Source organism: Aegilops tauschii, chromosome 2, assembly GCF_002575655.3.
Source record: "Aegilops tauschii subsp. strangulata cultivar AL8/78 chromosome 2, Aet v6.0, whole genome shotgun sequence".
Classification (NCBI taxonomy): domain Eukaryota; kingdom Viridiplantae; phylum Streptophyta; class Magnoliopsida; order Poales; family Poaceae; genus Aegilops; species Aegilops tauschii.
In genome coordinates, this window is record NC_053036.3 from 532,034,164 (window position 1) to 532,106,252 (window position 72,089).

Here is a 72,089-nt window from a genome sequence, read left to right on the forward strand (position 1 = left end):
CACCTACGTGGGTGTGTGAGAGAGATACAAACCGCGCTCGTGAGTGTTTTTTGTTTTGGGATGGGGGTGGGGTGGGGGTTGATTTCGTGAATTATTTGTGGGAATATGTGTCGATGACATCTCAAACAAAATTTTGCATGCAATGTGTGTGAAATGGAGGCCTATCCATATCATACATAGAGGATCGGGCAATCCACGAGAAGAGAGGGAGGGGTCATAGCTATCGATAGAGTCGAAGAGAGGATCAAGTGGGTGGGTGCGAGATCGATGAAGAGAGCCATCGAAATTGTGTGTGTGTGCAAGTCAAAGATATAGGGCGACTAGCCTACCGGAACGTTAGAGGGCACATGTCAAGTTTGTGTGTGGCAGGGAGACATGACTAGAGCGCTCGATGTATCGGTGTGTGTGGGGGGAGGGGTAGGCAGAGGCCTAACTATAGAGGTAGAACGACTCGTATATGTGTTGAGAAGGAGAGACCCAGCTATGTCTTGAGGGAGATCGGTCAACATCCATACATAACTGAAGGACGGGAAATATGATGGGACAGAGAGAGAGAGAGGAGAGAGAGAGGAGAGAGAGAGAGGGAGGGAGAGGGGTAGAGTGCTGGATGGGTGATGGAGTTGCTTCTCGAAGATGGTGGGAGAGGCCTACTAGACAAACTGAGGGTGCAACTGCAATGTTATCAATAAGAGTGGGGATGTGTTTCTGTGTGTGCCTGTGCGTGATAGATCTGTCGGGACGCATCCATGGATGATGAAGGGGAACCATGTGTTTGGTAAGCAAACCTAACTAGATCGGTAGATCAATTGTTGTTTGTCGGAGGAAGGGAGAGACACAACTAATGAAGTAGATTGATTGACGTGTGGGTAAAAACGAGTTATAAGGACCTAGCTAGCTATATGTATAGCGAGAGATCGGTCGGTGTACGTCCATTTGTTAGAGGCAAATAAGGCCCAGCGAGACGGATAGACAGAGAGAATGGAGCTAGGAGGTGGTGCGAGAGGCCCAACTACTAGCTAGATAGGGGGAGGAGTGTGCGGTTGTGAGATCGATGAAAAGAGGGGCGAGAGTTTACACGTGTGTCTGACCATATGAGAGACACGAGGCAAGGACACATAAAGGAGGATATTGAAGGTGTGTGTGTATGTTGTAGGCAGGCATCGCTGGAGAGGTTTATCGATCGGTGTGTGTCGGAAAGGAGTTGTGGAGACTCTGGGAGAACGACCTAAAGAAAAAAATGAATGTGCCCGGTGGATAGAATGTCGAGGGAGCGGGAGGGCGAGGAGGGCGTGTGCATGCACGAGAGAAAGTTAGTGGTAGCTACAAAGGTTAGAGGATTGTGTGGGTGTAAGAGACTAACAAAGATCATAATTTGATATGAAAGCGGATTCATATATTTGAATAGGAGATCATAGTGTTTTAAACATTGCATGCATGAATATAGCGGTGATACACATGATGTGCACATGTTATACCATAATGTGATAATGCATGGTGTTTGCAACTCACAGCTAAATGCCGAACAATCTAAACCATACTATACATCAAACAATCTCACATTTTATTTGAATTTGTGATAATGTGTGGCGTTTGCAGCTTACAACTAAATATCGAACAATCTAAACAATACTATATATCAAACATTCTCACATTTTATTTGAATTTGTGGTAATGTGTGGTATTTGCAACTCACATCTAAATACTTGTAGGCGTAGGGGGCGGGGCACCATACATAATGTGATAAACACATTATACATATGAGACATGGTTTAGATTATGAAGATCTAGCTAGAGCTAGAAATGTAATGTGATTTGAAATCAAAATAAAGTGGATTCAAAAAATCTAGTTCGAGTTCATATAGTACACATAGTTCATATGTAACTCGAGACTAATCATGTGGTGTGCTGTGAAGATAATACACAAACGATGGTTTAACTTGACAATAATGATGATTGTAGATCTTATTAAAATAGAGAAACGAATTCAAATGCTTTGACTTCACAACAATCATTACTGTAGATCTTATTCAAATAGAGAAACGAATTCGAATTTAGTTCATATTGAAGCGGTAGTATATACGTTTGGAATGCACTAAAACGTTCATTTGAGTAGTAGGTTGCATGCATTATACACGTAGCGAAATATCTTAATTGAACATAACATGAATTCAAAGTTTTGAATGACATTTGTAGTGCGCATTGATTTGGTACAGTACACGTTAGGCTTGTCCGGAAATTTCAACCCGCGCTAGCCCGAAATATTTAAGATATATCTTTGTCTCGTTGTGCTCCGACAACTCCCTCCATCTCAACCCGTGCCTTGCTATTCCGAAATTACAACGCGCGCGAAAACTCCCACCTCCTGTGAAATCCCGACACGTGAAATGCCCGTGGTACCCCTAAACCGAAAGAACGCCTCAAATCGGTGGGGGTACTTTCGTAACTTACCCCACATTTTGGACAAGCGCGTCTCTAAGCCATGGTTCCCCACTGCCATCCCCTCCGCCCACCCATTCGTACACCGAGGCCGCGAAAACCCGCGACGAAACCCCACACCCTGCTCCGTCCGCCACCCAGCCGGAGCCTCTTCCCCGACGACGTCGTCCACAACAACACCTCGACGTCCCTCATCCACCGTACCGGATGAGGATCCGTCGTCGATCTCATCGTCCCGCCGGCTCAGCCACCCCGTCCTCCACCTCCAAAGAGCTGCCCCGACGTTCCCCTCATCTTTCGCGCCACCTCCATTCCCACACCGCCGTCTTCACCTGCACCACCGGAAGAGCATCATCATCACCGTTTCCTCGGATGAAGCTGCGGCCTAATCGGCGCCACCAAAGAGGTTGTACACTAATCGCCGCATTTTCTTCTTGATTCGATCTCACGGTGCTGCCGGCGCTCGGTCCCGAGCCGACACGGCGTGGCTCCATCCACGGCGGCGTCGCCGGCCACTTCCTCCACGGCGTCGCTCCCTCGGCGGCGACGTCCACATCAGTAGGAGCTGCTGCTGCTTTAGCTCTCGCTCGCGCTGCTGCTCTGCTCTTGCTCTCGGTCCCCTGCCTGGTCTGCTCTTGCTATTGCTCTTGCTCACGCTGCTGCTCTCGCTCTTGCTCTTGCTTGCGATGCTGCTCCGATTTAGCTACACTTCAGTCGACTGAATCAACTTTTGGGTCAGTCGATTTTCAGGGGGTGGGGGGCTCGCCGGGGTGAAGGAAGAACCAGCCGCAGCAGGGAGGGGGAACTCGCCGGAGAGGTACCCCACTATCTATCTTAGGGTTCAGGATGGGGGCGGTGGTCGCCGGCGATGGCGGGGCGTTGGCGGGGCGGTGGCGTGGGGATCGCCGGAGAAAAAGCTCGGCACGGGGGGCCTAGAGGGATGGCCGGGGCGGCGGCGGACCGGCGGTGGGGAGTGTTTTCGGGGCGGGCGAGGCGGCGCACCGCCAGCCGCGGGCGGCGGGGGGCTGCTGTTTGGCCGGTGGTGGCTGGCGGCTCAGGGGGGTGGAGGTTGAAGATGAACCGCAAGCCCTTGATTTCGTATCCAACGGCTGCAAAATCGACTGACCAGAGATGAAAAAGTGAGTCGACCGACGTGTAGCCTCACCTTGCTAGTGCGTTCAGTTTCGACAGCAAAATTCAGTTTCGACAGCAAAATTCAGTTTCGACAGTTAAGTTCAGTTTCGACAGTTAAGTTCAGAGATGAGCGGCTGATGTATTTTACATCTAGCACTTTGTGGTTATGTATTTTACGTCATGTATTGGAGATGCTATTAGAATTCCACTCAGGTTAACGTTGTTCGTTGTCTCTCTTGTCCTGCTTCAGCCTCGGCGTCGTACAACTCACCGGAGCTGCTCCAACGACGAAACCCTCCATCACAGCGGAGCAGTACCTCGGGCTCCATCTCCAGACGCCTAAGATCTTCTTCCCCTCCTCAGACAGCAAAGTCAGCCGGAGCATCCTCACCGGCCAACCCAATCACGCTGAGATCGACATGGCTTCGCCAAAGAGGTTGTACACTTGTTGCATCTCTTTTTTACTCTACATGTTATATATATTGTCCACTGAGCACACGGATTTGTTCCTTTAGTGTCTCCTTGAAATAAAAAACTTAGGAATTTTAATTTTCACTTGTCCTCCTTTTCAAATTCCTATTCATGAAGCACAAGACTAAGAGATAGTAGCATAATAGCATTATAACCGTACATTTTCTTGTGGTTTGACTTAATCTCACCATGCTTCTTTGCATCCTGTGATCTTCCAATTGTTGTGAATCAAACACCCAGATTGGCAGAAATCCTGTGTTTTTAAATTCTCTGTTTTGCACGTGCATTCCTATCCTATTCCTGTCTATTTCCTATCCCTGCATTGTTGGAATCCTCCAATTCAAACGAGCCCTTACAGAATTACTTCTCTTACAGATAGTTGTCAAAGAAAACCTTGCGTGGTTTGTCCCGCTCCTGTTGCGCCGTCGTCCACCCCAGCTCAGCTGCTCTAACGACAGAAGGGTCCAGCACAGCAGGGATCTGGCCTCCAGACTGTCTTTCGCCGCCTCAGATCTTCTTCCCCACTGCCGGCAGCCATGAAAACTGCATTACCATCATCAACCGATCAGATGACCTCGAGGACTACACGGGTCCGCAAGAGAGGTCGCACTCTTTCGTGTCTGCTTACGATATGCATCACTTAATATTACATGCTACTTTATCGTCATGTTCACCGATTAGACTCTGAGTCAGCTCCAAACTAATGGTCAAACTTGAGTTTTTAAATGGTTGTGGGGTACATATCGGGGCCGCTATCAATAGTATCTATCTACTATCTAGTTAATCTCTGGTGTCTACTATGAGTTTCATGTTGGGTGGGAAACAAACAGTAAAGAAGCCATTATCTGTATTTTTTAACTGAAGCCATTATCTGCCTGCTATTATTGGTTTTGGGTCTATCCACAGGTTGCTACCATCACTCTAGATTTCTGCATGCACTCCTTACATAATCTCACTATGTTTTATTCCTATGCATGACAGTTATTGTAAACAATGCAACTGAACATGTAGAGCAAAAGAGACGAGCCTTGTGTGGCAATAAAATTTCATGCAGACGTCACTCCATGGTAGGCGCAAAGGCAGCCCCCCTCCACGCATTTCGGATTGTAATCAAGAGGAAGATATCTGTTCTGAGGGGGATTCAGAAGGAGAAGACAACTCCTATTTACCCCCTGAGGTCTTCGCTCTAACTTGGCATGCTGATGTTGGTTATATCATGCATATGGTGTCTTGCATTGCTTACTTTATACATCAAATATGTCATCTGCTTAGTTTAGACATCCTTTGTGTGAATGCCATCTGTTTAGTTTATTCATCGTTTATGTGAATTATGCAACGCCATCTTGTTTAGCCAGGCATCATATATGTGAATTTTGCAATGCCATCCTGCTTAGCCAGTCATCTTATATGTAAATTATATCAGGCCATCCTTTTTTTTGTTACAGATTACATTTGTCAACAATGTTAGTACATTCAACTGCTCTTCGTGTGCATCAGCCATTTGACACGGTGATGGCAAATTCTAGAGTGAAAACAAGGTCTTCAGAGCAGACTATGCTATCTGACGAAGCGCATATCTCGCTGGTTACGGATAGCTCCTCAGAGGAGGATTCAGAGACAGATGACCAGTCCTATCCCCCCCCCCCCCGAGGTGTATGCTCTAACTTGGCAGGGTTATGTTGCTCATATCGTGCGTATGGTATCTCGCATTGCTATGTCATTTGATTAGTTTAGACATGCTTTGTGTGAATGCCACCTGTTCAGTGTCTAATTACCATATATGTGAATTATGCATTGCCATCTTGTTGCAAGACATTATATATGTGAATTATACAATGCTATCTTGTTGCAGAGGCATTATATATGTGAATTATGCAATGCCATGCTGTTTAGCCAATCATCATGTATGTGAATTATATCATGCTATCATTTTTTTGTATTACGTGTTCCATTTGTCAACAACGTTTGTATATTCAACTACTCTTCCTGTGCATCAGCCATTTGAAGCGGTGATGGAAGTATCTCGAGTGAAAACAAGGTATTCAGATCAGACAATGCTACCTGCTGAAGCAGACATCTTGCTGGTTACAGAGAGCTCCTCAGAGGAGGATTCAGAGACTGATGACCAGTCCTATTTCCCCCCTGAGGTCTATGCTCAAACTTGGCAGGGTTATATTACCCATGTCATGCATGTTGTCTTGCATTGCTTAGTTTTTACATCATATATGGATTGCCATCTGCTTACTTGCTTACTATATAAATCATATATTTGAATTATATCATGCCATCATGTTTACATAGTACATACACATCATCTATCTGAATTATGGCATGGCAACCCATTTAATAAAGACATCATATAGTTATATCATCTCATCCTATTTAGTGTTTACAGTCATCATATTTTGAATTATGGCATTCTATCCGTGAATGTATGTGAATCATTGCAGTTCTTTTTCCGCGGTTAGCTAGTGGCTGCAATAACCTATTTTTTAAAACTAGGCCACAATAACCATGGGCTAATATTTACTGTAGTGACACTGGGCCTCCTACTGGCCGTAGAAACAGTGGGCCTTCTACGGGCCGTAGAAACAATGGGCCTTCTACGGGCCATAGAAACAATGGGCCTTCTGCGGGCCGTATCATCAATGGGCCTTATACGGGCCGTATGATTGATTGGCCAAACATGGGCCAAACAGACCGCATTATGGCCGTAAACGGGCTAGAGTTGGAATCGTCCGTTCATGGGCCGACCATAACGGGCCATCGTTAATAGGCCGTATTTGATGACGCTATGAAAATGGCCCAACGTATTAACGGACCACAAACGGGCCGACTGTAACCACGGCTGAATTTGGCCCACAAGCAGAAAATTACAGTAACGGGCCGTAAGTAAACGAATGCTGGAAATGAGCCCAAGAATAAATGGGCTCTGAGAAGGCCGAAAGATAACATGGGCTAGAAACGGCCCAATGGAATAACGGGCCATTAATGGGTATAAAGTGATACACTGTTCATTACGGGCCAGTTTCACCACGGGCCGTTAATGGGTGTAAAGTGATACATTGTTCATTACGGCCCAGTTTCACCACGGGCCGTTAACAGGCCAAGATTTACATAGGGCCTCATATGGGCCGAAAGACGTCATGGGCCATACATGGGCCGGAAGTGAAAACGGGCTGGAATCATATTGGATGGCCCAGATGACGCTACTGGGCCTAATTTGGATAGGGCGTAACGGGCCTTGGGTTAGCGGGCTGTAAATGGGCTATATGCGAACAGGCCGTTAACAGGCTTTCCATGGGCCGGCCCGCCACCTTTTGACCAAGTCAAACGGGCCGGCCTTTTCACAGGAATGGGCCTCTGTTGGGCCGTGCCACGTGTCGACGTATCATAGGCGCCTTCTGTCCAATGAGTGGATGACATCTGTCCCAACGATGAGCTGACACGTGTTTCCTCCAGCCAATGATGATTTTACACGTGGAAAATCCCCATTGGTCGGGGCTGTTAACAGGTTATCGGATACAAAACCCGACCCGATAGCTTAACGGCGTTCCGTTACGGTGGATGCCACATGTCGGTCACCCTTGACGAAAGCACTTCTATGACGCGCGATTTATCGTCATGGAAGTGGACACTTCCGTGATGATAATTTTGGTAATGTCATGGAACACTTCTACGACAGCACAGGTATGACTATCTTGATTCTGTCATAAATTTGTCATGGATGTACATGCATGACAAAAACGCGACCTACTGTGACAAACACGTATCATCACGGAAGTGCATTTTTTTTGTAGTGTGGGCATCCTGGCATCGACCCCAAGATGGCTGCCAAGCAGAAGAAGCCTACTGTGGACCAAGCTAAAGCATCCAGGCGGGAAGAACCTCGGATTGTCTTCCCCGCTAGTATGACAGGCGTGAAGCCTAAGGTCCCCACAGTGGCTTCAGAGCTCAAGAAAACAAGGGCAGCTGAAGCCAAAGCCAGAAAGCGCAAGACCAAGAACACCACTGACGAGGCTCCACCTGCCAAGAAGTGTAAAACCAAGAAGAAAGATCGGGCTGCTCCCACAGAGCCCCTTGTCGTCAAGCCAATTTCTGTTGCTCGTCCTGCATCTGCACAACAAGAGCGTCGTTTGATAGTTCATGAGCCTGCTTCCCCAGAGGCTCCTGAAGCTGAAGACATTCCAGCTGTCAACCCCACCACAGCTGAAGACATTGGTCCCCAAGACAATGTAGAAGATGATGAAGTCCTTCCTCGGATCGAGCACAATGTGGTATCATCGCCTATTCTCACGAACAGAGAACTCATCAGCATTGGTCGTCCTTTGACGCCAATCGCTCAGGATGATTCATGGGCTAATCACCCTCAAGACTCCCCCCGTCAAGAAGAAACACCAGCTACTCCCCCAACTCAAGTCACCACTCCGGTGCTTGAAGATGATGACTTTGAGGCCCAACCTACTCCATCTCCACAAGCGTCGCCAGTGTTCCACAGGCTTCGTAAAGGACCAAGGCCACAAGTCACTCTGTTGAGTGTTCCAGAAGGAGAAGAGCACCAATCAGTATCACGCCAAGTATTTCCTGACACCTCTCCTACTGCGAACATCCCCGAGTCTGAAGCCAAAGCGGTTGAAGATATTCCGGCTGCATCAGCCGATGAACAAGAAGAGCCAAGAAATGAAGAAGAATGTGTTGCTACACCCCCAACCAACCCTGAAGTTGTTCTCGATGAGAACGTGTCCGACCCTCTAGCTACTCGAGTGGAGGTTGATAACATTGAGGCGACCACCAACACCCATACTGAAGCCAATGACGTTGCCATGGCTGAAGCTACTGTGGTGCCAGAAGTGATTGCACCTGAAGCCAATGCTGCTCCTGACGCAAATCTGCAGCCAGAAGTCAATATCACTGCCACTGCTCATGTACCGCCTCCACGGCCACACACCATCGAGCAAGCATATGATCATGGTCAGCTGGTCACTGTCAGATGGCCCATTCTGGTTCCTCCACCTGCTGCTGGTCCGCAATTTGACTATCATATCGAGCACAGGCCTCAGGTCCAGAAGCCGAAGCCAAGGTTGCCCAGATTTCCAGGTACAGCAACTTCACCAGGGTCGTTCAATGCAAATGGCTTCATTGTGCACAACACTTTCTTTGATAGTGCCAAGAACCCCTATTCCAAGCCAAGGATTTCTTCTGATCGGTTCTGGAGCTATCAGCAGCGCAACTACTATTCCTGTGTTCTCTATGACCAAGGGCGCATCTTTCCACATATGCGTCTAGAATGTGAAGCCATTGCTGGACTGCCCTGCCTTGAAGAAACCCTTGACTGCTTCCATGATGCTGGACTTCTGAACTTTGTGAATGATAAGGAGCATTGGAATGAAGAGCTTCTACTACAATTTTATGCTACCCTCCACATTCGCGGCCAGGGATCCGAAGACTTGGGTCCTTGAGTGGATGACAGGCAATGTCCATCATGAAGCCAAAGCTCTTGATATCATTGAGCTAACTGGCCTGCCCACTCCAGGTGAACTCTTCGAGCCTGGTTGTCAGCTTCACCGCAATGCATTAGAGAGCATCTTTCAGAAGCCAGAGCCCAACATGAGCCAAATGCTAAGCATGATGAAGCCTTTGCCACGCGACGCTGAATACCCAAGAGAGTTCTTTGTTGAAGACCTAGAGTATCTGCCCCGAACAATCTATCATATCATAAGGTGAACTCTATGGCCCATCAAGGGACATTCTTCTGCAGCAAAGCTTGAAGGAGCGATGAAGACATTGGTCTTTTATATCTTCAATGGCATCAGCTTCAATGCTCAAGACTTCTTTATCAGGCAATTGGTTGCATCAGGCTCTGATCTCTTTGGTCTGAAGTTCTACGCTCCATGGGTTATGCGCCTTATCAAGCTTCATTCAGCTGTCAACTATCAGCCTTCTGCTCGCAACCATCTGATCTTTTTGCCAGAGGTTGATATGTCAGTTGAAGCCATATACCGAGAGTCTGCCAAGGAGCCCATTTATCTTCACAATGCTGATCACCAAAGCTTCACCCAGCCCATTGAAGGAGTTCAGGCCATCACGCGTGTTTATCCTTTGGCTGGCAATACTCATGGCCCTCACCGTGCCCATACTGAAGCCACTGAAAGCACTATTGCTCAAAGGCCTCGGAAGCGATCTCGTGTTCTCAATGACTGAGAGCTTCTCATTGCCCTGCATCAGAAACAGGATAAGCATCACTACTGGCTGAAGCGGCAGATGCAAAGCCTCTTGGTGGACGTCAATCGCATTCGCAATCTTGCCACCAAGAATGCATTTGGCACTCATGAAACCTGCCGGAGGTCATGGAAGAGTTTGACATTGCTGAGTGCTGAAGCAGATCTTCAAGACGATGGCTTCACTGAAAGATTCAAGTTTGACTCCACTCCTCCAAGGAATGTTGTCTTGCGTCGGACTCCCTCTCTTGAAGACTCTGACTATTCCTCTTCAGCTGCAATGGTGAATGCTAGAGTCATAGATGACCAAGATGATGCTACTTCACCACCTCCAACTTCAGCGCGTGTCGACAACGCACGAAGATCTTCTGCACCACCAAATGCCAACGACGACCCTGCAGCTTCACCTACTCCTTCTGGGAACGAGTAGCGGCTCTGTGTCTTCAAACCTTTTTGGTCCTTACTGACAAAAGGGGGAGAAGCATATGAGTTGATAGTCTTCAAGCGGGTCCATATGGGCGGTTGCTGTATATTTTGCCAGAGTTGTAAGTGTTTACAACTCTCGCTTTTGATACATTTGGTTCTTTGAGTTGTAACACTTAAACTTGATGGTCGTCTGCTACTTGTTTGCTATTCTGTGATGCGATGATAAATTCCGCATGTGCGATGATGAATCCCGCACGAAGTCATATTGTAGACATCCATTTTTCATTTTGCATGTCATTATCTTCGTTATATCAAATCATGCATGATGAATTGTCTTCATAAGTTGAAGAGGATCTCCACAAGTACAACCTGCCATGTGCATTTGCATTCCAAAAGCAAATTACTTATATGCACATCTTCAGGGGGAGCCTGTTGCTACTTATGAAGACAATATCTTTAACCTTTACAATATCACATACTTTTATCCCCGTTGAAAACTTCAACCAGTTTGTCATCAATCACCAAAAAGGGGGAGATTGTAAGTGCATCTAGTGCCACCCCTAGTTGGTTTTGGAGTATTGACGACAAACCTGGTTGAGGGACTAATGTGTTTGTGAGAATTGCAGGATAACACAGGTAGTAGTCCCTCATTGATTCGGTTTACCTACCGGAGATGGCCCCTAAAAATGTATGAAGACATTGAAGACAATGGTGGTATGTGAAGATATTTACATTGAAGACTATGACAAGAGAAGACATCACGTGAAGACTATGGAGCGCGAAGACTTAGTTGTTTCGTTGTTTCCTTTTCTTCTTTGTTGAGTCATAGGAACCACCGTACTGTTAAGTGGGGTCCCAGTGAACAAAGTCAGAGTGACTGAAGTGATGCTCAACCAAATCATATGTCTTCGAGCGAAGACAATGAGAGCAAATCTTATCTAGAGCTGGATGAGTCAGCATTACTTGTAGCCCAAGTCAAGCTGCCGCGTGTGTTTGAAATCTGACCGTTGGAACACGTGTCAGTTCCTTAGTGACCCAGGGTTATTTTGGACAAATCAGGTCGGGTTGCCTAGTGGCTATAAATAGCCCACCCCCTACACCATAAATTGGTGGCTGCTTAGAGTTAGTGCACGGCTTTTGTCGTTTGAGAGCAACCCACCTCCGAAGCTTTTGAGAGAGAGAAATCCTTGCGAGGACAAAGCCCAAACACCCAGAGCAAAAGAGTGTTAGGCATCACTGAAGTCTTTCTGTCCGCGTGACCTGAAGATTTGTTACACTTGAGGACTGTGAATCCTCCAGCCGGTTAGGCGTCACGTTCTGAGCATCCAAGAGTCATTGTGGACCGCCGGTGAACGAAGTCTGTGAAGGTTTGGAAGTCTACCTTGAAGACTTACCAGAGTGATTGGGCGAGGACTGGGTGTCCTTAGCTCAAGGGGAATAAGGTGAAGACACGGTCTTCTGAGTTAAATCTCAGCCTCCCTAACCAGACGTACAGTTGTCACAGCAACTGGAACTGGTCCAACAAATCCTTGTCCTCACCAAGTGACTGGTTCTATCCTCTCCCTCTCTTTACCTATAGTTTGTCTTCGTGAAGTCATTGCCTGTTTGCACTACCTGTTTGACTTCACTGTGTGACTACTATTGTTGTTTGGCTTCATACTATCTTCCATCCTGATCTTTACTACCTAGTTGCTATTAGTCTTCGTGCTTTCACTTCATTGAATACTTGACTATGGCTTGCTTAGTGTAGTCTACCTTCCACTGCATATCAATAGGTTCATTTCTATTGTTTGTCTTCGAAACTCTCATGGTTTGAAGAGTTTCATAAAAATCGCCTATTCACCCCCGCTCTAGTCGATAACTAGCACTTTCAGATTTGCTGGAGGTTTTTCTCAGTCGACGCATCCAGCCACTTCAAGCCCGCGACCATCCAATGTGGATGTACTCGAGTATTGACGACACCGCTCGGATCCACCCAGAGGAAGTTGACGAGGAGACGGTGGCGTAGTGGCTGCAGGGCATCACTGGCAACAAGGACAACCCCAGGGGGTCTAGGAGGATTCCTTCACTCGACAACACCAACCAACCAGACAAGGTCTGACTCTTTTCTTCCGAGTGTCTCTTTGTTCTGACATGTATTTGTTCTCGAAACCTACTGATATCTGTTCAATCCCGTGCCTTGCAGATTTATACTGAGATGTACTCGATGCCCAATGGAGAGCAGGTGCAACAGCAAGAGCAGGAGGGAGAGATGAGCGGAGGTGAGAGCGGCGACTGGAAATCTGATGGGGGAGACGACAAGGAGAGCGAAGACTCAAGAGATGGCGAGGAAGTCGAGTCTCCACCTCGCTCAGAAAGACGCTCCAAGCAGAGGCAAGACCCAGGGAGTGTTCATGGCAAGGCGACCGCTCCGACTGGTCAGACCTCAAAGCGCACTCGAACATCTTCTCCTGTGCCAACTGAGAAAGCTCTGTAGCAGTCCAAAGTCGCACCGTCAAAGCCCCGGAAGGCCTTACCCAAGATCAAAGTGGCCGTCCCCATCGCTTCTGGGTAATCCTTGAGTTTGACTTCTTAGTTTTGCACGACTTGATCTTTGGTCGACTCACTTTCGTGTTCTGACCGAGTGAATTTTGAAATTTGCAGTGCTGCTACCTCCGGGACTTCTGTTTATAAAGATGATGATGAGGAGGAGATGGAAAATGTAGTCACCTCCAACGCGGGTATAACTCTTGTTATTTTGTCTTTACTTTATCAGCCATTTTGACGATCGACTGAACTCTTGCGATTGATTCCTTTGCAGCTCCACCCAAAGTTATTGAACTTCCAGACAACGACAAAGATGTGCACTGAGACCCATGGGAAGGAGGAGCAGGACTTCGGGCAGGAAAGCATCAACTAACAAGACGCCCCAGTCGACGCCGGCGGCGGAACCAGTGATTCAGCAGTCCGGAGACCTCAACCGGGCTTCTGTTACTTTTGTCGTTCCATTGTCGAGTGCACAGCCTTCAGCATCGACTACACAGGCTCCAGCTGATCCACCGTCTTCACTTTTCACTGCCCATCACGTCCCAGAGGACCAAGTGAGTGCTGCCAAGGAAGCTACACGCCAGGCAGGCATCATGATGGAGCAGATGAAAGTGGTTCGCGAGGCCAGTCATGCTACTTACGACGCCAGCTCAGCACTCTAGGCCAACGTCTAGGTTAGCTTATCTCCGACTGATCTTCTAACTTGACGCTTGTTCTGTTAGGATATGATACCTGAAAACCTTTAATGTGCATCTATTTGTCAGTCTGCACTTTGCATCTGTACACCCACTGGGTGTTTCAATTTCTGCTAAATAATTTTTTTCTCTTAAGTCGACTAGGTTGTGTCGATTGAATCTTTGAACCAGTGGGGGCACGTTGAGTGCACCCACTGGGTGTAGTCCCCGAGATCGCCGTCGAATGTTTGATTCGGCGGGGGTCTTTGAACAGAACTTTTCCACTCGGTCTGAGCATATCACGTCAAGTGGATCTTGAACCAGCGGGGGCACGCTGTGTGCACCCACTGGGTGTAGTCCCCGAGACCATAGTCGACTGAGAGCAGTCGGCTATGGTCTGAGAACAAGTAATAATTTTTTCCCTGACTGGACGGACCAAGTCAATTGAAAAGTCGAACCAGTGGGGGCACGCTGAGTGCACCCACTGGGTGTAGTCCTTGAGACTACTGTTGAATGTTTGATTCGGCAGTAGTCTTAGAACTCTTTAAACTTGTTACTTTATTGCTCGGAAGCAACCAAACTCTTCCATTCTTCCACTCGGTCTGGACGGACCATGTCGAGTGGAACCAGGACCAGTGGGGGCACGCTAAGTGCACCCACTGGGTGTAGTCCCCGAGACTACTGTTGAATGTTTGATTTGGCAGTAGTCTTAGAACTTTTTGAATTTGAACTTTATTGCCTGATAAGCAACCAAACTCTGTATCTGTCGACTGACTGGCTTCTGACCACAGAGATCTTGTGAACTTGGAACTCGGTTTGCTGACTTGGAGCAGAAGCAGATTCAGCTCAATCTTGATCTGGGGTTGGCTAAGGAGAACTTGCAGAAGGCTAAGGATGATGCCGCTGGTATGAAAAACTTGTCTATTGACTCTTTTCTGAACCGAGTGTTATTTCCTTTCTCTGAACCGAGCGTTATTTCTTTCAGAAAAAATGAACCAGGCTTTGGCGAAGAAGGATCTTGATCTTGCAGCCGCACAGAAAACAGCTGAAGAGAAAACGACACTCGCCGACCAGAAGCTGGCCTCAGTCGAAAAACTGGAGGAAGAGAACACCAAGTTGAAGGCTGCCCTTGATGAAGCCAACAGGGAGGTGACTCGACTGAAGGACAAAAGGACCCTGACCGACAAAGTGGAAGACTTCGCCCGCAAGAGAGACGAGCTGGAGAATTATCTGGGAGGACTCGCCCAGAAGTTATTTCTTATGCTTGAAGGTGCTTTTCCTTGTCCGACTGACTTGCTGATGTCGACTCGTTATATAGCTGTTGACTCATCGTTTTATTGTGTGTGCAGAATTCTGCCAGAACTTCGAGGAAGAGACTGGGCGGATTGAGACGAGCTTGGACCACATCCTCTCCCCTGTTAAGGATGAAGCTGCCATGAACGTGCTCCGACTGGAGTCTCGTCTTGCCAGCGTCATGGACTATCTTGCACGGCTAAAGGTGGGGATGTCACGGATTGACACGGCACTCTGGCCAAGGGCGACATTTCAGAATGATCTTGAGTCTCTGATGACTCGACTTAACGAGATCCCTGGTCGAGTGCAGGAATGGAAGAAGTCTTCTGCCTGGTGTGGTGCTGACGTGGCTCTGTCTCTGGTTCGCGTCCACTGCAAGGAAGCCAAAGAAGAGAAGCTAGCAGCGAACAAGGTTGCCAACACCAAGAAGCTTGACTTCGAGTCCTTCATGGAGACTTTCATTGCTGCCGCTACTCGGATTGCAGATGGAATCGACTTGGATGAGTTCGTCGAGCCTGCCAGTCCTCCTCTTGCGGAGTGAACAAACTTTTATGATCCGATTAAATTTGCCTCGGTATGCCGAGTGGTTTTGTAACCGTTAAACTCCTTCGGGCCTGATGCCCGAGTACTTTAATCTGCGGTCCGGAACCTCGTGGGATCTATCTCGAACTTAGCCTTTCTTTGAATATGCTTGTGTTTGCCTTCGAGTGGAACTTGTTTCTTCACTCGGAACAGTCTTTTGTGTTTGTGATGCAGTCCTTAGGAAAGGGTCACGGATGACCTGCACCTCGTCGTCCTTGCGGATCAGGATGGAGCGCACATTGTACTTGTGGCGCAACTCTGAGGAGAAGATCACAGTCGACCTGCACCTCGTCATCCTTGCGGATTACGATGGAGTGCATGTTATACTTGTGGTGCAGCTCTGAGGAGAAGGTCGTAGTCGACCTGCACCTCGTCATCCTTGCGGATTAGGATGGAGCGTGTGGCCAAGTCCCCGAGTGAGAAGATCGTTCTTCACTCGGAACGTGTTTCAAACTTAGGCGAGTACGGAACTGCAGCTAAGTCCCCGAGTGAGAGGGTTGCTCTTCACTTGGTGGGATTTTTTAACCTTAGGCGAGTACAAGACTGCAGCTAAGCCTCCGAGTGAGAGGGTTGCTCATCACTCGGTAGGATTTTTTAAACTTAGGCGAGTACGAGACTGCAGTTAAGCCTCCGAGTGAGAGGGTTGCTCATCACTCGGTAGGATTTTTTAAACTTAGGCGAGTACGAGACTGCAGCTAAGCCCTCGAGTGAGAGGGTTGCTCATCACTCGGTAGGATTTTATAAACTTAGGCGAGTACGAGACTGCAGCTAAGCCCCCGAGTGAGAGGGCTGCTCATCACTCGGTAGGATTTTTTCAAACTTACGCGAATACAGGACTGCAGCTAAGCCCCCGAGTGAGAGGGTTGCTCTTCATTCGGTGGGATTTTTTAAACTTAGGCGAGTACGAGACTGCAGCTAAGCCCCCGAGTGAGAGGGTTGCTCACCACTCGGTCGGATTTTTTCAAACTTAGGCGAGTACGAGACTACAGCTAAGCCTCCGAGTGAGAGGGTTGCTCACCACTCGGTAGGATTTTATTTCAAACTTAGGCGAGTACGGAACTGCAGCTAAGCCCCCGAGTGAGAGGGTTGCTCTTCACTCGATGGGATTTTTCAACCTTAGGCGAGTACGGAACTGCAGCTAAGCCCCCGAGTGAGAGGCTTTCTCTTCACTCGGTAGGATTTTTTCAAACATAGGCGATTACGAGACTGCAACTAAGCCTCCGAGTGAGAGTGTTGCTCACCACTCGGTAGGAGTTTTCAAACTTAGGCGAGTACGGGACTGCAGCTAAGCCCCCGAGTCAGAGGCTTGCTCTTCACTCGGTAGGATTTTTTCAAACTTAGGCGAATCGGATTCGCAGCTAACCCCCGAGCGAGAGGCTTGCTCTTCACTCGGTAGGATTTTTTCAAACTTAGGCGAATTCGATTCGCAACTAAGCCCCCGAGCGAGAGGCTTGCTCTTCACTCGGTAGGATTTTGTTTTTGAAACTTAGGTGAATCGGATTCGCAGCTAAGCCACCCACTGGGGGATTTTGAACACATGTATAAGTAACAACAATCATTTAGGAGACTGTAAAACCGTGTCTTTGATAAATAAACTGAAAAGTACTTCTTATTACATCTCAACAGTCTGAATGCTTAAGTATAAAAATGGCGGAGCAGCTCCGCATTCCAAGCGTGTGGCTCGTCTTTCTTGTGTTCCACATCGTACAGGTGGTACGCTCCATTGTGGAGCACTTCGGTGATGATGAAGGGGCCTTCCCAGGCGGGAGCAAGCTTGTGAGGCCATTGCTGATCCACTCGGAGCACGAGGTCTCCTTCCTGAAATGCTCCAGGCGGAATTGATGGAGGTCTTGCTGATAAATGGTCGACCTGATCAGGGCCATCTCTCTTTCCTCTTCCAGAAGATCAACAGCATCTTGTCGGGCTTGTTCTGCTTCTGCTTCTGAGAAAAGTTCTACTCGCGGAGCATTGTGGAGTAAATCAGACGGCAGCACAGCTTCACCTCCATAGACCATGAAGAAGGGAGTCCGACCAGTCGACCGATTCAGCGTTGTTCTTAGACCCCACAGTACTGATGGTAACTCGTCCACCCAGGCACCTGCCGCGTGTTTGAGGTCACGCATCAACCTAGGCTTCAGCCCTTGGAGGATCAAACCATTTGCTCTTTCTGCTCGCTGCCGATTACCAGTTACTGTGATCACGCCCCTAGGACCAGGCATCTTGAGTTTTAGGTACACGTAACATGGTCGAGCCATGAAACGAGCATACGCAGGTCTGCCTACAATAGCATGATACGCACTTTGAAAATCCACAACTTCAAATGTCAACTTCTCCTTACGATAATTCTTTGAATGACCGAAAACCACGTCAAGAGTGATCTAGCCGAGTGAATCAGCTTTCTTTCCAGGGATGACACCGTGGAACCTCATGTTGCTCTCACTAAGTTTGGACATCGGAATGCCCATCCCTCTGAGGGTCTCAACATAGAGAATATTCAGACCACTGCCATCATCCATCAAAACTTTGGTCAGTCGAGTGCCCCCAACAACTGGGTCGACTGCCAACGCTTGCCGTCCTGGAGTGGCAACGTGTGCTGGGTGATCAGACTGGTCGAATGTGATTGCAGTTTGTGACCACTTCAAATATGTCGTCGTTGCTGGAGCAACCATGTTCACTTCTCTGTTGATGACTTTCAGTCGACTCTTACTCTCGACATCAGCAAAAATCACCAAGGTGGAATTGACATTGGGGAAACCATCATCCTCTTCTTTGTCCTCATCCTTATCAGATTCCTTTTCTTTCTCACTGGGTTGTTTCTCTTAGAACTGCTGGATAAGGAGTCGACACTGTCGAGTGGTATGCTTGGGGTAAATCAGGTTTCCCTCTTCATCTTTCTTGGTGTGAATGTGACATGGCAAATCCAACACATCATTCCCTACTTGATCTTTGACCTTCTTGGGGGTCTAGGGCCCCTTAGGTTTTCCCTTAAATTTTCCTTGGATCACTGCTGCAGTTTCACCAGTTCCTGCAGGCTCAGCTTTACGTTTCTGCTTCTGATTGGAATTACCTCCTCCAGTGTCTTGGCCGACTGGTTTGCTCTTGCCACTGCGGAGTTGGTCTTCTTCACCATTTGCGTACCGAGTGGCTATTTCCATCATTCGGGTTAGGGTCATGTCTCCTGTCCGACCGAATTTCAGGTTAAGCTCACGATACCGAACGCCCTCCTTGAAAGCGCAAACTGCTTGATGCTGAGACACATTCTCCACTGTGTGATGCAAAGTGGTCCACCTCTGGATGTAATCCCTCAAAGTTTCATTCGGTTTTTGCACACAATGTTGTAATTTTGCCAACCATGCAGGTTGCTTGCATGTACCTTCAAACGTTCTGACAAACACTCGGGCCAACTCTTCCCAGCTGAATATACTGCCCGGAGCCAACTGATTCAACCAAGCTCGTGCTGACCCTTCAAGCATCAGGGGAAGGTGTTTCATGGCCACCTCATCATTGCCACCACCGATCTGTACAGCCACTCGGTAATCTTCAAGCCAAGTGTCAGGCTTGGACTCACCAGTGAACTTGCTAACTCCATTAGCCAGCCTGAAATTGGGAGGAATCTCTGCAGCCCTAATGGCTCTGCTGAAACACTCTGGACCGGAAACATGAACTCTGCTGCCAGTCGGACGATTTCTGTCAAGTCCTTCTCTGTGTGCTCTGTTCCTGTCGACCAGACCTTGAACGAGGATCGACCTCGCATCAAAACCTGGCTCTCTTGGGTCGACTGGTACCCTCCGTTCAACACTATGCGGCGCCTGTCATCATATTGCCGGGGCACATATGATCCACTCCTCGGAGGAGGTGTGGGCACTCGACGGCGGTCATCACGGCCGAGTCGGTGATCATACTGCTCGTGGTCCCGACCCACGTCCCTCACGCCGCAGGGGCGATCTTGGGCTGTGAGCCGACTGAACTGTATCAGCCATCACATACCTGCTATGTATTCTGTTTCGCGACTGAGATACTGTTGTGTTCTACTCCCCCGCTGCCCGAAGCAACGCTCTGATTTGCATCAAACCCCTTCCAGCCTCCGACTGGGACGGTTGAATAGACTCTGCTATACGGGTTGCGGCTGTTAGATTCTGAATCGGAGTGCGGTATACCTGTTGTTCAGGCGGGAACAATTGTCGCTGCCATCGACTGGACTCAGGGATCTGCCGACGAGCACATTCGTCGAGTGCATGCTAAAGATTCTCCAGTCGAGTGCGCTCAGCCAAAGTGGCCAAGCGCGCGGCCTCCAAGGCCCGAGCCTCGGAGGTTTCTCCGACGATAGGAGTGTGGAGCGCCTCCACATTGCGGCGGTGAAGTTCCTCTCTCTGCTGTGAAGTGAGGGCTTCAGGATAATATTCCTCGTGGACACGCGATGGATCGCCACCGCCATCGCCGCCGTTGCCGCGACAGAAACCTGGTGGGTTGTGCGGCGCGTCGACCACCAGGACTTCCGCTGCAGGATCGCTGCTGTCGCACTCGAAAAGGGTCTTGACAGAGCCAGTCAAACAGGCCGTAGAGGGATTCATCGGGCTCGATTGCCGCGACTTGAGGGGTGGCCGATTGACGTGCCACCACGTGCTTCACCCACCGCTGAAGCCGTGACCGGCCGGATCTCTTGCGCCGGCGAACAGCGGGGAGCGAAGACATCACGGGAGCCGATCGATACTGGGTCGATGGCTGCCGCAGAAGGACGCCGCATACGCATGCGCGAAAGTGCGTCGCCCCGCGGACGGGGAGCATCTCGACGTCGAGGGGGGCCTCCTGGAGCCAGGCGGAGTCGTCGGCGACGAAAACGAGCGCGCCGAGACGGATCTCGCGGCCCTCAGCCAATCCACCGCCGGAAACCATGATGATGGGAATCGGAAAAATGGCAACCTCACCGCAAAGTCGCTAAGACACCTGCCCCACGGTGGGCGCCAACTGCCGTGGGAGTAAACCTGACAATAGAATAGGGGGTATGTATGGAGAGGCAAGATCCTAGCTACGGTGAGGTTGTGCACGCAAGATTTACGAGTTCAGGCCCTTCGCGGAGGAAGTAACAGCCCTACGTCTCGGTGCCCGAAGTATTGGTCGATTGGATTATGCGTGAAGTTACAGGGGGTGCGAACCCTTGTCATAGAGGAGGGGGGTGGCTTATATAGAGTGCGCCAGGACCCCAGCCAGCCCACGTTACAAGGAGTTCAATGTACATAAAGAGGGGACGTTACTGGTAACGTCAGCATTAAAGTCATATAAATGATCATTAAGACTACGGAGTGAACGCCGGACCGTTGTCATTCAGAGTGACCTTAGATCTTCTATGCTCCGAGTGGTTTCTGATATGGTCGAGTGAGTATACCCTGGTCGAATGGAATTGGGTTATCCGAGTGGAACTCACAGTCGAGTGGGTTGTATCCTACGATGATTTCAGTCGGTAGAATTTGTTGTCCTTTGAATGTCCTTGACTGTAAGACAATGTCCTTGGGAAGGGTGCTTAGATCAGGTATATTGCCCTACCCTAGGTACATGTCATCGTCAATCAGTGCTGGTCCTCCCCTAGCTCCGCAGCTGTACTGAGTCCTCAGCGTCGTCCGCACCGTAAAAAAAGTCCTTCCCTCCCGACTCACCTTCACGAACATTGTCGTCGGCCCGAACGTTGTCGCGGTATGTCCGGCTACTCTCGGAGTGCACCTCACCCTCTATGTGTTCGACACACTGTGTGTCTAGTTTTTTATGATTGTTTTGTAGGTAAAACAATGGATTTTGATGGTTCCTCAAATGAGTATGGACCCGCGGAGCATGATGGATTAATTCAAAGGAGTTTTTCAATCTATCGGATTCGGACGAAGAAGCGGAGATGATGATGAGCATGAGCATCCAACGGGAAATGAACCGGGAGGTGAAACACATCCTAAACTTTAAGGGTTCAATCAAAGGAAGAAAAGTTCCGAACTAGGATAAACTCTGGAGCACGGCTACTCTATAAGGATTACTTTGATCATGTACCAACAATCCTTAATGAATGGTTTTATGGACGCTTTCGTATGCACAAACCCTTATTTTGGGCATCCCACGTGTCCCACACTTCTGGTCCGGGACACTGAAATTCGGGTCCCACGTGTCATACACATCTCAGTCGACTATCCTGCTGAGTCCTTTGGCCCAAGTCCGTCCGTTTTTCCCCCACCCCTCCGATCCCACCATGGCCACCAACTCCGGCGGCGGGGCCGCCGGCGACCCCGCTGCGTCCTCACCAGCGCCGAGCCAACCACAGCATCCGACACCCCGCATCTCTCACATCGTCCGCACCTACCTCGACCTCTCCTCCAATTCCAAGAAGCGCCGCGCCATCCGTAAGAACCAGCTCAAGCCCGGCGGCGTAGAGACTTCCGCCGCCGGAGAAAACAAGGGATGCGGCCCCTCTGGGGCCGCCTCGTTGGAGCATTCGCGGCTGCTCAGGGAGCTGGGCATCCGGGTCTCCCGCTACACGAACGAGGAGCGCCGCGATATCATCACCCGCTACATGCAGAAGCGGAGCGGCCGCCAGGGCGTTAACCGCGCCGCTGCTAAGGTGGGATTCTTGTGACGTGGTCCCGGTTTGGGGGCTGCTTGGGCCTGGGGAGGTCATGGTTGTCAACTTACTTACTGCTGCCGTTGTTGCCTGCAGGTCCCGTCGAGGCAAGCCCTGGCGGAGCGGCGCCGGAGGGGTGCCGGAGGGCAGTTCCTCGGCAAGGAGGACCCGCAGGTATAATCCGTGACATTTTTGGGATTGCACATTGCAGGCAGGGTAGCGTAGCGGTGCGCTTTGCTTTGCTTTGCCATCATCAAATTGCTTTGCCATCATCAAAGTTTCTGTTTTGGGGATCTGAAATTTCCCCGTTTCTGTTTGAGTTTCTAGATCAGGGAAAGTATGCGGGTGCTTGTTTATATAATCGTTATACAAAGATGAGATTATATGGGCGTGCTTGTTTCTCCCAGACTGCAGATAAACCTGAAGAGAAGGCAGAAGAAGAGCCAGAATTGCCACCAGAAGTTGTTGCGAACGCTGGAGGAGTGCCCATAATTGGAATGGTCTTCGAGAGTGAAGAGAAAGCATGCAAGTATTATGTTAGTTATGCAGGAAATGTGGGATTTAGTGTCCGAAAAGGATTGTGGGATAAAACAGCAAAAAGTGGCAGTAGATCAAGGTTTTATGTCTGTTCCAGAGAGGGCTTTCGCGCAAAGAATTTGCCCAAGAGACCTTACCCGGAGACAAGGACGGGTTGCCCTGCACGATTTTCTATCATGTTAACGCCCAGTGGAAAATACCGAGTGACAGAATTTGTGCAGGATCATAATCACCAGCTTGCTGGTCCAATTGATATTGGGATGCTGAAGTCGCAAAGATTATTGTCCAAGGTTCAATCTGGAAATGGAAATGCCATAAGCATTCCTCCAAGGTACAAGAATTATCTTCGGACCAAGTCTACAAAAGATATGAACGCAGGGGATTTCAGAGATCTTACAGATTATTTTCGAAGTATGAAGAGTGATAATCCATCTTTTTACTATGCCATCCAGGTGGATGAAAATGACAAAGCTGCTAATGTCTTCTGGGCTGATGCAAGATCAATCTTCGACTATCATTATTTCAGTGATGTGATCTGCTTTGATATGACCTACAAACTGAATGACTACAGCAGGCCACTAGCTTTGTTTTTGGGTATGAACCATCATAGGCAAATGGTCATATTTGGTGCTGCTTTCCTGTATGATGAAACGGCTGAATCTTTCAAGTGGCTTCTTGAGACCTTTAAGAGCGCCATGTGTGGGAAACAACCAAAGACAATTTTGACAGATCGATCTGCTGCTTTGAAGGAAGCACTAGACCTCGCTTGGCCTGGTACAGTTCACCGTTATTGCTTGTGGCAAATATACCAGGATGCAGTTAAGTCCTTGGCGCATGTTTTCTGTATTTCAGAAGAATTCACGCATGATTTTAGCCACTGTGTATTTGATGTCGAGGATGGCCAAGAGTTTGTTGAGACATGGAATGTGATAATGGGGAAATACAACCTTAAAGAAAACAAATTGTTAAATGAGCTTTACGAAGACAGAGAAAATTGGGCCTTGCCATATGGCCGACAAATATTCTCTGGGGACATTAAAAGCATGGTACGAGCAGAAACCTTAGGCATAAGAATGAAAGAATACTTGGGTTGTGAGAAAGAGCTATCTCCTTTTTTGAAGTTTTTTGAAAGTTCAGTTGAGAAGAGGAGACAGGAAGAGATACAAGCTGATTACCAAGCCAGCCAAAGGGAACCAAGAACACCTCTGCCACTGCTCTGGCAGGCTGCAAACTTGTATACACCAATAAATTTTGAGTTATTTAGGAAAGAGTATGAAGAGTGCATGGACTATATGGTTTACGGTTGCGGCGAGTTCGGCTCTCTTTCTGAGTATATGATTACTGTTAAAAACAGAACTAAAGAACAACTTGTGCGGTTTGATTCATCAGATGGCACAGTTGCATGCACTTGTAAAAAATTTGAAACTGCTGGAATTTTATGCTGCCATATATTAAAGGTATATGAACTGAAGAATGTTAAAGAGATCCCCCCACAGTATCTTCTTAAGAGATGGAGTAAAGATGCAAAGTTGGGGACCGTTCATGAAATCGATGGGTTTAGTTTTGACAGTCATATAGGATCTTGTGTTCCAGAGCGTTATGCAGCTCTTTGTCGTTTGTTCTATAAGATTGCTTCTAAGGCTGCCGCGAACGTAGAGACATTTTCAATGCTCGCAAGCCAGTCGGATCAACTTAATGAAGGAATTGAACGAACTTTGCAATCAACATTAGCTGCTAAGTCATCTGTTGTCCATTCCATCAAGGATCAGTTAACTCGTATGGTTCAAAATGATTATCCCCTTGGTAATAGCAGTGAGGCTCAGAAATCTACGGGAAAGAAGATGTGTGAAGTTACTTGTCGTGGAAATTGTGAGGAAACCAATAAAAGGCAGAAACAAAGAAAAGGTGTCTCTGCAGTTTATTTCTTTATAGATGTGAACTCTTTTTATACACTTGTACATGTAAATTTAAACATTTTCTTTTGCATGCTATGAAAATAGGGCATTCTGGCGAAGCAGCTGCAGGACCAAGGGAAAGGGAAGTGAATGTTACGGATCATTTCCTACCAGATCAACCAATGCAGGTGAATTCTTCAACATGAACACACGACTCCTAGTATTTTCATGTGGCCGTGTGAATGTGGTTTAGCTTCTCTCTGTATTGTGCAGGGACATTATGTACTTGGCCACAACTTTGGTCTTGGTACCTCACAGAACCTTCGTGATGATTTGAACCATTTTGGTCAGGTCTGTGTTCATCTCTTGATAACAATGTATAGTCGTGTCGATTAGTTATCAGGTTTATCAGGTTCTTGTGGGCATGCAGGCTTCTGCAGTTCCAACCCTGCAACAGCAGCCATTCCCTGGGAATGGTCAACTAACCGAAACCCAAGTGAGTTGTTTGGAATCAGTGATTGTAAAAGAGAAGCTTATGTTTGATATCTTTTTGAAGCATTTGACCTTTCTTGTCCACTTAATGAAGTAGTAGTTGTTTAATTCTGAAGTCCGGACTCAGGTATGGTTCATACCGTTCTTGATGCCGTAGTTACTGAAGTGAGCGTAAATCTTGCAGGCCTATACTGGTGACATGCACGCATTGCAATTCATGGAGACGAATCCCCAGATCAACCATGAGAATGGAGAGGAGGGTCAGTCGTCGATACCGGTGTGGGATTTTCTCTGATGTATGACTTCACATTACTTGTGTATACCACTACGGCTATTACTTGTGATTGCCTGACCGCAACCTGTCAGCCTGTCCTACATTTGCCACCAGGTTTGAAGAACGTAGAACCACTACTGAGTTTCCATGATGAGTTTTTTCTCCAAATACTGCCGTTTGGCTTAGATAACTGCCGTTCAGTGTAATGCCCTGAGTTATCCTATGCAGTAGTGCAATCCCAAAGGGATCTTTTGTATGTAACTGGCTGCCTTGTACGTAGTACAACATTTGGCTGATTGCCGGAATGCCAAAGAAATGTCAAAAATATATTTCTCATATCCTTTCCCAGCACTCCAGTTCTCCAACATCTGCTGGAATATGGATTGTGAAAAAGCAAAAAAGAAGAAAGACCGAAACTATTCTTTGTTGATTCACAGTGATCAGCAGTATCTCCAGTAACAGAATGTACAAGAATGAGTTTGTAACAAGCCAATTCGGCGAGCATGTACAGAACACAGCAAAGCTGTAAGAATCAATTCGGCGAGCATGTACGAACACAGCAAAGCCGTAAGAATCAATTCGGCGAGCATGTACGAACACAGCAAAGCCGTAAGAATCAATTCGGCGAGCATGTACGAACACAGCAAAGCCGTAAGAGTCAACTTGACGAGCATGTACACAACACAGCAGGCCTTCACCGTACGCTGCAAGAACGCGCACACAAGAAGCAGAACGTGCTCACCGTGCTCCAGGGTGCCCTGAAAAAGCAGGCGGCATCAGACGAAGAACATCTTGTCCCTGAGATCCGGGTGCACGCGCAGCTCCGGGAACTCGACGGCCTGGAGCTGCGCCTGGAACTGCAGGGACGCCATCCTGCTGTCGTAGTAGTCCCTGCCGCGGTAGGCCGTGATGTCGGCGTACTTGATTGGCGCCGTCAGCGACACTGGCTTGGTGCAGCGCGCGAACACGAAGCACATGCTGTACACCAGCTTCTGCAGGTCCACGGACTGGAAGCCGTGCCCGTTCTTCAGCATGTAGTAGTGCGTCGGCCGGCTCGTCCCGTGCAGCCCGTCGTGGCTGCACAGGAAGAAGTCATCGTGCGACCCGTCGACCACGACTGTGTCGACGACCGTGCCAGGGAGCACATTGCCATTCGTTGTCTGCAGCTCGTTTTCGTCCTTGGGGAACAGCCGCGTGTTGTGCCGCTTCTTGGCCACGACAACTGTGATCGTTGGCGAGTAGTCGTCCTCGCAGATACCCTTCTCCATAGACACTAGCTCCTTGTCAAGGACCATCTTGAACTGCTCGTCGCTCACGCCATCGCGGAAGTAAATGATCTTGTCTGGCTTGAAGCCGCCGTTCCTTTCCATGTAGACTTGGATGAGCTCCTTACACATGGTACCGAGGTTATCGATCTCCTCCGTGCGGTGCCTCTGGGCACGGATTCTCGGCACGTACTGGCTGGCGCTAGGGCAATCCATGGACGCCACAACAGCTGCTATCGACAGACTCACCGTGTCTCCTGGAGGCGGGTGGTTCACGTCCGCGCCGATGAACATGAAGCGTGTGCCAGTCACCATTGGGAGCTCGCGAGATAGCTGCATGTTGCTTCCTCCGAGCTTGCTGTTGATCTTGAGGGCAAGGTTGGACAAGTACTGGTCCTGGCCCTTGCCTTCTTTGTTCGCCAGCTGGGTCAAGAGACACTGGGTCTGGATCCCCAGCTCTATCTCGCAGATCAGCTTCAGCGTCTTGTACCCAGGGTGCAGCTCAGACATCGGGCAGAAGAGGAGCTGCAGCTTCTGCCCCTTCTCCTCCGCAGCCTCCTTCGCTTTGCTAAGCTCACTACGTAGTTTGTCCGGATCAGATAGCACCAACATTGCTGACTTGTGCACAAGGCTTGGCTCACAGGACATCGTAATACCGAGATTATTGCACTTGCTGACAATCTTTGCAATAAAGGCATCCCTGAAACGAGTCTCCTGTCCACTGAAATCGAGCACGCCCCAGCACTTGAGAGACTGGCCTTCAAATATTTTGTGATCCTGGAGGTTCCACTGGCGGTTAGCAAGACGAATACTCAATTCTTTAGAGTCACCCAGTTTTAGCACAGGGGGGAGAAGGATCCTGCCGGTCACTTCTGTCATCTGTGTATCCAATGAAATCTTGAATTGCTCACCTCTGTTTCCTCCTCTGCAAGTAAAATTATCGTTAGTACCCCGTAATAAAAATGAGTTCCTTTCACTAATTATTCATTAAGCATCAGATCCTTTTTTGAAGAAACGCAAAGATCAGTTCCTTCCAAAGAAAGAAAATGACAGCAAATACTTAAGTAAGAATTACATAAGTGGGCAGTGAATTGAAAAATATACTGATAACATAGTTAAACTTCATGTTTATTTCACACACATGTTCTGCTGTAAAGGTATTGTTTACACAGAAGAAAAAGAACTATTGTATTGAACCTCTAGCAAATTATATTGCACTGGAATTACTTTCTGAGCAGCAAGTAAATAGTGTGATATATTAGGTTTCTAGACTGAAAAAAGGAAAGAATGGATGGCCATGCATATGCAGAAGTAGAAGGGCGCCCAAACACAAAATAGTTACCTGCAAGGCCCATCCAATCCATCATTAACCATTCGCTCAATCATAATTTTCCGCTCATCTGATGGGGGTGGCCTCCTCGGTTCCTGGCTGGAATCCTTGGGATACTTCTGACATCTATGAAGCCTACAAAGCTCAATCGGGACATAGTTTGGCTTGTCCGGTCTCTTGCTCAAAACCAAGCATGGAAGCATCTTATACTGAATATCCTCCCCGTACTGCTGACGATAATACTGAACAAGCTCCCAACTCTTATCTACTTTGAACTCCTTGAAGGTTATCTGCTCAGCATTTTCAGCCGTCAAGTTTTGAACCTTGTACTTCCGAACTGTCGGTGCATCCCTTTTTTCTTCAGAGGACTTCTTCTGGTAACTCACGGTAATACACAGGCCTCTGAGCTGACTCTTCAAATATTCCCACTCTTCCTTCTCTAGAGGTGGACTACGGACGTTAAGGTGGTTCCTTCTGCCAAAGCGCTTCAGCAAGTGCTCAACAAGATCCAGAACACGGCTTTCAGGTTTGCAGAAGTCCATAACTGAATAGTCCACACATAAGACTAGCCCTTGCTTGGTGGGTTTTAGGGTCTGCTTGGTTCCCCCTAGAGCTTGGACATGAACATGATTGGAGCCCTCAAGAACTAACCAGTGTGGTGAATATAATGTCTGACCAATGATAATCTTTTCATAGCTGGAGGCCTGACGCACAATGACATCAAGAGCCTGCAAGACATTCCTAGGCACATGCTGATCAGAGCGTAACGGCAGCTCGTCCTTGAACTCTACTGAGGCATTGTAGGCCCGTGACCGAACTGACACAGGGAGGGATAAACCTTCTGGCAGTTTGGCAAAGGAGTACAGATTGCCCTTGCCATCAGAAGCAACAACTAATGAATGTGGAGATTTCTGCAGCATCTTCAAGAGTTGAGCATTTACAAAATTCTGATCTGCCATGGAGAGCTCCAAGCCTCCTGATGCCTCTGGAGAAACTTGGGCGAGCTTGACACCGTAGTGAAAGACAGTTGATTCCCCAAACTTGATGCTAAAGAGGTTCACCCAAAGTTTGACTTCTACCTCTTCAATGGGACCATTTTTTCTGACTGAAGGGAGGAAAAAGAACAGTTAGAAACAGCAATGTTTTACACAAGGAAAGCAGTAACATAGAATGCTTTTTAAAGAGGGGGACTGTGGGATAAAAAAAAACTACAGTTTCACTAGCAGTTCGGATAGGGCACTACAGTTTCTCAAATTAAAATGCTGAAGTAAATGTAGCTATAAGGAGAGGAAATCACTCAACGTTTCCAACTTCAGATAGTAGATGGTCCCCTGCACTGCAATTTCATTTTAGTTCATACCCTTGCTACTACAAAAAGGTACCCCCAAAAGGCCAAAGTTCTTATCCATGCTGACTCCAAACCATAGCATGAAGCATGAAGCAACCGATCCATTGACGCATGCATGCAAGCCTACTTATGAAATAAAGCATTCCTAAGAAGAAAACCCAAAAGAATCAGATACAGTGAAAACCGTGAGGCTTTCTTGTCTTCTGATGAAGGATTCGGTAGTTCACCGATGTTATAAATGTTATGAAACCACATGGTGACGTACCAAACTACTCAGGTTCCTCTAGTTCTATCTGACAAGATTTCCATTTATCTCATGTGCTGTGCATCCTATCAAACAAGCATCTGCCATCTCAAAATTACGGAACAGAGTTTACTAACAACAGTTTAAAAGTTCAGTTAACATAGTTGAGTTCATCACCACATTATCCTCCCACTTTTTCAAGCAAAACAGGACTGTAATGACCCTATCAAACTAAGAATCAAACGCTTCCTATGGATTCAAGATACAAGAGAATGAGAGGCATCAATAGCTGCCATAAGTACAGCTGTAATACAGACAATGCACCAAAGGGAACTTATCATACAGGGAGATAATCAGATAACTTTCATTCCTATTCACGTGAACCTATAAACCTTGGAGCACACATAGGCATTCATAATACTACAACCGAACTGTATGAAACTTGGGAAACCGCATAATCATGAGACAATGCAGGCATGCAGCACATGGAACTTATCATACAGAGACAATCCTCATTCCAATATATCTAGATCCATAAAAATTGGAGCACATTTGGGCATCCAAAACACTACAAACAGAAACATACAAATACAAAGCACATTATGATGACCATGATCAAAATAAGAAACAATCTAAGATTACACCAATGCAAATGCTACTCTAAATCAGCATGCAACCAACAAAAATTGCAATTACAGGCCCGTAGTTTCAAACAAGATAGCAGTCCACGCTACTAGAACAGGGATGCCTGGACAAACTCGCCTCAGTCAACCACATGTGTGAAATTAAACAGCGATACTCTAATGACTAAACATCACGAAATCATTGATCACTTGATCGATCAACCCCGCCCATGTTTCGAACATTTCAGAGGAACGAACGAATCATGTCAGAGTTCACGAGGCTCGCAAGTACAATCAGGATACAGTACTACAAATGGTGCCCCCAAAAGGCCCAAAGTTCTTCTCCATGCTGACTCCAAACAATAGCATGACGCATTCATGCAAGCCTACTTGTGAAATAACAAATTCATAGAAAAATCCCAAATAGAATCAGATTCAGGTTTTTACTGGTGAAAACTCTGATGCTTTCATGTATTCTTGATAAAGGATACAGTAGTTAAATGATATTCTAAATGTTCGGATACAGTAGTTAAATGATATTCTAAATGTTTGAAACTACAAGGTGACATACCAAACTACCAAGGTTCCTCTAGGGCAATCTGACAGGATTCTTATCCCATATGCTCTGCATCCTCTCAAACAATCATTTGCCATCTCAAAATTGCAGAACAGAGGCTACCAATAACCGTTTAGGAGTTCAGTTCGCATGTAGGCGAGTTCAACACCACATCTTCATCCCACTTTTTCAAGCAATTCAGGATTGTAATGACCCTATCAAGCTAAGAATCAAACGCTTCCTATGGATTCAAGATACAAAAGAATAAGATGTAGGTACAGCTCTAATACAGACAATGCAGCAAAGGGAACTTATCAAACAGATAGATAATCGCCAATCCTGTTATCTCGATCTATAAACCTGGAGTTCATAATACTGCAACAGAACCGTATAAAACTTCAGATACTGCGTAATCATGGAGCAGAAACAAAATACGAAACAATCTGAGATCACACCGACGCAAATGCTCCTCTAAATCAGCACGCGCCAGCCAAAATTGCAATCACAGGCCCGTAATTTGAGAAGGTAAACAGCACGCCTGGAGAAACGCATCGCCCCTATCAACCACATACGTGAAATCAAACAGCGCAGGCCCATGTTTCGAACATTCAGAGGGGAACTACCGAATCATGCCAGAGTTCAGAAGGTTCGCATGTAAATCAGGGAACGGCGCTTACCACCAGGTCGCGACGGGCTCGCCACCTCCTTGGAGGGGATCTTCTTCGCCGACGGTGTCGCGGCGTACTGCTGGGGGTACTTGTCGCGACGCCGCTCTTCTTGCGGCGCGGGGTGGTACCCGCGCCCTCCTCCGTGCCATCTGCTTGGATAGTAGTCATCCCCTCCGCCGCGGCCCTGGTATCCTCCGTAAGGCCCGCCGCCCGCGCCGCGACCCTGCTCTCCCCCATGGTGGTACGGGTCCCGAGGTCCATTACTTCCCGAACCACGCCCTCCTCTTCCTCGGCTTCCGCTTGGATCCCCGCCGCCTCCACCGGGGCTCTGGTATCTTCCGTAAGAGTTGTCGACCCTGCCGTAGTCCTCGCCGCCCGCGCGGCGGTCCCCGCCTCGCGCGTAAGAGCTGGCACCTCGGTCGCGGTCCACGCCGCCTCCGCCGCGGTACTGGCCTAGGCCGCGAGAGGCGCCTCCTCCGCGGTTCTGGTCTCCGACGGGAGCCGAGCCGCCTCCGCGGGTCTCGTCGACCTCATCGCGGGGGCCTCTCCCGCCGGCGGGGGGAGCCGCTCGGCCGCCGCCGCGGCCCCGGCTCCTGCCGCCTCCGCCGCCCCTCTTGTCACCGGAATCTCTCGCTCCGTCGCGGCCTCCGCTGCCGCCGCCGCCGCGTCGGTTAGCCATCTCCACGCCGAGGTGGGGCGGCCGAAGCAGCGACCGATTGGTGGAATTGGGTTGGGTTTTGGGGGGATTTCCCGAACTTGTGGAAGGGGGGGGAGGCGGGGATGGAACGGCTCGGCCGTTGCGAGTGGGACCCGCTACATATAGCGGCGCGAGCCAACGCGAGACGATTTTTGAGGCGAAATGTCGTCTTTACCCCCCTGGTTTTGAACTAGCACGCTACCAGTTTCGACGCCCATTTGCCGGCTGCCGCGCGTCTCGTCGCGTACACACAGACCGATTTTACCATCTTACCCCTCAAGAGTCAACATCCTCTTCTTTCTTTTCCCTTGTCAAAATAAAAAATAACCCTCAAGATCATCATCGATGGACTTCTTTCACTCCTAAGTGTGCTTGCCATCGTTGAATAATTGTCACTGTTTCGTGTTATTATGTCATTGCTGTAAGCTGTATATGTATTTGCTAATCAACATTTATAGTTTTTTTTTAGAGTTGGGTTGGATCTTACCAAAGTAAAATACATAGTAGGTCATTCAGCTTGCGTCAAAGGTCATATGGTCCTATGATGATTGGTCTTCAGAATACCCTTTTTTTTGGTAACGCGTAAGAGAATTGTGCCTCGCTTCATTAAGAACAAAAGGAACAAGTACATAAGGTTGCATAATGGAACAAAAAAGACGGGTGGATTACTCGTGAACATCCACACCTATACACTTAGATTGTTTAAGACACCGTGCTCCATTCTTTTTTTTTTGCGGAAGAATAATTTGCATTACTCAACCAAACCATCTCAGTCTATGTTACAAAGTTCCAACAAGAATCCGGACCTGAGCCTAACCATGCTGCAATTCTAGGCTCACTCCTACCATACGGTGCCATTGCATCACTAGCACAATTTCAAGTACGCTTGGTGTGAGTAATACAAATTACACGATCCATTTTGCAGTCATTGTTTGTCGTAATCGCCCTTGCGGGCACTAAGATGTTGTTGAAGACTCGCCGATTTCTTTCCTTTCGGAGAGAATGCATTGTCAAAAAGAAGAGGGAGTTTAGTTGGAGAGGTAACAGGCTAGCCTCCGCCCACCATTCCGCTAAATCGTCGTGGGGAGAAGGTGTGGGTTTTCTCATCCGCTAACTTGCAGTACATTGAACCAAACAGACCGGGCATAGGAGCACTAGATAAGGAGGTGGGAGATGGTCTCTAACTCCTGAAGGCAAAGTGGGCAGCATGGCACGTGAGCCAGACTCCTCTCGAGCAGTCGCTTAGAGGTCCAGCAGCGAATTTGAGCACAACCAAGCAAAGAATTTTAGTTGCAACAGGGCACAAGAACCCCACACCTTCTCCGCGCCAGGTATGCTAGTCAAGCTAAACAAGTGTTGGAAATATGCCCTAGAGGCAATAATAAATGGTTATTATTATATTTCTTTGTTCATGGTAATTGTCTATTATTCATGCTATAATTGTATTGTCCGGAAATCGTAATACATGTGTGAATACATAGACCAGAACCTGTCCCTAGTAAGCCTCTAGTTGACTAGCTCGTTGATCAACAGATAGTCATGGTTTCCTGACTATGGACATTGGATGTCATTGATAACGGGATCACATCATTAGGAGAATGATGAGATGGACAAGACCCAATCCTAAGCATAGCATAAAAGATCGTGTAGTTTCGTTTGCTAGAGCTTTTCCAATGTCAAGTATCTTTTCCTTAGACCATGAGATCGTGCAACTCCCGGATACCGTAGGAGTGCTTTGGGTGTGCCAAACGTCACAACGTAACCGGGTGACTATAAAGGTGCACTACGGGTATCTCCGAAAGTGTCTGTTGGGTTGGCACGGATCGAGACTGGGATTTGTCACTCCGTGTGACGGAGAGGTATCTCTGGGCCCACTCGGTAATGCATCATCATAATGAGCTCAATGTGACTAAGGCGTTAGTCACGGGATCATGCATTGCGGTACGAGTAAAGAGACTTGCCGGTAACGAGATTGAACAAGGTATTGGGATACCGACGATCGAATCTCGGGCAAGTAACATACCGTTTGACAAAGGGAATTGCATACGGATTGATTGAATCCTCGACACCGTGGTTCATCCGATGAGATCATCGTGGAACATGTGGGAGCCAACATGGGTATCCAGATCCCGCTGTTGGTTATTGACCGGAGAGGCGTCTCGGTCATGTCTGCATGTCTCCCGAACCCGTAGGGTCTACACACTTAAGGTCCGGTGACGCTAGGGTTGTAGAGATATATGTATGCGGAAACCCAAAAGTTGTTCGGAGTCCCGGATGAGATCCCGGACGTCACGAGAGGTTCCGGAATGGTCCGGAGGTGAAGAATTATATATAGGAAGTCAAGTTTGGCCACCGGGAAAGTTTCGGGGGTTACCGGTATTGTACCGGGACCACCGGAAGGGTCCCGGGGGTCCACCGGGTGGGGCCACCTGTCCCGGAGGGCCCCGTGGGCTGAAAGTGGAAGGGAACCAGCCCTTAGTGGGCTGGGGCACCCCCCTTGGGCCTCCCCCCATGCGCCTAGGGTTGGGAACCCTGGGGGGAGCTTCCCCCTTGCCTTGGGGGGCAAGGCACCCCTTCCCCCCCACTTGGCCGCCGCCCCCCTTGGAGATCTGATCTCCCAAGGGCTGGCGCCCCCCCAGGGGTCCTATAAATAGTGGGGGGGAGGGAGGGCAACAACTTACAGCCTTGGGCGCCTCCCTCCTCCCCTGCAACACCTCTCTCTCTCTCCCGCAGAAGCTCGGCGAAGCCCTGCCGGAGACCCGCTACATCCACCACCACGCCGTCGTGCTGTTGGATCTCCATCAACCTCTCCTTCCCCCTTGCTGGATCAAGAAGGAGGAGACGTCGCTGCACCGTACGTGTGTTGAACGCGGAGGTGCCGTCCGTTCGGCACTCGGTCATCGGTGATTTGGATCACGGCGAGTACGACTCCGTCATCCACGTTCATTGGAACGCTTCCGCTCGCGATCTACAAGGGTATGTAGATGCACTCCTTTTCCCTCGTTGCTAGTAGACTCCATAGATGCATCTTGGTGAGCGTAGGAAAATTTTAAAATTATGCTACGATTCCCAACAGTGGCATCATGAGCCAGGTCTATGCGTAGTTACTATGCACGAGTAGAACACAAAGCAGTTGTGGGCGTTGAGTTTGCCAATTCTTCTTGCCGCTACTAGTCTTTTCTTGTTTCGGCGGCATTGTAGGATGAAGCGGCCCGGACCGACCTTACACGTACACTTACGTGAGACAGGTTCCACCGACTGACATGCACAAGTTGCATAAGGTGGCTAGCGGGTGTCTGTCTCTCCTACTTTAGTCGGAACGGATTCGATGAAAAGGGTCCTTATGAAGGGTAAATAGAAATTGGCAAATCACGTTGTGGTCATACGTAGGTAAGAAACGTTCTTGCTAGAAACCTACAAACCACGTAAAAACTTGCAACAACAATTAGAGGACGTGTAACTTGTTTTTGCAGCAAGTGCTATGTGATGTGATATGGCCAGAAGATGTGATGAATGATATATGTGATGTATGAGATTGATCATATTCTTGTAATAGGAATCACGACTTGCATGTCGATGAGTGTGACAACCGGCAGGAGCCATAGGAGTTCTCTTTATTATTTTGCATGACCTGCGTGTCATTGAATAACGCCATGTAAATTACTTTACTTTGTTGCTAAACGCGTTAGCCATAGAAGTAGAAGTAATCGTTGGCGTGACGACTTCATGAAGACACAATGATGGAGATCATGATGATGGAGATCATTGTGTCATGCCGGTGATAAAGATGATCATGGTGCCCCGAAGATGGAGATCAAAGGAGCATGATGATATTGGCCATATCATGTCACTATTTGATTGCATGTGATGTTTATCATGTTTTTGCATCTTATTTGCTTAGAACGACGGTAGTAAGTAAGATGATCCCTTATAATAATTTCAAGAAAGTGTTCACCCTAACTGTGCACCGTTGCGAAGGTTCGTTGTTTCGAAGCACCACGTGATGATCGGGTGTGATAGATTCTAACGTTCGAATACAACGGGTGTTGACGAGCCTAGCATGTACAGACATGGCCTCGGAACACACGCAATACACTTAGGTTGACTTGACGAGCCTAGCATGTACAGACATGGCCTCGGAACACGGAGGACCGAAAGGTCGAGCATGAGTCGTATAGAAGATACGATCAACATGGAGATGTTCACCGATCTTGACTAGTCCGTCTCACGTGATGATCGGACATGGCCTAGTTAAACTCGGATCATGTTTCACTTAGATGACTAGAGGGATGTCTATCTGAGTGGGAGTTCATAATCAGATGAACTTCATTATCATGAACATAGTCAAAAAGGTATTTGCAAATTATGTCATAGCTTGCGCTTTAGTTCTACTGGTTAAGATATGTTCCTAGAGAAAATTTAGTTGAAAGTTGGTAGTAGCAATTATGCGGACTGGGTCCATAAACTGAGGATTGTCCTCATTACTGCACAGAAGGCTTATGTCCTTAATGCACCGCTCGGTGTGCTGAACCTCAGCGTCGTCTGTAGATGTTACGAAACATCTGACATACACGTTTTGATGACTACGTGATAGTTCAGTGCGGTTTAGAATTGTGGCACCAAAGACGTTTTTGAAACGTCGCAGAACATGTGAGATGTTTCGAAGACTGAAATTGGGATTTCAGACTAGTGCCCACGTCAAGAGGTATGAGACCTCTGACAAGTTTCTTAAGCCTGCAAACTAAGGGAGAAAAGCTCAATCGTTGAGCGTGTGCTCAGATTGTCTGAGTGCCACAATCGCTTGAATCGAGTGGGAGTTAATCTCCCAGATGAGATAGTGATAGTTCTCCATAGTCACTGCCACCAAGCTAGTAGAGCTTCGTGATGAACTATAACATATCAAGGATAGTTATGATGATCCTTGAGCTATTCACGATGTTTGAAACCGCGAGAGTAGAAATCAAGAAGGAGCATCAATTGTTGATGGTTAGTGAAACCACTAGTTTAAGAAGGGCAAGGGCAAAAGGGATACTTCATGAAACAGCAAGTCGTTTGCTGCTCTAGTGAAGAATCCCAAGGTTGAACCCAAACCCGAGACTAAGTGCTTCTGTAATGAGAGGAACGGTCACTGAAGCAGTACTACCCTAGATACTTGGTAGATGAGAAGGCAGGCAAGGTCGACAGAAGTATATTGGATATACGTTATATGAATGTGTACTTTACTAGTACTCCTAGCAGCACCAGGGTATTAGATACTGGTTCGGTTGCTAAGTGTTAGTAACTCGAAATAAAAGCTGCGGAATAAATGGAGACTAGCTAAAGGTGAGATGACGATATGTGTTGGAAGTGTTTCCAAGGTTGATGTGATCAAGCATCGCATGCTCCCTCTACCATCGAGATTTGGTGTTTGCGTTGAACATGATTGGATTATGTTTACCGCAAAACGGTTATTCATAAGGAGAATAATGGTTACTCTGTTTATTTGAATAATACCTTCAATGGTCTTGCACCTAAAATGAATCTCGATCGTAGTGATACACATGTTCATGCCAAAAAGATATAAGATAGTAATGATAGTACCACATACTTGTGGCACTGCCACTTGAGTCATATTGGTGTAGAACGCATGAAGAAGCTCCATGTAGGTGGATCTTTGGACTCACTCATTTTTGAAAAGATTGAGACATGCGAACCATGTCTATTGGTATATATGCATGAAGAAACTCCATACAGATGGATCGTTTGGACTCACTTGATTATGAATCACTTGAGACATGCAAATCATACCACATGGGAAAAATGACTGAAAGTCCTCGTTTTCAGTGAGATGGAACAAGAGAGCAACTTATTGGAAGTAATACATTTTGATGTACGCAGTCCAATGAGTGCTGAGGCATGCAGTGGATATCGTTATGTTCTTACTTCACAGATGATTTGAGTAGATGCTGAGAGTATTTACTTGATGAAACACTAGTCTGAATTATTGAAAGGTTCAAGTAATTTCAGAGTGAAGTTGAAGATCGTCGTGACAAGAGGACAAAATGTCTGTGATATGATCATAGAGATGAGTATCTGAGATACGAGTTTGGCACACAATTGAGACATTGTGGAAGATGTTTCACAATTAATACCGCCTGGAACACCATAGTGTGGTGGTGTGTCCGAACATCATAACTGCACCCTATTGGATATGGTGCATACCATGATGTTTCTTATCAAATTACCACTATCGTTTATGGGTTAGGCATTAGAGACAACCGCATTCACTTTAAAAGGGGCACCACGCAATTCCGTTGAGACGACACCGTTTATAGAAACCTAAGTTGTCGTTTCTTAAAAGTTTGGGGCTGCGATGCTTATGTGAAAAAGTTTCAGGCTGATAAGCTCGAACCCAAAGCGGATAAATGCATCTTCATAGAATACCCAAAAACAGTTGGGTATACCTCCTATTTCAGATCTGGAAGCAAAAGTAATTGCTTCTAGAAACGAGTCCTTTCTCGAGGAAAAGTTTCTCTCGAAAGAATTGAGTGGGAGGATGGTGGAGACTTGATAAGGTTATTGAACCGTCGCTTCAACTAGTATGTAGCAGGGCACAGGAAATTGTTCCTGTGGCACCTACACCAATTGAAGTGGAAGCTTATGATGGTGATCATGAAACTTCAGATCAAGTCACTACCAAACCTCGTAGGACGACGAGGATGCACACTACTTCAGAGTAATGCGTGATCCTGCCTTGGAAGTCATGTTGCTAGACAACTATGAACCTACGAGCTATGGAGAAGCGATGGTGGGCCCATATTCCGACGAATGGCTCGAGGCCATGAAATCCGAGATAGAATCCATGTATCAGAACAAAGCATGGACTTTGGTGAACTTGCCCGATGATCGGCAAGCCATTGAGATAAATGGATCTTTAAGAAGAAGACGGACATGGACGGTAATGTTACCGTCTATGAAGCTCGACTTGTGGCAAAGAGTATTTTCACAAGTTCAAGGAGTTGACTACAATGAGTTTTTTCTCATCCGTAGCGATGCTTAGGTCCGTCGGAATCATGTTAGCATTAGCTACATTTATGAAATCTGGCAGATGGATGTCAAAACAAGTTTCCTTACCAGTTTTCGTAAGGAAAGGTTGTATGTGATACAATCAGAAAGGTTTTGTCGATCCTAAGGATGCTAAAAGGTATGCTAGCTCCAGCGATCCTTCCATGGATTAGAGCAAGCATCTCGGAGTCAGAATATACGCTTTGATGGGGTGATCAAAGTTTTTGGGTTTATACAAAGTTTGTTAGAAACTTGTATTTACAATAAAGTGAGTGGGAGCGCTACAACATTTCTGATAAGTATATGTGAATGACATATTGTTGATCCGAAATGATGTAAAATTTCTGGAAAGCATAAAGGGTTGTTTGAAAGGAGTTTTTCAAAGGAAGACCTGGATAAAGCTGCTTACATATTGGGCATCAAGATCCATAGAGATAGATCAAGACGCCTGATGATACTTTCAAAAGACAACACACCTTGACATGATTTTGAAAGAGTTCAAAATAGATTAGCAAAGAAGGAGTTCTTGGCTGTGTTACAAGGTGTGAGTATTGAGTGAGACTCAAGACCTGACCACAGCGGAAGATAGAGAAAGGACGAAGGTCGTCCCCTATGCTTTAGACATAGGCTCTATAGTATACTATGCTGTGTACCGCAAATGTAGTGTGCCTTGCCATGAGTTGGTCAAGAGGGTACAATGGTGATCCGGGAAAGGATCTCATGACAGCGGTCGAACTTATCCTTAGTACCTAGTGGATTAAGGAATTTTCTCGATTATGGAGGTGGAAAGGAGTTCGTCGTAAAGGGTTACGTCGATGCGAACTTTGACACAAATCCGGATGACTCTGAGTAGTAAACCGGATTCGTATAGTAGAGCAATTATTTGAAATGGCTCCAAATAGCGCGTGGTAGCATCCACAAGATGACATAGATATTCGTAAAGCACACGGTTCTGAAAGGTTCAGACCCGTTGACTAATAACCTCTCTCACAAGCATAACATGACCAAACCAGAACACATTGAGTGATAATCACATAGTGATGTGAACTAGATTGTTGACTCTAGTAAACTCTTTAGATGTTGGTCACATGGTGATGTGACCAGTGAGTGTTAATCACATGGTGATGTGAACTAGATTATTGACTCTAGTGCAAGTGGGAGACTGTTGGAAATATGCCCTAGAGGCAATAATAAATGGTTATTATTATATTTCTTTGTTCATGGTAATTGTCTATTATTCATGCTATAATTGTATTGTCCGGAAATCGTAATACATGTGTGAATACATAGACCAGAACCTGTCCCTAGTAAGCCTCTAGTTGACTAGCTCGTTGATCAACAGATAGTCATTGATAACGGGATCACATCATTAGGAGAATGATGAGATGGACAAGACCCAATCCTAAGCATAGCATAAAAGATCGTGTAGTTTCGTTTGCTAGAGCTTTTCCAATGTCAAGTATCTTTTCCTTAGACCATGAGATCGTGCAACTCCCGGATACCGTAGGAGTGCTTTGGGTGTGCCAAACGTCACAACGTAACTGGGTGACTATAAAGGTGCACTACGGGTATCTCCGAAAGTGTCTGTTGGGTTGGCACGGATCGAGACTGGGATTTGTCACTCCGTGTGACGGAGAGGTATCTCTGGGCCCACTCGGTAATGCATCATCATAATGAGCTCAATGTGACTAAGGCGTTAGTCACGGGATCATGCATTGCGGTACGAGTAAAGAGACTTGCCGGTAACGAGATTGAACAAGGTATTGGGATACCGACGATCGAATCTCGGGCAAGTAACATACCGTTTGACAAAGGGAATTGCATACGGATTGATTGAATCCTCGACACCGTGGTTCATCCGATGAGATCATCGTGGAACATGTGGGAGCCAACATGGGTATCCAGATCCCGCTGTTGGTTATTGATCGGAGAGGCGTCTCGGTCATGTCTGCATGTCTCCCGAACCCGTAGGGTCTACACACTTAAGGTCCGGTGACGCTAGGGTTGTAGAGATATATGTATGCGGAAACCCAAAAGTTGTTCGGAGTCCCGGATGAGATCCCGGACGTCACGAGAGGTTCCGGAATGGTCCGGAGGTGAAGAATTATATATAGGAAGTCAAGTTTCGGCCACCGGGAAAGTTTCGGGGGTTACCGGTATTGTACCGGGACCACCGGAAGGGTCCCGGGGGTCCACCGGGTGGGGCCACCTGTCCCGGAGGGCCCCGTGGGCTGAAAGTGGAAGGGAACCAGCCCTTAGTGGGCTGGGGCACCCCCCTTGGGCCTCCCCCCATGCGCCTAGGGTTGGGAACCCTAGGAGGGAGCTTCCCCCTTGCCTTGGGGGGCAAGGCACCCCTTCCCCCCCACTTGGCCGCCGCCCCCCTTGGAGATCTGATCTCCCAAGGGCTGGCGCCCCCCCAGGGGTCCTATAAATAGTGGGGGGAGGGAGGGCAGCAACTTACAGCCTTGGGCGCCTCCCTCCTCCCCTGCAACACCTCTCTCTCTCTCCCGCAGAAGCTCGGCGAAGTCCTGCCGGAGACCCGCTACATCCACCACCACGCCGTCGTGCTGTTGGATCTCCATCAACCTCTCCTCCCCCCTTGCTGGATCAAGAAGGAGGAGACGTCGCTGCACCGTACGTGTGTTGAACGCGGAGGTGCCGTCCGTTCGGCAATCGGTCATCGGTGATTTGGATCACGGCGAGTACGACTCCGTCATCCACGTTCATTGGAACGTTTCCGCTCGCGATCTACAAGGGTATGTAGATGCACTCCTTTTCCCTCGTTGCTAGTAGACTCCATAGATGCATCTTGGTGAGCGTAGGAAAATTTTAAAATTATGCTACGATTCCCAACAACAAGAACACACGATAGGCAATTTTCGCTGAGTAGATACCCGAATCTTTTCACACACACCAAAAAGAGTCAGCCCGACAGACATCAAGTTAGCTTGCCACTGGATCCGAGACAACAACCGCAGACCTGCGCAGTCATGGCCAGAGAGAAGGGTCCTTTGAAATGTCTAATCCACTTGCCCGGGGGGTGGCTTCATGCATGGAGCACATAGAGTGAACAACAAAAGACACCGCATGCACAATATCTGGAGCATTCACAATGGCCATTGTACCCTTAATCCATCAGTCAATCAAGAAAATCACGACACGTCCATTGCGGAGCGTGCAGATATTCGAGGCATATAATAAGGCAGTCGAGTCAGACGAAACATGAACCAGCTGGCCCTAGCAAGAATGCTCTGACCAGTCCTCGAAAGCTAAGAGTAGCGCACCCTCAACGCTTCATTGAGCAAGCCAAGATTATGGATGCCTAGCTGACTCACCTTCGTTGGCCGACGGACGATGTCCCAAACAACTTTGCAATTCATCGATGTAGCGATGTTCTTCTCGCCGTGGATGACTCTTGTCAACGACAACTCATCGGTGTTTGAGATTGTTATTTTTTTTCTCAAATATGCGAGTGTGCATATCATATGAGATTGTTATTTATTACTACTTGCAAAGTTTATTGTGTAAAACTGAAGTTGTGACACATGTGATAAGCAATCTAAACAATTCAAAAAAATATAAAACTCCCCATGTGAAAGTTTAGCACCATAAAAATGTGAAAGAAAATGTTAGTATTCGACTTAAAAGTCGAGGGTTTTCTGTTGACCAAAAGGCGGGGCCCGGCGTATACATATATTCCTCCCACGTCTCCCGGTTTTCTGCTCCCTCCCTCCCTCCCTCCCTGGCTCCCTCCTATCCTCCCACAGCCATGACATCTCAAAGGCAAAGTCGCGGCACGGGGAAGCCGGCCGGTGGGTTCGGGTTCTCCATCGCCGGCGACAAGCGCAAGCGTTTGGCGGAGTACCCCTGCGTGTCGCGCCTCCGGCAGCGGCGACTCCTCGTGTTCCTCTGGAGCCACAAATTCTCGCAAACCCTTCGAGCGTACGTACCCCCTGAAAGTGAAAATCCCCGCTTAATTGTTCGATTGATTTGATTTCTAACGCCTGCAAGCAGTGGATTTGTCTACGACTTGCCTGATAATTCGTACCTGCATGCGTGCAGGTTCACCGGTGAGACGGACGCGTTCATGGACGTGATGCATCTGCACAAGCTGGCGCTCCACGGCCAGTGGAGCGAGGCCATCAAATACCTCTCCTGCTTCCTGCCGTCCGACCGTCCGCTGGGCGTCCACGGCCGCGCCCTCCACCACTTCCTCCGCCTGCACAAGGCCATCGACGACATCGTCGCCGGCAAAAAGGACGCCCTCTCCGTGACCGCGGCCGTCAGTGTGTGCTTGGACCGCTTCCCCACTCGCAGCCCTGCCCTCACGAAGCTCCGCATCATCTTCTTGTCCCTCATCGAGTCCAAGACACTAAGGTATCATTCATCCCAGTGACCCAATCAGTTCATCGAGCCTCAGATATATGTCTGCCTATATGAATTGTTTTGTCCTTGAGCCTCACATATGAATATAGATTTATTTTTTAGAGGAGGATTACCCTTGGTCTCTGCATCACCATGATGCACACAACCATCTTTATTAATTATTCATCAGAATGTGATAAAATTAATACAAGGATCAAGCCGAAGCCCTTTTATAGGTGAACAAAGTCGCTACACCTACACAAATACGGATGTCTCTTGTCTGCATAACAGATACAATCTAATTCAGATGCCTTAATACCATATGGTCTAGGCGTCCTAAAACATGCACCGCCTGCGCACGCTGAAGGATCCGCCGCCATCATCTTCTGTCATCCCGTCTTCAGGAGGAATCATTGCATAGATCTTGCCAGTCCCATCTGCCGTCGACGTCACCACGACACCACTCAGCGCCACCAGCCTGCGCGCGTCGATAAAACCGTGTCCAACTCTGAGACTTCGCTGCTGCACGCCGCCGAGACCCACCGTCTTCAATGCGGTCGATGTAACACCACTCCACCCGTTGGCCTCTCCAGCGAATCACTGCTCCAAGATGATGCCCCCAGGAGGGAGAACGACATCAAAGTCTCCGTCATCATCCGATCTGGGAGACCCAGATCTAGGGTTTCCGCCGTAACAGCTACCACCTGGAGAAAGAGGGGCACGCCATCTGCAACTGCCGACGCACCCAAGCGGCGCCCATCGCCACATAGCTCTCACGACGCCGCCTTCAAGGACACGGCGCCAAGAGCATCGTCGCCGCCTTAGGGTTTTTACCCGAGAGACCGTGAGGTGAGAAAAGGTAGGGCGGATCCGAACGACATCTCCAAGAAGAAAAATGGCATCGGGTGTTGTCGTCGCGGCCGACATGAGCCGACCTGGGAATTATCCCGATCTGGATCCCCACCTCCCGCTCCATCCCAACCTGGTAACCGGCTAGCAGTACGGCCATGTCCGGTAAGACGGAGTGCACGCAACATGGGTTCGAGGAAGAAGCATCTCGGCGTCGTTGGCCGCCGGGGCACCAACCTGCCGGTGAATGTCCGGTCATCCGGTCTGATCATCGGTAGCCCTCCGGCCCCGCCGCGCCACCGGGCAGGGAGGCCATCCCTGCTGCAAAGGCCACTGCTGGGACGCCGGCCGGCTGCCATGCCATCGTTGTCCATCAGGGCGCCATGGTCTAGATCGGCGCCGACACGATCCGGGATCACACCCTCGAGATGAGGCGTCCGGCGCCACCCCATAGACTTGAGAGGGGAAGCAGTACCTTCACCGTCGGACGCACGGGCTTTGCCCGGGCTAGGGCCCCTCGGTCGCCCGCGCGGGGGGCGACGGATCACTTAATGTGTCTCGGAAAACAACGAAAATCCCTTCAATAATGGAGTTCAAGCATTTGCGTGTTATGGACTTTGGAGCCGATATGAATATAGATGTATCGTGTTTGGAAATGCAGGGATTCCGTGGACCTGATGCGGCTGAGGTGCGAGGCTTCATCGATCATGCATGACTTGGTTACTCAGACTTCAGAGTTGAAAGACTATATGCGCCCCTGCGGCGGGTCAATGGATCCCCAGAACGTACTTCCCCTCGGATTCGGCCACGCTAGGTACGCTACTGACCCCTCTCAGTTTCTTGGCTCGATTCCTTACTAGCCAGTGACCGTCAGTTTGATTGCGCATCTGCTTGCTAGTTTACGTCCGAGGCGACACCTGAAGAAACAGGGCGGCCAGGTCCCGGCGTCTGTGGTTGCCGGGCTTTATCTTCAGAAGAAGAAGATGTATCTGCATCATAGATTTCTTTGCACAAACTGAAATACTCTTCAGTTCTGTTTTATCTTTCCCAACTCTAGGTGGTACTCTAACTAATTACAGATATGTTCCCTGCTTTGTGCAGGCTGCCCTCTTCTTCAAGTGATCGCTCTCAGGGGTTAACTAGGGGTATTTAACTATTTATACTTATCATCATAGACATCTTGTGGCTGCCTCCTACCAATTTTTTGTGTTCTCTGCTTATTAATAACTAACATGTTTTTTCTCCTCTGTCTCTCAATGCCAGAAGCCTTAGTTAAGGCTAAGGAATGGTTGGTGGAACTTGTTGGTAAAGAACTGCTCTCTGCTCTAGCTCTATTTTCTGTTTTTACTTTATAACATAGTGTCAACAGTTGCATTTGTGCTCAAATTCTTGTTGATTAGGATTTGCACAATAGCAACTGGTAAACTTATCTCATCTTCAGGTAAAAGTGTGGAAGCTGGTCAGCCGCGTCAAGGGGCTTCAGTTCAATCGACATGTAGCAGAGGTAACTTCCACTCTTTTCTCATCTACTAGACCTTTAGCTCGACCCCATTTCAAAAAAGCATTTAGTTTAGCTCTGTTGATAAAAAAAGGCCTGACTACAGCTTGGTTTAGAGATTGTTTTTTTTTAAAGGACGCTTTATTACTTAAAAGGTTTAAGCATTACATCCAGCCTCTGCATAATTAAGATGCACACAGCCACCCAAAGTCCTCTGCAAGAACGAAAAATAGATAGGCGGAATACAAATATAGAGTCTGTATAACGCCTAAAGCGGAGGTGGGCCAATCCTATGATCATGTTGCCACCCATGTTGGATAAAAGTATCCCTCGCCGTATCCTCCAATCGTGTACACACCTCCGTAAATAGGTCTCGATTCTCCACGCGTTGTAGAAATGACCATAAACGAAGAGTCCCGGTACATCTGTAGATAACCTGCATTAGAGAAGTACTTTTATCGTTAAAAACCTTATCATTTCTACATAGCCAAAGCGACCAAATAACGGCTAGCGCTCCCACCCTAAGAAGAGTTCTAAACCTGTGATCAATCCCATGTAACCAGTTGCCAAATACATTGGCAACACTACAAGGAGGATACAAGGCAGAAGCTATCTGGATGACTGATCATATAGCCGAGCCAATTTGCATTGGAAGAATAAATGCTTTATTGTCTCATCATGATGACAAAAAACACATCGCGGACTTCCATGCCAATTCCTCTTGATAAGGTTATCTTTAGTAAGAATGACTCCGCGACGAAGATACCATGCAAATATTTTATTCTTAAGAGGTATCTTCATCTTCCAGATCTTCTTATTATTATCAACTGGCACATCAGACTGGATTAACGCTCTATACATAGACTCCACTGAGAATTTTCCATTCTCATGTAGGTTCCATCGAAATACATCAGACCCATATGACAATTGCACCATGGACAACCGTTGAAGCAGGATGTACCACGATTGGAGTCTAGGTCCAATTAAATCTCTTCTGAACGTCACATTTGGCGGAAATGATTCCATTACAGTGGCAATAGTATCACCCTTGTGACGCACAATGTTGTACAGAGCCGGATATTGTTCCCGGAGTGTGGCATTTCCTAGCCACTTGTCCTCCCAGGATCTAATTTCCGAGCCGTCCTTAATCGAGAAGGATCCATAGGAGAAGAAATATTTCTTCGTAGCCATTAGACCCGCCCAAAAGTGAGAATCCTCAGGCTTCCAGTATACTTGGGATACCGCCTTGGAGCCCACATATTTCCTCCTCAGGAGGGTTTGCCATACACCATTTTCGGTCAGTAATTTAAACAACCATTTGCCGAGGAGGGCCCTATTCTTAACCTCAAGGTCATGAATGCCCTACCCGCCTTGGTCATTGGGACGACAAACCACACTCCATTTAGCCAGTCGATATTTCTTTCGCTCGCTATCTCCTTGCCAAAAGAATCTTGATCGAAAATAATCCAATCTATGTAAAACTCCTTTTGGCAACTGGAAGAAGGAAATCATATATAGTACCATATTACTTAGTACTGAGTTTATGAGGACCAATCTTCCACCTAGAGACAACAATTTACCTTTCCAACTGCTAAGTCTTTTTTGCAGCCTCTCCTCAACATGTTTCCATTCAGCATTTGTGAGTCTTCGATAATGTATCGGTATCCCCAAATATGTGATCGGAAACTGGCCCAACCCACATCCGAACAGTTCAGCGTACAGGTGGGCCTCGTCTTGAGCCTCGCCAAAACAAAACAATTCACTTTTATGAAAGTTGATCTTCAGACCTGAGAGTTGCTCGAATGCTGATAAAATTAATTTCAGATTTCTCGCTTTCTCGAGGTCATGATCCATGAAGAGAATCGTATCGTCGGCATATTGAAGTATAGAGAGACCACCATCAACTAGATGACTTACTACTCCATCAATTTGGCCATCAACCTTGGCACGCTCAATCATGACCGCTAGCATATCCGCCACTATATTGAATAGCATGGGCGATACCGAGTCACCTTGTCGCAGTCCCTTCTTTGTTTGGAAATAGTGTCCAACGTCATCATTGACCTTAATGGCAACACTACCTCCAGAAACGAAGCTATGGACCATAGCGCACCACTCTGCAGAAAATCCTTTCATTCTGAGAGTCTGTTGAAGAAATGGCCATTTGACTTTGTCATACGCTTTTTCAAAGTCTATTTTGAGTACCACCCCATTCAACTTTTTCCGATGTAATTCATTGACTGTTTCATGAAGGATAACAACTCCATCTAGGATGTTTCTTCCTTGCATAAAAGTAGTCTGTGAAGGACGAATCACATGTTCAGCAACCGAATTTAGCCTAATAGTCGCAACCTTTGTGAATATTTTAAAACTAACATTAAGGAGGCAAATAGGTCTATATTGTTGTATCCTTTCAGCCTCACTAACCTTAGGTAATAAAATAATCTCACCGAAGTTTAAGCGAAACAATTCCAGATGGCAGCATGTAGGTCGCTAAACAAAAGTAGGAGATCCGACTTGATGACTTCCCAGAAGTTCTGGTAGAACTCAGGGGAAAACCATCTGGACCCGGGGCTTTGTTGTGCTCCATTAGGAAAACCGCCTTTCTAACTTCCTCCTCGGAGTATGGGGCTGTTAGAAGGTCGTTTTCCTCATCAGAGACCTGTGGGATGTCATCCGTTCGGGACTCATCCATTGAGAAGTTACCTTCCTCTGGGGCTCCGAACAAATTTTTATAATAATTAATGATATAAGATTTAAGTTGCTCATGTCCCTCAATCATGCCCTCATCCTGTTGTAGGGAATGAATAATTTTCTTCCGGTGTCTGCCATTGGCAACTCCATGGAAAAATCTAGTATTCGAATCACCTTTCAGGATAAATTGAGAGTTACTATGTTGGTACCATTTGAGTTCCTCCTCACGCAGCATGCTAGCTATCTGTGCATTCGAATGACTCTTGATCTCGATTTCATGCTCAGATAGAGGTCTAACCTCTGCCAAGGCTTCTAATTCATCAATGATAGACGAAAGACGAAGCTTCTCCTTTTTTAGGATACCCGCAGTGTGCCTAGCCCAACCACTAAGGAACTTACGTAATGCACGAATTTTGTTGTTCCATTTGTGTATTGGGGTAAGCCTGTTGGGGATCGTTGTAGAATTTTAAAATTTTCTACGCATCACCAAGATCCATTATGGAGTTTACTAGCAACGAGAAGGAACGAGTGCATCTACATACCCTTGTAGATCGTGAGCGGAAGCGTTCAAGTGAACGGGGTTGATGGAGTCGTACTCGTCGTGATCCAAATCACCGATGACCGAGCGCCGAACGGACGGCACCTCCGCGTTCAACACACGTAAGGAGCAGCGACGTCTCCTCCTTCTTGATCCAGCAAAGGGAAAGGAGAGGTTGATGGAGATCCAGCAGCACGACGGCGTGGTGGTGGAAGTAGCGGGGATCCCGGCAGGGCTTCGCCAAGCGCAAGCGGGAGGGAGAGGTGTCACGGGAGGGAGAGGGAGGCTCCAGGGGCTAGGGTACTGCTGCCCTCCCTCCCCCCACTATATATAGGCCCCCTGGGGGGTGCCGGCCCTGGGAACCCATCTACATGGGGGGGCGGCGGCCAAGGGGGGAAACTTGCCCCCCAAGCCAGGTGGGGCGCCCCCACCCCCAGGGTTTCCAACCCTAGGCGCAGGGGGAGGCCCATGGGGGGCGCACCAGCCCACCAGGGGCTGGTTCCCCTCCCACTTCAGCCCATGGGGCCCTCCGGGATAGGTGGCCCCACCCGGTGGACCCCCGGGACCCTTCCGGTGGTCCCGGTACAATACTGATAACCCCCGAAACTTTCCCGGTGGCCGAAACTGGACTTCCTATATATAATTCTTCACCTCCGGACCATTCCGGAACTCCTCGTGACGTCCGGGATCTCATCCGGGACTCCGAACAACTTTCAGGTTTCCGCATACTAATATCTCTACAACCCTAGCGTCACCAAACCTTAAGTGTGTAGACCCTACGGGTTCGGGAGACATGCAGACATGACCGAGACGCCTCTCCGGTCAATAACCAACAGCGGGATCTGGATACCCATGTTGGCTCCCACATGTTCCACGATGATCTCATCGGATGAACCACGATGTCGAGGATTCAATCAATCCCGTATACAATTCCCTTTGTCAATCGGTACGTTACTTGCCCGAGATTCGATCGTCGGTATCCTAATACCTTGTTCAATCTCGTTACCGGCAAGTCACTTTACTCGTACCGTAATGCATGATCCCGTGGCTAACTCCTTAGTCACATTGAGCTCATCATGATGATGCATTACCGAGTGGGCCCAGAGATACCTCTCCGTCATACGGAGTGACAAATCCCAGTCTCGATCCGTGCCAACCCAACAGACACTTTCGGAGATACCCGTAGTGCACCTTTATAGTCACCCAGTTACGTTGTGACGTTTGGTACACCCAAAGCACTCCTACGGTATCCGGGAGTTGCACGATCTCATGGTCTAAGGAAATGATACTTGACATTGGAAAAGCTCTAGCAAACGAACTACACGATCTTTTGTGCTATGCTTAGGATTGGGTCTTGTCCATCACATCATTCTCCTAATGATGTGATCCCGTTATCAATGACATCCAATGTCCATAGTCAGGAAACCATGACTATCTGTTGATCAACGAGCTAGTCAACTAGAGGCTCACTAGGGACATGTTGTGGTCTATGTGTTCACACATGTATTACGATTTCCGAATAACACAATTATAGCATGAACAATAGACAATTATCATGAACAAGGAAATATAATAATAACCATTTTATTATTGCCTCTAGGGCATATTTCCGACAGTCTCCCACTTGCACTAGAGTCAATAATCTAGTTACATTGTGATGAATCGAACACCCATAGAGTTCTGGTGTTGATCATGTTTTGCTCTAGGGAGAGGTTTAGTCAACGGATCTGCTACATTCAGGTCCGTATGTACTTTACAAATATCTATGTCTCCATTCTGAACACTTTCACGAATGGAGTTGAAGCGACGCTTGATATGCCTGGTCTTCCTGTGAAACCTGGGCTCCTTGGCAAGGGCAACAACTCCAGTGTTGTCACAGAAGAGAGTCATCGGGCCCGACGCATTGGGAATCACCCCTAGGTCAGTAATGAACTCCTTCATCCAGATTGCTTCTTGCGCTGCCTCTGAGGCCGCCATGTACTCCGCATCACATGTAGATCCCGCCACGACGCTTTGCTTGCAACTGCACCAGCTTACTGCCCCTCCATTCAAAATATACACGTATACGGTTTGTGACTTCGAGTCATCCAGATCTGTGTCGAAGCTAGCGTCGACGTAACCCTTTATGACGAGCTCTTCGTCACCTCCATATACGAGAAACATATCCTTAGTCCTTTTCAGGTACTTCAGGATATTCTTGACCGCTGTCCAGTGTTCCATGCCGGGATTACTTTGGTACCTTCCTACCAAACTTACGGCAAGGTTTACATCAGGTCTGGTACACAGCATGGCATACATAATAGACCCTATGGCCGAGGCATAGGGGATGACACTCATCTTTTCTCTATCTTCTGCCGTGGTCGGGCATTGAGCCGTGCTCAATTGCACACCTTGCAATACAGGCAAGAACCCCTTCTTGGACTGATCCATATTGAACTTCTTCAATATCTTGTCAAGGTACGTACTCTGTGAAAGACCAATGAGGCGTCTTGATCTATCTCTATAGATCTTGATGCCTAATATATAAGCAGCTTCTCCAAGGTCCTTCATTGAAAAACATTTATTCAAATAGGCCTTTATACTTTCCAAGAATTCTATATCATTTCCCATCAATAGTATGTCATCCACATATAATAAGAGAAATGCTACAGAGCTCCCACTCACTTTCTTGTAAACACAGGCTTCTCCATAAGTCTGTGTAAATCCAAACGCTTTGATCATCTCATCAAATCGAATGTTCCAACTCCGAGATGCTTGCACCAGCCCATAGATGGAGCGCTGGACCTTGCATACCTTGTTAGCATTCTTAGGATCGACAAAACCTTCCGGCTGCATCATATACAATTCTTCCTTAAGAAAACCGTTAAGGAATGTCGTTTTGACGTCCATTTGCCATATCTCATAATCATAGAATGTGGCAATAGCTAACATGATTCGGACGGACTTCAGCTTCACTACGGGTGAGAAAGTCTCATCGTAGTCAACCCCTTGAACTTGTCGATAACCCTTAGCGACAAGTCCAGCCTTATAGATGGTCACATTACCATCCGCGTCTGTCTTCTTCTTAAAGATCCATTTATTTTCTATGGCTCGCCGATCATCGGGCAAGTCAATCAAAGTCCATACTTCGTTTTCATACATGGATCCTATCTCGGATTTCATGGCTTCTAGCCATTTGTCGGAATCCGGGCCCGCCATCGCTTCTTCATAGTTCGAAGGTTCACCGTTGTCCAACAACATGATTTCCAGGACAGGGTTGTCGTACCACTCTGGTGCGGAACGTGTCCTTGTGGACCTATGAAGTTCAGCAGTAACTTGATCCGAAGCTTCATGATCATCATCATTAACTTCCTCCCCAGTAGGCACCACAGGAACATCTTCCCGCGCTGCGCTACTTTCCGGTTTGGAAGGGGTGACTATTACCTCATCAAGTTCCACTTTCCTCCCACTCAATTCTTTCGAGAGAAACTCTTTCTCCAGAAAGGACCCATTTTTGGCAACAAAGACCTTGCCTTCGGATCTGAGGTAGAAGGTATACCCAATGGTTTCCTTAGGGTATCCTATGAAGACGCATTTCTCCGACTTGGGTTCGAGCTTTTCAGGTTGAAGTTTCTTGACATAAGCATCGCATCCCCAAACTTTTAGAAACGACAGCTTAGGTTTCTTCCCAAACCATAATTCATACGGTGTCGTCTCAACGGATTTCGACGGAGCCCTATTTAAAGTGAATGCGGCAGTCTCTAAAGCATAGCCCCAAAATGAGAGCGGTAGATCGGTAAGAGACATCATAGATCGCACCATATCCAATAGAGTGCGATTACGACGTTCGGACACACCATTTCGCTGAGGTGTTCCAGGCGGCGTGAGTTGTGAAACTATTCCACATTTCCTTAAGTGTGTGCCAAATTCGTGACTTAAATATTCCCCTCCACGATCTGATCGTAGGAACTTTATTTTCCTGTCACGTTGATTCTCAACCTCACTCTGAAATTCCTTGAACTTTTCAAAGGTTTCATACTTGTGTTTCATTAGGTAGACATACCCATATCTACTTAAGTCATCAGTGAGAGTGAGAACATAACGATAGCCACCGCGAGCCTCAACACTCATTGGACCGCATACATCAGTATGTATGATTTCCAATAAGTTGGTTGCTCGCTCCATCGTTCCGGAGAACGGAGTCTTGGTCATCTTACCCATGAGGCATGGTTCGCACGTGTCAAATGATTCGTAATCAAGAGACTCCAAAAGTCCATCTGCATGGAGCTTCTTCATGCGCTTGACACCAATGCGACCAAGGCGGCAGTGCCACAAGTATGTGGGACTATCGTTATCAACTTTACATCTTTTGGTATTCACACTATGAATATGTGTAACATCACGTTCGAGATTCATTAAGAATAAACCATTGACCAGCGGGGCATGACCATAAAAACATATCTCTCATATAAATAGAACAACCATTATTCTCGGATTTAAATGAGTAGCCTTCTCGCATTAAACGAGATCCAGATACAATGTTCATGCTCAAAGCTGGCACTAAATAACAATTGTTGAGGTTTAAAACTAATCATGTAGGTAAATATAGAGGCAGCGTGCCGACAGCGATCACATCGACCTTGGAACCATTCCCGACGCGCATCGTCACCTCGTCCTTCGCCAGTCTCCGCTTATTCCGCAGCTCCTGTTTTGAGTTACAAATATGAGCAACCGCACCGGTATCAAATACCCAGGAGCTACTACGAGTACTGGTAAGGTACACATCAATTACATGTATATCACATATACCTTTGGTGTTGCCGGCCTTCTTGTCCGCTAAGTATTTGGGGTAGTTCCGCTTCTAGTGACCACTTCCTTTGCAATAAAAGCACTCAGTCTCAGGCTTGGGTCCATTCTTTGACTTCTTCCCGGCAACTGGCTTACCGGGCGTGGCAACTCCCTTGCCGTCCTTCTTGAAGTTCTTCTTACCCTTGCCTTTCTTGAACTTAGTGGTTTTATTCACCATCAACACTTGATGTTCCTTTTTGATCTCCACCTCCGCTGATTTCAGCATTGAATATACCTCAGGAATGGTCTTTTCCATCCCCTGCATATTGAAGTTCATCACAAAGCTCTTGTAGCTTGGTGGAAGCGACTGAAGGATTCTGTCAATGACCGCGTCATCCGGGAGATTAACTCCCAGCTGAGACAAGCGGTTGTGTAACCCAGACATTCTGAGTATGTGCTCACTGACAGAACTATTTTCCTCCATTTTACAACTGAAGAACTTGTCGGAGACTTCATATCTCTCGACCCGGGCATGAGCTTGGAAAACCATTTTCAGCTCTTCGAACATCTCATATGCTCCATGTTTCTTAAAACGCTTTTGGAGCCCCGGTTCTAAGCTGTAAAGCATGCCGCACTGAACGAGGGAGTAATCATCAGCACGTGATTGCCAAGCGTTCATAATGTCTTGGTTCTCTGGGATGGGTGCTTCACCTAGCGGTGCTTCTAGGACATAATCTTTCTTGGCAGCTATGAGGATGATCCTCAGGTTCCAGACCCAGTCCGTATAGTTGCTGCCATCATCTTTCAGCTTGGTTTTCTCTAGGAACGCGTTGAAGTTGAGGGCAACGTGGGCCATTTGATCTACAAGACATATTATAAAGATTTTAGACTAAGTTCATGATAATTAAGTTCATCTAATCAAATTATTCAATGAACTCCCACTCAGATAGACATCCCTCCAGTCATCTAAGTGAAACATGATCCGAGTTAACTAGGCCGTGTCCGATCATCACGTGAGACGGACTAGTCAAGATCGGTGAACATCTCCATGTTGATCGTATCTTCTATACGACTCATGCTCGACCTTTCGGTCTTCCATGTTCCGAGGCCATGTCTGTACATGCTAGGCTCGTCAAGTCAACCTAAGTGTATTGCGTGTGTTCCGAGGCCATGTCTGTACATGCTAGGCTCGTCAACACCCGTTGTATGCGAACGTTAGAATCTATCACACCCGATCATCAGGTGGTGCTTCGAAACAACGAACCTTCGCAACGGTGCACAGTTAGGGGGAACACTTTCTTGAAATTATTATAAGGGATCATCTTACTTACTACCGTCGTGCTAAGCAAATAAGATGTAAAACATGATAAACATCACATGCAATCAAATAGTGACATGATATGGCCAATATCATTTTGCTCCTTTGATCTCCATCTTCGGGGCGCCATGATCATCTTCGTCACCGGCATGACACCATGATCTCCATCATCGTGTCTTCATGAAGTTGTCACACCAATGATTACTTCTACTTACATGGCTAACGTGTTTAGCAATAAAGTAAAGTAATTTACATGGCGTTATTCGATGACACGCAGGTCATACAAAAATAAAGACAACTCCTATGGCTCCTGCTGGTTGTCATACTCATCGACATGCAAGTCGTGATTCCTATTACAAGAACATGATCAATCTCATACATCACATATATCTCATTCATCACATCTGTGACGCCCGGATAATTAGGCTACAGTAATCCCACGTTAATGATGCCACGTCACCACGGTTACTGTTGTTAATCTCGTGTTAGTTCAAAATCGATTCGAAATTCAAACTTAAAATAAAGTCAAACGGTAAAGATTTTCAAATATTAAAACTAAAATGTTGGGGTGTTGCCAAATAATGCATAGGTAATTATTGTGGAGAAACCACACTTTTATAAAATGTTTAAAGGCTCTAAAGTAATTAGTAGCTATGACAATTAATTAAATGCCTTTTAAAAATAATAATAATGCAAACTATTTTAATTAGGTGTCAAACTTTTTGGGGCAGTAGAATAAATTATAACATTAATTTAGGAGTTGTATTTATATTTTATAAAACAGAAATTAAAAGAATAAAATAGAAAAGAAAATAGATAAAGAAAAAAAGAAACAGAAAGGAAATAAAAAGAGAGAGAGAGAACCCCCCTGGCCAACTGGGCCAAACGGCCCAGCCGGCCAGCCACTAACCCAGCCGGCCCACCCATCTCCTCTCCATAACCCCCCTGGGGAAACCCTAGCCCAACCGAACCCCACTCTCCCCACTCCTCTCCCACGATCCCCTCTCTCCTTCGGCCACTCCCCCTCACCCGATCCGATCTGGGGGGGATCAAACCCCCCCAGCGCACGCGACCGCTGCCCCGGGCGCCGCCCCTACGGCCGCGCCCCACCCGTCCTCGACCTCCTCCCCGTTCTGGATCGGGACGCAACGGCGCCCCCGTTGCTTGCCAGACCCCGTCGCCCCTGGTGCCCGTCGCCACCACCGCTCCGCCATCGCCAAGACGCCTCCGATGCCACTGGACCCCGCCGTCGCCGGGCCTTCCCCGCCGGATCTCGCCTCCTCGTCTCCTCCTCAAGCCGCTCGCCGGAGCCGCCTCGCCTTCCTCTTCGTCGTCGACCGCGTCCCCGTCGACCACCCCGAGCCTCCCCGAGCACTCTGCCATTCCCCTACACCGGTTGTGAGCGCCTCCCCTTCTATCCCCATCACCGTCGCTCGTTCCGTTGCGTTGTCTGGATCGCCGAACGCCACCACGGCCACCGCACCGTACCGCCTCACTCCCTCGCGCTCGCACACGATCTGGCCTCGACCGTTTCCTCCACGCCCGTGCGCGTCCGGCGCCCGCGCTCACGGCGCCTTGCCCGCACGACCCCGCTCCGCCTTGCCGCCCGCTCGCGGTGGCCTCGGGCCCTGCTTGCCCGTGCTGCCGCGCCGGGGCTGCGCCTTCCGCCGCCCCCTGCAGCCTGTAGCCGCCGGCGCCTACCGCGCTCCCCCGCGCCTGCCGAAGGCCGGCACGGCTCGTCTCGCCTGCGCGCGTGCCCCGCAACTCCCCACGCCCGGTGCTGCTCCCGTTGTCGCTGGCCACCGAGGCCCCAGGCGCGCCCGCCCTCGCCTCTCATGGCGTCGGGTGCGAGCACCCGCACCAGTGCGCCCGCTGCACCCCCCTGAGCCACTGACACGGGGACCCCACCCCCAGAACGTAAAATAAAAATATATAAAAAAGGAATAAAAATTATAATAATAATAATATATTAAAAACAATTAATTAATTAAAGAATTAATTAACCTAATTAATTTTTGATTAATTAAACTAATCTAATAACTAAACTAATTAAACTATTAGTTAATTAATTAATCAGTCAATGACAGGTGGGTCCCGCACGTCAGTTTGACCCAGTCAACGCCCTGTTGACTGCTGACGTCAGCAGGCACTATTCTGGATAATGTTGAATTAAATAAATTAAATAAATTCTAAAATGATTTAAAACTTTAGAAAATCATATAAAATAAACCGTAGCTCAGATGAAAATACTTTCTACATGAAAGTTGCTCAGAACGACGAGACGAATCCGGATACGCAGCCCGTTCGTCCGCCACACATCCGTAGCATAGCAAACATGTAACATTTCACCTCCGGTTCATCTGTCCGAAAACGCGAAACACCGAGGATACTTTCCCGGATGTTTCAACCCTTCGCCGGTATCACCTATTCCTACGTTAGGTCACCCCTAGCACAACGTATCGCCGCGTCTTGCTTTCTGTTACATTTGATTGCTCTGTTATTTATTGTGTTCCCCCTCCGTTACTTCTTTCCGGTAGACTCCGAGACCGCTGCCGATGTTCGTGTGTTCGACTACATCGAAGACGACCCCCCCTTCTTGCCGGAGCAACCAGGCAAGCCCCCCCCTTGATCGCCAGATATCGCCTAGTCTTCTCTATACTGCTTGCATTAGAGTAGTGTAGCATGTTACTGCTTTCCGTTAATCCTATACTGATGCATAGCCTGTCATTGTTGCTACAGTTGTTACCCTTACCTGCTATCCTACTGCTTAGTATAGGATGCTAGTGTTCCATCAGTGGCCCTACACTCTTGTCCGTCTGCCATGCTATACTACTGGGTCGTGATCACTTTGGGAGGTGATCACGGGTATATACTATATACATTATATACATGACACATGTGGTGACTAAAGTCGGGTCGGCTCGTTGAGTACCCGCAAGTGATTCTGATGAGGGGGCTGAAAGGACAGGTGGCTCCATCCCGGTAGAGGTGGGCCTGGGTTCCTGACGGCCCCCGACTGTTACTTTATGGCGAAGCGAGAGGGCAGGTTGAGACCACCCAGGAGAGAGGTGGGCCTGGCCCTGGTCGGCGTTCGCGGTTACTTCAAATAACACGCTTAACGAGTTCTGGGTATTTGATCTGAGTCTGGCCATTTGGTCTATACGCACTAACCATCTACGCGGGAGTAGTTATGGGTATCCCGGCATCGTGGTATCAGCCGAAGCCTTCGTGACGTCAGCGACTGAGTGGCGCACGCCGGATTGGACTGGAACGCCACTAGGCTAGGTCTGCTTCCGGCCGCGTACGCAACGTGCAGGTGTGCAATGGGCGATGGGCCCAGACCCCTGCGCGCATAGGATTTAGACCGGCGTGCTGACCTCTCTGTTGTGCTTAGGTGGGGCTGCGACGTGTTGATCTTCCGCGGCCGGGCATGACCCAGAAAAGTGTGTCCGACCAAATGGGATCGAGGGTGTTGGGTTATGTGGTGCACCCCTGCAGGGAAGTTTATCTATTCGAATAGCCGTGTCCCTCGGTAAAAGGACGACCCGGAGTTGTACCTTGACCTTATGACAACTAGAACTGGATACTTAATAAAACACACCCTTACAAGTGCCAGATATAACCCGGTGATCGCTCTCTAACAGGGCGACGAGGAGGGGATCGCCGGGTAGGATTATGCTATGCGATGCTACTTGGAGGACTTCAATCTACTCTCTTCCACATGCTGCAAGATGGAGGCTGCCAGAAGCGTAGTCTTTGACAGGATTAGCTATCCCCCTCTTATTCTGGCATTCTGCAGTTCAGTCCACTGATATGGCCCTTTACACATATGCCCATTGCATATGTATTGTAGCTCCTTGCTTGCGAGTACTTTGGATGAGTACTCACGGTTGCTTTTCTTCCTCTTTTCCCCTCTCTATACCTGATTGTCGCAACCAGATGCTAGAGTCCAGGAGCTAGAGATCCCGAGGATGATTCTACATGGAGTTCGGCTTCGAGGAGTAGTTAGGAGGTCCCAGGCAGGAGGCCTTGCCTTTTCGATCGTTGCTACTTTTGTGCTAGCCTTCTTAAGGCAAACTTGTTTAACTTATGCCTGTACTCAGATATTGTTGCTTCCGCTGACTCGTCTATGATCGAGCACTTGTATTCGAGCCCTCGAGGCCCCTGGCTTGTATTATGATGCTTGTATGACTTATTTCTGTTGTAGAGTTGTGTTGTGATATCTTCCCGTGAGTCTCTGATCTTGATCGTACACATTTGCGTGCATGATTAGTGTACGGTCAAATCGGGGGCGTCACAACATCCTTTTGGCCATATCACATCACAAGGCACATGCTGCAAAAACAAGTTAGACGTCCTCTAATTGTTGTTGCATGTTTTTACGTGGCTTCTATAGGTTTCTAGCAAGAACGTTTCTTACCTACGTAAAACCACAACGTGATATGCCAATTTCTATTTACCCTTCATAAGGACCCTTTTCATCGAATCCGTTCCGACTAAAGTGGGAGAGACAGACACCCGTTAGCCACCTTATGCAACTAGTGCATGTCAGTCGGTGGAACCTGTCTCACGTAAGCGTACGTGTAAGGTCGGTCCGGGCCGCTTCATCCCACAATACCGCCGAAACAAGATAAGACTAGTAGTGGCAAGAAAAATTGACAACATCTACGCCCACAACTGCTTTGTGTTCTACTCGTGCATAGTAACTACGCATAGGCCTGGCTCATGATGCCACTGTTGGGGATCGTTGCAGAATTTTAAAATTTTCTACGCATCACCAAGATCCATCTATGGAGTTTACTAGCAACGAGAAGGAAGGAGTGCATCTACATACCCTTGTAGATCGCGAGTGGAAGCGTTCAAGTGAACGGGGTTGATGGAGTCGTACTCGTTGTGATCCAAATCACCGATGACCGAGCGCCGAACGGACGGCACCTCCGCGTTCAACACACGTACGGAGCAGCGACGTCTCCTCCTTCTTGATCCAGCAAGGGGAGAGGAGAGGTTGATGGAGATCCAGCAGCACGACGGTGTGGTGGTGGAAGTAGCGGGGATCCCGGCAGGGCTTCGCCAAGCGCAAGCGGGAGGGAGAGGTGTCACGGGAGGGAGAGGGAGGCGCCAGGGGCTAGGGTACTGCTGCCCTCCCTCCCCCCACTATATATAGGCCCCCTGGGGGGCGCCGGCCCTGGGAACCCATCTACATGGGGGGCGGCGGCCAAGGGGGGAAACTTGCCCCCCAAGCCAGGTGGGGCGCCCCCCACCCCCAGGGTTTCCAACCCTAGGCGCAGGGGGAGGCCCATGGGGGGCGCACCAGCCCACCAGGGGCTGGTTCCCCTCCCACTTCAGCCCATGGGGCCCTCCGGGATAGGTGGCCCCACCCGGTGGACCCCCGGGACCCTTCCGGTGGTCCCGGTACAATACCGGTAACCCCCGAAACTTTCCCGGTGGCCGAAATTGGACTTCCTATATATAATTCTTCACCTCCGGACCATTCCGGAACTCCTCGTGACGTCCGGGATCTCATCCGGGACTCCGAACAACTTTCGGGTTTCCGCATACTAATATCTCTACAACCCTAGCGTCACCGAACCTTAAGTGTGTAGACCCTACGGGTTCGGGAGACATGCAGACATGACCGAGGCGCCTCCCCGGTCAATAACCAACAACGGGATCTGGATACCTATGTTGGCTCCCACATGTTCCACGATGATCTCATCGGATGAACCACGATGTTGAGGATTCAATCAATCCCGTATACAATTCCCTTTGTCAATTGGTACGTTACTTGCCCGAGATTCGATCGTCGGTATACCAATACCTTGTTCAATCTCGTTACCGGCAAGTCACTTTACTCGTACCGTAATGCATGATCCCGTGGCTAACTCCTTAGTCACATTGAGCTCATCATGATGATGCATTACCGAGTGGGCCCAGAGATACCTCTCCGTCATACGGAGTGACAAATCCCAGTCTCAATCCGTGCCAACCCAACAGACACTTTCGGAGATACCCGTAGTGCACTTTTATAGTCACCCAGTTACGTTGTGACGTTTGGTACACCCAAAGCACTCCTACGGTATCCGGGAGTTGCACGATCTCATGGTCTAAGGAAATGATACTTGACATTAGAAAAGCTCTAGCAAACGAACTACACGATCTTTTGTGCTATGCTTAGGATTGGGTCTTGTCCATCACATCATTCTCCTAATGATGTGATCCCGTTATCAATGACATCCAATGTCCATAGTCAGGAAACCATGACTATCTGTTGATCAACGAGCTAGTCAACTAGAGGCTCACTAGGGACATGTTGTGGTCTATGTGTTCACACATGTATTACGATTTCCGAATAACACAATTATAGCATGAACAATAGACAATTATCATGAACAAGGAAATATAATAATAACCATTTTATTATTGCCTCTAGGGCATATTTCCAACAAAGCCCGGCAACCGGTTTATCCCACACCTTCTGGACCATGTCATGGAATCCATCCCGATGCAACCAACCCAGTTCAAACTTGAACTTGCGTCTGTGCTGCGGTCGTGGCAATCCAGTAGTTAAAAGGATGGGTGCGTGGTCTGAGATAGCCTCTATACGAGGTAGAGCGCGTACAGAAACCATAGGGAATCTGGATTCCCAGTCGGTATCCATTAATACGCGATCTAGTTTCTCATATGTCGGTTCTGGAAGACTGTTCGCCCAAGTGAACTGTCTTCCAATCATGGAAACCTCTCGCAAATCTAGACTGTCTATGACAGCGTTGAAAAGGAAAGGCCAATGATTATCAAACCTACCTCGGCTTTTCTCATTTGGAAATCGTAGCAAATTAAAATCCCCACCGATAAGAATTGGGTAGGGATTCTCCTTCGCCAGATTAACCAATTCATGGAGAAAATCAGCCTTGAACTCATCCTGGGCTGCTCCATACACAGCAACGAGGGTCCATGTGAAGTTGTCGGCTTTGTTCCGGATATGGAGTTTAATGTGGAACTCACCATCCGAACTAGCCAACACATCCATAGTCCCCGTGTTTACGCCAAGTAAAATGCCCCCAGAACGACCTCGAGGTGGCCGAGAAATCCAAGTATAGTCTATCCCGCCAGAAAGACGGTTAAGAAGACTTACTGAGAAATCACGTCTCCCCGTTTCAGATAAAGCCAAAAAGTCTAAATTGTGTTCCCTATTACATTCGGCAATGAATAGATGTTTAGCCAAGTCACCAAGACCTCTGCTATTAAAGAACATGCCATTCATGAGGAAACAATAGGAGATTTAGAAAATTTCGCCCTCTTAGAGGATTTACGACATTTTTTCGAACGGTCCGACTTGGATTTACGACCGGAAGCTGTAAGCTCAAGCAATGAGCTAAGCCCGGGTTCCTCCAAGCCCACGTCCGAAATCTCCCCTACTACATGAGCGAGTAGCTGACCATCTGATGTGGCATGCAGCTCCTCCTCATCTAGATGTGAGATAAAAGATTTGCTAGAAACTCGTGGAGTAACCTTCAATCGGTCATATTCTAAATGTTTCAAAGCATTTGTCGAAACAGAAATATCATTTTCATTATTTCCTAGACCAACACCCACATTATTCAACTTGGAAACGATAGATGTATTAGAAAAAGATAAAAATGATTTGAGTGATGACGAAGTACCTTGGTTGTCGAGGTTCTGCGCCGCTTTACGCCGCATAGCCTTGACCAAAGAGTTCTCGTCAATGTCCATCCTTCCATCGTCGGCCACCGCATGACGGCCACTTCGGCGTGTAGGTGTCATTCTTGGTGAAGGGTGTCGCGCAAGCACCGCCACTGGAGGGGGGGATGTGGGTGTAGTAGCAACCACCTCCCCGGCAGTCTCGGCCGCCGTAACACACGGCGGCACTTCCGAAGATGGCCCGACTGGAGGAGCGTGCATGGATGAGGAAGACACGTCCGGCTCCGCCTGAGACTGAGGAGCGGCCGCGGACTCGTCCGGCGCGGACAGAGACCGAAGGGCAGCCGCGGGTGCAGCTATGCACGGCTGCACACTTGGGGGTAGCCCTTCACGTCCAGGTTCACTACATGCATGCATGGGTAGCTCCACTACCCCAGTACGTGCATGCATGGGTATCTCCACATGAGCTGCATGCCAATTGGCCTCAACCGTAGCCACAGGATGCCGGCACCCCGCATGCGCTGTACCATCGGCAGCCTGCACCGGCTCGGGAACAGCCGGCTTAGACGCTGCCGTCCGCGTCGACGACGGCGGCTGCGACGCCACCTTAGCAGCTGGTTGTAGGTGTACTGCAGAAGAGTCCGGGCGCCCCGCCGAGCCGCCGGTGACTTGCTCCGACAGGAGGGCAGCGGACTGCGACGATGCAGGCCGAGAATGCGACGACGGCTGCGATGCAACCACAGCCTGCAGTGTAGAAGGCGAGGACAACTCCTGTTGGTGAACCCGAGGGGATCTTTCGAGACATCCAGGTAACGTGGAATTGACTCTAAGATCCGCGGCAAGCTCCATGCCTCTCGGTGTCTGCGGTGCAGAGTTAAACGAAGTGACTGTCAACAACACAGGACCACCTCCCGTCGCACCACCAGAGCCAACAGTCGGCAGCTCCTGTTGTTGAACTTGAGTCACATTAGTGTTATTCGCCGGGGCAGAACTAGACGACGGATGGTTGGATGGGTTCCCGGTGTATTCCGATGTGTCCATCTCATTGTCCTTTTCCTTGGCGGCACTATCATCATCAGCATCATCATCCTTGCGTCTCCAAACGAACGGTCTCAAGACACTGTTTCTTGGTCATTCACCGCGGACCGAAGTACTCTCAAGACACTGTTTTTTTTGTCCAGTGCATGTTTTACCCTTTTTCTTACATAAGTTGTCCTATCTACATTTGAAACATTTTTGTCCCGTAAGTTCTCCATGGTTTTTTCTCAGATGCAGAGGCGGGGGGTGAGCCTCCTTTTTTTTAAAAAAAAAAGTTCTCCATGGTTATGCTTTTGCCGGTTACTTCACGGTTTACGTACATATTTGGTGTGCACAATGAGCCTCATCGTGTTTGATTATATTTCATCGCACTTTGCTACCAACTTGCTACCGTTTCTCACTGTTGAACTCGTTGCAGGTGCGCCTGGCCATCAGATTAGTTTGGTTACCCTTCCAAGGCCGGCTGGAAATTCTCGCTTCAGACTAGTGACTAATCTTGGTAAATTAGTTCAACACCCGCAGTTGTTTATGAAATGATAAAACCTTTATCGAGACAATTAATCCTGTAATTGTTTTTTTCTGTTAGAAACATCAAATGTACCAGTGAAGGGGTTATGTCTTCATTGATATTTACTCTTTGTGCCCTGTAATTTTTGTATATATTCTCATCAATAGTCTTCGCATTTTGAAATTGGCAGCTTTAGTAAAAGAGGCAAGGGAATGGATACTTTATCTTACTGGTAAACTAGACTCTGCTTTGCATGCGTTCAGTTCTGGTGCATGACACTATGTCAACTGATGAGTGATGAGCTTATTTGATCTTCAGAGGAGCGTCTGGAAGCCTGGCCGGAGATGCCATATTTCAGTGAACCAGGTAACTTGACAATAGTCTTTTTATCCACCGACTCTCAACCATTCATCCAGATTGGATTTTGAGAGGCCACAACAGCACTGTTTATCGGCGAGAAGTTATCTGCTGTCATTTCTAAATTCTAATCGACCAAGTCGGTGTCAGCAGGTGCTTTTGCTTCTCGACTCTCACAGACTATTCCTGATGCCTTCACAAGGCCTGCTGAAAGTTCTTCAGTCTCATCAGACACACTAGCAGGTTAGTTAGTTGAAACTCGTGCCTTGAAATTCAGTGAAGACTGTTGTTGTGAAGTTCAGATAAAAGTGCAGACAAAATAAAAATAAAAATGGGCGCACCAGTTTCCTGCTTCGCCTTTGGTCCTTGAATTTTTTGATTCAAGGGAGCTATGCTCTGATGATACTGTAAGCGAGGGATCATAACCAGTGCTTTTCACGTGCAGGTATTGGTGATCTTTTGAGCCCTTGTGGGAGCCGGTAAACACATCCTTAGCCGGGTTCCACCGGGCTTCGTTCCTCGGCAACCAACGATGAGCTCCATACCAAATCTTTCCACTCTGCAGCCTGTAGGAATGTATCTTCAGAGCTTGTTTACATAGGCATGTGCTAGTGAGCTGATGAGGAGAGAACCGGTGCTCTCTATGTTGAATCCGTCGTGCTTGCCTTTACTTTCTGACTATGTGTGAATATGTGATTGCTCTGAGTTCCACCGGAACACCAGCGGCAGGTATGATCTTCAGTAGCATGGTTGGAAATGGAGGAACTCTTCGACTGCGTGCTGCCAGGTCTTGCTATGTCCAAGTCGACAGAAGGTTGAAGCTAATTGGTACAATATGTTCGCAAAATCAACAATCGAAAGACTAATCTTTTTCTGAAGTTTACTTGTCCCTGACGAAGAGAAATTCCACCATTCATATGAGGGGACAAACAAATTCGCACTGTTCTTCAGATCATGAACCGCACACGACAGCTCATGAAATGAACCCAATGTTCTTAGAACTTCATGGAATTTCATCACAAGAATGTACAACTCAGTATTTCAGCAAGAGTATGCCAAGCTGTTGTGGCTTGCATATCAGACTGCAAAAGAGGTCAGAAACCAACACAGCTACTCCCTCCGTTCCGAATTACTTGTCGCAGGTATGGATGTATCTAGATGTATTTTAGTTCGAGATACATCCATTTCTGCGACAAGTAATTTGGAACGGAGGGAGTAGCAGTTTAAGACACAGACCTAAAGCACACACACACCCGATGACACAACCAGCAAAATGTTTCAGGTTCAGAGTTAAGACCATAGGAAGCAGTTTGGAGTGCTTTTCATCGGTCTCACTCGCTTCTTGGCCTGGTAGAATAATTCAAAGCTACCAGTGGAACAACAAAAGCACAAACGGATGAATAAACACGATGAAGGAGAAGACAACCAAGTTGTGCCGGTGAGAATTACTGTGACCACATTTTCATGTCCGCTGCTGGCAAAACATCATACCTCCAGATAATACCAGGCAACATATTAAACAACAGATAGGAGAGAGGTGGTAGTACTAATTTACAACAAATGATGTTCTGACTATGAAAATTTTGGTACAGAACGCAAGGAAACTAATTGACACAACAGATGAAGTTCCCAGAAAAATGACTCCACCACACACTCTGCACAAAGATTCAGTGGAACCCCCCCACGAAGAACCCACACACTTCTTCAACATCAGCCAGTTCATATACTGGATCACTGGCACTCCTGGGAATTTCGTGTATGCTCATCACTTCATCAGAAAAACAGTTGCCATCAGACTGAACTTGGGTAGCACTGACAGCCTTTGTTTCATCGACGATCGCATTGTTTGCAGGAGTATCATGTGCACCTTCATCGTCCCTTGTGGAGACGGGTTCCGTAGCAAAAAGATGTGTGACTGCACAATGAACCAGTAACAAAGTCAAGCAAACACGTCGTCTTTTTAGCACTAAATGGTCAACTAGACGTATTGGCCAAAAAGAACAGAAATTGAGTTTACCTGCTGCTACAGAAGGCACACCTGAATGACCAGCACATGCCAGACCTTTCATCTTCTTGAATTTGGGTCTCAACCTATCGAACAACCCAAGAATTGTTCCCACCTTTGTTCCCATGTCATTGTACATGTCAACGACTTCATGCACTTCATTATCAATCTCTGTGAATAGTTCTTCGGCACCTTGCACCTATGTGTGAAAACTTAAGCATTAGTGCCACTAATAATGCCAGTTACCTCACCAACACCCAAATTAGAGTACAATATTTCACAAACCTCTCTTTGTAGATCTGGAAAGGAATACTGCCTATCAGCATTGAAGGAGTTGCCAGCGGCTGCGGTGGAATCAACCCGTTGCCTCTTCCCAGCAGCCTTTGCAAGTTGCGCAGGTTGATTCCCAGCACTCAAATTCTTTATGGTATTGAAGTATTCAAACAATTCAGTAACATATGGGGACGTCATTCCAGGGCACTGTTCTAGGTGCAAGCGAATGTCTTGGATAGTTGCTGAACTGAAGACCTTCAGGCTGCAAGCTAGACACCTGAATGTGGGTTTAGTCGCAGACTTGGATTCCAGAGAAAAAGCAAAGGCCCACAAGCCATCCCTCTTACGAGGATTCTTGTACCTGATTAATAGACAAATTTTTTTTAGAAGCTACATAGTACCAACTGGCATGATGGTAACGAATTCAGTACCAAATCTGACATATATCAGCGTCACTTACTCAATCTCCTTGGGCAAGTACAGTCTCATATAATCATTTACCACAAGCTTTGTCATAAGTGAACTGGTGTATGGGTGATGTGATCTGCAGGAACATAAATAATAAATCAATGTAATTGATTAAACTGAAGAATTCATCTTAACATCTCTCATGTCACAATCACTACTTTGCTTTGAGGTGAGACAGTCATTGATGTACTTCAGGCCATCAGATAAGCTAGAAATGCTAGCATTCCTGAGAGTACCTGGTCCTTGTTCAATCAGTTTCTGGAACATGCTCACCATTTGATCTCGGAAATACACTTCAGCATCAGCGAACTTGTTTTGGTCAATCATATCGATCACACGAGACATGCGAATTCGCAAGAAAACCATGGGATGAGTTTGCCATGGCTGTAAGGTAGCCATATACTGCATCAGATAGGCCTCAAGATCATCCCACTTCTTTCTTTCAACCAGAAAATCGACATGGTCGCTGCTGAAAGGTTGCACTGCCCTGCCCACACCTGAAAAGGTACCCAAAAAAACATCTTACTAGTGGTCTATAAACGAATGGTTGAGCATTTGGCCAAGTTTGGGTATATAGCAAAGGTGGCAATGATGCATGTGGACGTGCCCGATAAAGCAATACAATGGTGGCACACTTCATTGTCAACTCAGACCAATTTCTGCATAAGAAGTACGATGGTGAATAGCAAAGAATATCCAAGCATAGTAAGGAGTGTAGACCTCATATGCAAATATAAGAAGCAACGGACAAAGAAATAACTGAGAAGAAAGTTTAGGGAAAGATATTTTCACTTAGATCTTCTAAAGATAACCTCCATCCTAGCTAGGGGGCAATGATGCATTAGGAACCAAACTCATGGATATGCCAGCTCTGCCCATACATGCATTTCCTTGACCAGGGTGAAATACAACCAAAGGACCTTTAGATCTTACTACCATTATTCGGCATCACTATATTTCTAGCAATATGTGCTATGAAATTTCAATATGCCTGCACAACAGAAACTGAACTGTAGATGCAAGAGAATCGTTTCTCCCCACACAAAAAAAAAGAGCATCATTTCTGGATCGTTTGAATCAATTCCTGGCAAATCAAGCAACTTATATCTTCTTCTAAATTTCCAAGAGAGGTCAGCCATACAGGATAATATGTATGAAACTCAATTCTGGAATGTTGTTTCACGGCCACTACCAATACCAACCTTATGCAGGCAATACGTCCCCATATCTCTCTAGTCGTGAATGAGGCCCATTAGCCATCCCAGACGCAAAGGACGACTATCGTCGTCCTGACGCCACATCAAGCCCAATCGAAACGAATCATCATCCCCCCCTATCAAGCCCGATCTAAAACCATGAACCTTTCGTTTCTTCTAGTGCGACCTTGGAATCTCCAATTCCGTATATCCAAAACCCCTATCATCATGTAAAAAAAAAACCCCAAAAACTCCTAGCTACCTACAAACAGAGTGAACGCGCGCAGTAACAGATCGAGACAACCCGGGACAGGTTTAGAACGGCGGGATGGAGGGGCCAGCGCCGGCATAAGGGCTAATCCACGCACCTAAACAAGCATAAGAGATGTAGAAATAGGGCAGTAAACCGTGATATACCCTGCGAAGACGAGGATGCCGCGGCGCCGGAGAAGCGCGTCGGCCGGTTGCCCTTCCCCACCGTCGCGCTGGCCGTTGCTTGAGCCGCCTCCGCGGTGTGCAGCGCCGGCGGTGGGTGCTCTTCCCCATTTGGTTTTCTGTAGTACTTGCACTGTTACATAAAAAAACAATACCACCAACATGAGCTAGCTAGGCAGTGAGGTGCTGGCTGTTCAGGTTTACGTGCACTCTTGGCTTCTTGCAACCCTTGTTGCATGCGTCTACTTTTTCATGATAGACCACCGTGATCGATCACCGATCACTCTGCAGATGGTAATTAACGCTAGGTGTCGACTTCGATCCTAGCAATCAGAACTTGTAGCAGGAGTGATCCGTTTTGGCCGGTAAAATTTGTTGTCGTGGCAGTGAATTAGGAGCTTTTTTTTAGAAGTAAACTAGGAGCCATGAATGCAAGGGGCGCAGCGTGGACACAAATTTAAAGCGGCCTTGCGGGCTTGGGCGTGACCCTGCAAGGTGCTTTTCTACGGCAAGCTCTCTACGGTCAAGACCGTCAGGTCCGCTGGTACCGGCCGGGACTGCTTTTTCGGCAGAGTTCCTCGTCAAAAGTGTGCTGTCTTCTTGCGACGGTCTCGAATGCCCCGTGTTCTTCATGAGGGACGGATCCCGAGGAGGATGCGCTGCGATTCCTGTACACACCATGCAAAAGGCTCCTACCCCTCCCTCCGTTTGCATATGGGGGACGGGGGGTGACCTGCCTACAAAACTCTGCAAGTTTGGGCAAGTTCAATTTTTTTTTGTTGTTGAAAGAAATGGATAAAGCTTTGCCATATTTCATTAAGTAAGAAGAAGGGCGTTTATGTACAACACAAGGTCGTAGCCACACAAGGGATTAGTCTCCTGAAATTAAAACTCTAAGATTACGCGTGCCCTGGCCTTAACCCAAAGTTCCGCCTCTTTTTCTTATGTTGGAGGAGAGGACGGTTGGCATTATGGACTTGTTACGAAAAACTCTAGGGTTACGCTCATTCCAAATTGCCCACGAGACCAACATAAGGATGGATGTGGTGGCCTTTGAAGTCGAACCATTTCGCCAAGTGAGCGCATCCTACCACTCATAGACGGAATCGAAGACATGCCAAGGAGAGGGGGGGGGGGGGGTGTCAAGATCATGCCTTCGAATCCAAAGTTTCACCATGTTCCAAATCCTCACATAGTAGCGACATTTGAATAGTAGGTGGGCCGTTGTCTCCGGTTCACGCCTGTAGAGCCGACAATCACCACAATTTAGCCATCCCCGGTGAGCCAAGCGGTCGGCGGTCCAAACTCGATTTTGGGAATTAGCCATGCAAAAATATTAAATTTGGGAGGTGCCCAAGGCTTCCAAATAGCGGGTTTCTGGATGGTAGATGTGATTTCGGCAAATTAGGAACTATACGCGGATGCAACGGAGTAGCGGGGTTTTTTCGAGAATCCGTCAATGGCGTACCATAGCTTTATAGAAGATGGAGAATATAGTACAAGAAGTTGAACTCGATAAAGGGAACCACAACTCAGTTCACCTCACATCCACCACTCCTACATTACATAACGCAACTACTCACGCGCCTGTAGAACTCCAGTTCGGCCCAATTGTACGCACAAACTAAGCTTCTGGAAAATCTTGTCAATCATGTCCTCTTCATTATCAACCGCCGATCGACCTAAGGCCCTACTATTACGCTGCTTCCACGGGCTCCAGCAAATCAGCATGGTAAACGCATCAAATCCCTTTCAATACACTTTGTGGGCCCGTTTGCGCGTTGTCGGCCACCACTCCTGCAGGGTGTTGTCCACCGAGGGCAGAAGATCCTGACCAATCCCTACTCAAGAGAAACATTGGTACCAGACTTGTCGTGCGAACACGCATTGCAGTAGAATATGATCAACCATGTCTTCCTCTTGATCACAAAGGAAGCATGGAGAAGTCCGAGTTTGCAATCCGTGTCTAAGCGTCCTATCTAATGTCCAGAGCATGTATTGAAGGGCCATCCACATGAAGAGCTTGCATGAGAGAGGCGTCCAGCACTTCCAAATCGCCCCAGCACAACGGAATCTAACTCCGCCCTCGACACCATCCTATATGTTGATGTTGTCGTGTAAACTCCCTCGCATTCCAAGGCCAGATAACCTTGTCCTCAACCTTCGGTTGTAGTTCTAGACCAATCAGAAGCTCCCACGGGTGGATAAATTTGGTAAGGCCTTCGATGTTTAGCTCGCCCATGATGTCACGGGTCCAGTTATGCATGGATAATCCCTCCCTCACCAATCGTTTGTTCACCACTCATTGTCGATGCAACAAACATTTATGTTTGTTGCCCAGACTTGTACACAGGCATGCAACATCATACAACTTCACCAACATACAAGACAAGGCCAAGCCAGAGAAGCAGCTCTTTGTGAGATAAAAGAGCGAATCAAGAAGACCAAGACGAACAAGCACTAGTAGAAAACAGGGCTTTGGTTGGGGCCTGGCTAGCCCATTAGTCCCGGTTCTGTCACGAACTGAGACCCATGGGGGCATACGTCCCGGTTCATGCGCCCACGGGGCCGGCGGGGCCTCGGGAGGCATTTGTCCCGGTTCGTGTGGACCCATTTGTCCCGGTTCTAGGCATGAACCGGGACCAATGGCCCTCGCTCCTGGCCCACAGCCATTGGTCCCGGTTCGTGCCTAGAACCGGGACAGAAGGGGGACCTTTAGTCCCGGTTCTAGGCACGAACCGGGGCCAATTTTTTGCCTATATATACCCCTCGCCCGCGAGCAGAGCACTCCAC

General features: G+C 47.8%; 2 protein-coding genes across 3 annotated transcripts; one reads left to right on the top strand and one right to left on the bottom strand.

Moving 5' to 3' along the window:
* Positions 1-21,892: 21,892 nt before the first annotated feature.
* On the top strand, positions 21,893-25,889 carry LOC109753292 (protein FAR1-RELATED SEQUENCE 5). 2 transcript variants are annotated; one of them, XM_020312203.4, is made up of 8 exons: positions 21,908-22,355; positions 22,452-22,529; positions 22,763-24,797; positions 24,893-24,975; positions 25,061-25,138; positions 25,218-25,283; positions 25,464-25,575; positions 25,668-25,889. In XM_020312203.4, exons 1-7 carry the CDS (start codon positions 21,987-21,989, stop codon positions 25,572-25,574), a joined length of 2,820 nt encoding a protein of 939 aa, XP_020167792.1. In that variant the 5' UTR covers positions 21,908-21,986; the 3' UTR covers position 25,575; positions 25,668-25,889. The 2 variants fall into 2 exon arrangements, with proteins under 2 accessions (XP_073365052.1, XP_020167792.1); XM_073508951.1 differs by having other exon boundaries at positions 21,893-22,355; positions 25,464-25,889.
* A 72-nt stretch (positions 25,890-25,961) lies between these two features.
* Positions 25,962-32,352, bottom strand: LOC109753291 (protein argonaute 2). Its single transcript, XM_020312201.4, has 3 exons — positions 31,597-32,352; positions 28,161-29,253; positions 25,962-27,743 (listed from the first exon to the last, which is right to left on the bottom strand). The coding sequence occupies exons 1-3, from the start codon at positions 32,264-32,266 to the stop codon at positions 26,330-26,332; spliced, it is 3,177 nt and encodes a 1,058-aa protein (XP_020167790.1). The 5' UTR covers positions 32,267-32,352; the 3' UTR covers positions 25,962-26,329.
* Positions 32,353-72,089: the final 39,737 nt, after the last annotated feature.

Bases quoted from the DNA above. Each gene is read 5' to 3' on its own strand.
- LOC109753292 (XM_073508951.1), top strand. From the start codon at position 21,987: ATGGCCACCAACTCCGGCGGCGGGGCCGCCGGCGACCCCGCTGCGTCC. The intron at 22,356-22,451 runs GTGGGATTCTTG...TGTTGCCTGCAG, and splicing joins TTAACCGCGCCGCTGCTAAG to GTCCCGTCGAGGCAAGCCCT. The intron at 25,284-25,463 runs GTGAGTTGTTTG...TAAATCTTGCAG, and splicing joins GTCAACTAACCGAAACCCAA to GCCTATACTGGTGACATGCA.
- LOC109753291 (XM_020312201.4), bottom strand. From the start codon at position 32,266: ATGGCTAACCGACGCGGCGGCGGCGGCAGCGGAGGCCGCGACGGAGCG. The intron at 29,254-31,596 runs GTAAGCGCCGTT...TCCTCCCTTCAG, and splicing joins GAGCCCGTCGCGACCTGGTG to TCAGAAAAAATGGTCCCATT. The intron at 27,744-28,160 runs GTAACTATTTTG...TTTTACTTGCAG, and splicing joins GGATTGGATGGGCCTTGCAG to AGGAGGAAACAGAGGTGAGC.